This window comes from Pinus tabuliformis, chromosome 1_1, assembly GCF_031772625.1.
Source record: "Pinus tabuliformis cultivar Carrire ecotype Pingquan chromosome 1_1, CPIR1, whole genome shotgun sequence".
Lineage (NCBI taxonomy): Eukaryota > Viridiplantae > Streptophyta > Pinopsida > Pinales > Pinaceae > Pinus > Pinus tabuliformis.
Window position 1 is genome coordinate 869,068,393 of NC_142297.1, and position 72,089 is coordinate 869,140,481.

Sequence of the window (72,089 nt, forward strand, 5' to 3'; positions counted from 1 at the left end):
CCCATCGCTCGAACAATCGCAAAATGCTTGTGGCGAGGTTAATCACTAATCAATGAAACTTGCGATGCGATATTTATTAAAGCTCTCCACTGTTGATCAGGGCATATGTCCAATGGTTTACATGATGTAGCATGTCACATATTCCTTGTGGGCCAAGATTAATTCCCTACCATTTAAATGTTGCGATGCAGGATTTTAACAATGATCCTTCTATGTGATTTGATCCCTTCCGTTGATCTGGTAGATCAAACGGTGCTTGTGCTTAACACTTCATTCTTTCATTCTATTTCCAATTGGGTTTTATGCCATTTCTCCAACTTTCTCTGTGGCTTCGGTTATTTCAAGGGGTCTTCGTCCTTCCACTGTCCACTGCGTGCCTCCCTCCTGAGCTTAACTCTACATTTTTTAATCACTGTCATTATTGGATATTAATTTGATCTGTAATCGGTTCACGCTCACTTTACGATCCTGTGTCTAATTCTTCTTCATTGTGTATTCTGTTGAACTCTGCTTGCATACATTTATTGTATTGAATTCTGATTCATTCATAAATTCACAATGCTGTACTTAATATCACACATCTATACAATTTTGAATTTATCCTTGTATATATATTAAACACACAGTTATACAATTTCTCTATCTTTGGCCTGATCTTCTAATGTCAATGGCCTCTGTTTTACAATCTGCCCGTAGGCTTATAGTCCTTCTCTAAGTAGCTTTATTATCTTACAGCTAACATATCATACCTCTCAACCTCTGATTATGCCTTTTAGGCTTACATTTATACAAAGGGATTTCATAACCAATTCCTTGTTTATGATCCATAAAACTCTCACAAATTTCCTAAAAATCTCTCCCTCATCCCTAAGATCCTCTCCATCCTCAAGTCATGAACTAACTCTTAATCCGAGTTTTAAATTTAATTCTCAAATTCTCAATCTCTCAATTATCCTTAAATCTTTCATATTCTCCTACATTCAGAATATTTACAAATATGGTCTACAATATTCAATTAAATCCTTTCTCATGTATAAATTACTCAAAAGCCTAAAATTAATTAATTAATTCACACTTAGGAAACCTACCTCCTTGGAAATACAAGATACCCCCTATGCCTTACTAAAATACAATGATATGTTGAGCTGATTTGTCCTGCATCATATATATTCCAATATATATATCACATATTTTTTATTTATATAGTAGTATTTACATACCAAGATTCATGCGGTAGTAATAATTTATTAAATACATATTAGTGGTGACTAGTGGTGGTCGTCATTGAAATAAGCACAATACATAGATAGATTAAGAGATTAATACTTTAAATATCTTAGGGTTTTGTTGTAGTAAGATAGAAAACTCCCTTTTTGTACTTATTCCATAAAAATGGGACCTTTTTAAGTTTTTATATCCTACTTTTTTATTATATTCAATCGCTTCCCACGTACATATTTTCTAGAAAAATCACTTATATTAAGTTTTCAAAAAAAAAATGTTTCTAAGTTCTTAAGTGTGTATTATGTTCTTAAGTGTACTTATTAATTGTTTACATCCCAAACCTTGAAATTGTTTAATTATCCAACTGTGCTTGTGTTGTATGCATTTTTCCACCATGCATTTGACTAGAGCATTAATTGTAAGTCCAACACCTTTCTTGTTTACCAACTGAGGATAAATCCAAGTCCAACATTGTCCAGGATAAATCCAACCAACCTGAAAAGCTACCTGAAAAAACCACGTGGAAATTTTCACCCTAGGGTTGCATATATATGACAACTAATGATTTTGGTTACTAGATCTTTACTAGGGTTATAAGATCTGATACTCATATTAGAAAAGGCAAGCTCTAGCTCAAATAACTCAATTAAAAATAAGGGAAGAGCTTTGAATTTAACATCACACATTAGCATGTCATGACCATAATGCAAGTAATTATGAAAAAATAGGAATGATCATTGGCTACAAGAGGGAGTCTAAAGGGAAAAACTCTCACTTTTGATAGTATTAAAGGCCTCAAAAATGAAAGTCCAGTGTCTTCCTCACACTTGAGACTTTGCAAGTCCTCATGCAATCTTAGGTCAATAGCCACATTTAGGGATATGTGTATGTATATATACACATAGATATATCAATAATATGTTCATATATATGCCAACATATATATACCAATATATGTAAAAGTATGTATATACTGGTATATATACACCAAAATAATATCATATAGATATCGTTTGTTATATATCAACATATTATGGTTGTATATTGACACAGGATAACCCGCGTATACCCACAGTATGCATGTAAGATGCATATATTTGTTTTTCCCCAGAAATTTTAACTCTCTTCCGAGTCAAATCATCAATTCTTAATGGTTTAAGGCCCCGTTTATCAATCTTTGTAGAACGATTTATTAACTAAACACAGTCTGCCCTTCATTCATCCTTTCATCAGACTCATTCAAATCATTTTCATTAACTTTTCGTTATTATCTAATGCACCCTCATGAACTCCCATTAATTCTTATGCCGCACATATATCCAATCCCCACTCTTACTCTTTGGTTGTTCACGGACTTGAACCTCACAACCTTCTATCGGTGCTATATCTATTATAATCCTTTTATAATAGAAATATTCATAAAACATACATAACCATACCTTTTCCGCGCTTTCCACGGCCTTTGCACAGTTATCCACATTTCCCTTTATCGCAATCGCAATTCTTCGTGGGTCATACTAACACATGACTCTTTATCGCATCCGAGATGCGATAACACAGTCGGAATTCAAATACTATACAACTATGTCTATTCCTTATTGGGTCTGCTCTATCGCACTTTGCATATCGCACGTCTTATTGGTTAAGGGCTAAGGTCTATCTCCCATAGATATTTGCGATGTGATCAAATCTCCCATCGCATCGGACATCGCAATCGCTTGTGGCCGAGGTTAAATCACTAATCAATGAAACATTGTGTTGTGATATTTATTAAAGATCCTCCACTGTGTATCAGGGCATATGATCCAATGGTTCACAATGATGTCGCATGTCGCAAATCCTTGTGGGCCAAGATTAATTCCCTACCATTTAAGTTTTGCGATGCGGGATTTTAACAATGATCCTTCTATGTGATTTGATCCCATCCATTGATCTAGTAGATCCAATGGTGCTTGTGCATTAACACTTCATTCTTTCATTCTTATTTCCAATTGGGTTTTACGCCATTTCTCCAACGTTTCTCTGTGGTTTCGGTTATTTCAATGGTTCTTCATCCTTCCACTGTCCTGCTGCGTGACTCCCTCCTGCGCTTAACTCTACATATTATTTAATCACTGTCATTCTTGGATATTAATTTGATCATGTAATTGGTTCACGCTCCATTACGATCCTTTGTCTAATTCTTCTTCATTGTGTATTCTGTTGAACTCTGCCTGCATACATATATTGTACTGAATTCTGATTCATTCATAATTCATAATGCCATACTCAAATCAAACATCTATACAATTTTGAATTAATCCTTTGTATATATATAAACACACAGTTATACAATTTCTCTATCTTTGGCCTGATCTTCTAATGTCAATGGCCTCTGTTTTACAATCTTCCCGTAGGCTTACAGTCACACTCTAAGTAGCTTTATTATCTAACTAGCTAACATATCCAACCTCTCTAACCTCTGATTAGGCCTTTTAGGCTTACATTTATACAAAGGGATTCTCAAACCAATTCCTAGTTTAGATCCACAAACTCCTCAACAAAATCCTAAAATCTCTCCCTCATCCCTAAGGATCCTCTCCAATCCTCAAAGTCATGAACTAACTCCTAATCTGAGTTTTACAATTAATTCTCAAATCCCTCAATCTCTCAACTATCCTAAATCTCTCATATTCTCCTACATTCGAGAATATTTACAAATATGTCTCACAATATTCAATTAAATCCTATTCTCATTAAAATAACTCAAAAGCCTAAATAATTACATTAATTCACACTTAGGAAACCAACCTCCTTGGAAACACGACCCCCTATGCCTTACTAAAATACAATGATATTGTTGAGTTGATTGCTCCTGCATCATATATATACCAATATATATACTCACATATTATGTTTATGTATATAGTAGTATGCATAACAACATTCATGTAGTAGTAATATATATTAAATACATACTATGTTGGTATACTAGTGGTGGTCGTCATTAGGTAAGCACAATACATAGATAAATTAAGAGATTAATACTTTAAATAGTTTAGGGTTTTGTTGTAGTAAGATAGCAACTCCCCATTTTGTACTTAATCCATAAAAAATGGGGACCTTTTTAATTTTTTTATATCCTACTTATATATATAATTCAATCGCTTTCCACCTTGTACATATTTCATAGACAAATCACTTATAAAGTTTTCAAAAAAAAAATGTCTAAGTTCTTAAGTGTGCCATCAATAAACAATTCTTCTTGTCTCCCAAGACATGAATATCTCGAAATACACTCTCTTTTATTGGAATACTTTTGGCAAAACCTCAAGGTGTGACAAAACCTTGTTTTTTAATTAACAATATTTGTTCCCATCCCGACTCTTGTTTCTTGAGCTGACCCTTCCACATTTACTTCTTGATCATCCCATGGTGGGACACAAAATTTCTTGACATATTACTAATATTTTCTCTAAAAATTTTATGTCAATCTCATTCTAGCCCATTCACTTGTCAAGTGTTTTACCTTACACGAAGCCTCATGGTAGGATGACAAAATTTTCTAACAAACCTCTTGAAACATTTTGTCTCTTAGACTCTGTTAGTTCTCAGACCTAAGCCATTTTTAAATGTTGAAACCTAACTTCCACTCAAGTAATACTTCGTGGGATGACATGGCCATTGTTTCTACATGGAATGCTTTACACATGCTCTTATCAGATGCTACCATCTGTCACATTACGCCATGTCAATATTTGGCAACTAGCCATATTTTTTGTACATAGATGCTAAAATTCTCGACAATTCTTTGTCTCATCGTGGCCTTCTTATAACATGTTACCTAAACCTGGCCTTACTCCCATGATGCGAATTAGGGTTAATCTTAACGAATGATTAATCAAATGATTAACTTTAATATTTTATGTAATAACGATGTCTTCATAAGTAAATATAGGTCATTTCAACTTAAATTAAGTTTTTCCATCGTTCATGTCAGTATCGTCCTACATACAACCACTTCTTTTTTAAAGTTAATATCCTTAATTTCAGCCTTAGTTTCAATAATTGTCCCGTTTCATAGTTCTAAATAAGTCCCAAACTGCTAAATTCTACCATAACTCCAATTTTCCTCCTTGTTATAGTCAATTCATTCTGCTAGCTATGCAAGAATGTTGTACATGGGCAAGAAACCTAAAAGGAACCAGTGGGTTGAAAAGTCATATCAACCAGTCCTTTAAGTGGTAGATGATAATAATTTGAATACATTTATGTTTTCAGACACATTAATCTGTAAGGCCACTGGTGATAGGGATAAGTACTTCAATTCCTTTGAGACACCATTGTCTGATAAGGGAAGGGATGTGTGTACCAAAAAGACCCTCAATGAGGAACCAACATGACAACTCAAAGTAGATGAAATCTACATCCTATCATATGGTTCACTAATATAACATAATGTATGTAATGGTTTCCATGACGAGGACCACACACATACAAAAATATAGAAGAGTACGTAAAATCTAAAATAAAATATTATATTCCTATAACTTAATTAATAAATTATCTTTATTTTGTAAAACTTTGATTAAATTATTTGAAATTTATATATTTTTCTTTCATTCTTAATTCTTTTATTTTTAATATTATATGTTTCCATACAAAATTTTTATACTAATTTGAATTAGTATACAAAGTTTTTTACAAATTTAAAATCCAATCATAATACACGGTCCATTTTTTATTTATTTTTGAACATAAAACCTTACCATAATATATATCATATATATCATACTGGATTGAGTTGTTGGCTTCCACACTCGCTCATGTGATTTAAACCAATTTACATTTAATTATTGGAATTTTTTATTTAAAATTTAAAGAATGATTAGTTTAGATTTATGGAAATGTCATATTTAGTACTATTTATATATTTAATTATTATTAATATGTTAATAATTGTTTTTTTATATTTGAGAATTTATCAAAAAAATCAAATATTAAATTTTTATAATTTGATGACTACCCCTACGCCGGAATGGATTTTCAAGGAGATCCATATTTAGTATTACCACCACATGCAACATGGGGCGCCATAGGTAACAAATTTTTGATTTTTTGAATTTATTAAGATTTTTGGATTTTTAATATAAATGAACTTAAAAAATCTTTTTTTCTGAGACAAGACACTTACAAAATATATGATCATGTTTTAGATGTGGGGCCAGTGGGACCTGGTGGATTTCCTCGACATAGGCATTGTAGAAGAGATGTTGAAGGGGATGCAACTGAGACGAAGAGAGTTCTCCATGCAGTTCAGAGGAACTTGGTGAGACTGACACACCAATTACCCATGATAGCCATAGAGGACTTACCCGAGGAGATGCAACGTCACGTGGTAGGAGTACCATGGGACTGGGTGCGACTGTTCCGGCGTGTGGCCAATGACGTTGTTTATTTTCTAGCTGCTCATCCTAAGCCAGCCAGATAGATGATCAAATCTTTTTATGATTAGACAGGATGATGGGCATAAGCCCAAATTTTGTAAGGCATGTTGTCCCAATTTTTGTATATTATTTTGGACACAAACACTTTATCTATATACATGCGATTTTATGATGATCATATATACAGATGATACTTCGATTATTTTTTATGTTTTTCAATTTGATGAATGATTTATATGCCAACCCAATGCTCGATTAGCAATAGAATTAGCTAAGGAATTTTTTGTCCGTGGAATGTGAACATATGTGATATAAATAAATGACCATTGCAACAATCGTACTCTCAGAAATTGGCAATACAAATAAGGATATTGTACCTAATAAATGTTATTCAGCTGAGATACCACCAGTTGTGAGTCTAAATAAACCACTAACGAATCAATATCAAGAGATATCGCTTCAGATAGCAAATTAATAAGGACAGTATATTCGAAAATATTATTCGAAGCAGGACTGATACATACTCCTCTCTAAACCATCAACTGGCTAGATGGATAATAAATCACCCAAGCCGCAGAAGCAAGGTTTTGGGTATGCCTACTCGCACCATTGACGAATCCTAAATATAATGAATCGTTCATCAATACCTGCCAAAGCAGATAAAAAATATTGACATCACTAAAACCGATAGATCGATATGTACAAGCATACAATATATACAAACAAATAAGTGCTCGGCCGAAGCCTAAGCAAAGTACTTCTTAAGGTAGAGCCCATTTAGGCTCTGCCAACTTGTTTCCTTCAAGTCAATTAGTTCATAAGCTCCCTTTTTCAAAACTCGCTTGACTATAAAGGGACCATACCACATAGACTTAAACTTGCCTACCCCCAAGGCGTCTTTGTCTTGATCGTAGACTAGGACAAGGTCACCTTCAGAAAAACTTCTAGGATGGACAACTTTATTGCATTGATTTTTTGTCGTCTTTTTATGGGCTTCGTTTATTGTGGCTACATCTCGACACTGCTCATCAAGATGCTCCAAATGAATGAGGTGCTCCTCAAGAGTAGAAGTCTTTGGCAGAAGCTCAACGACTAGTTTAAGGGAAGGAATTTCACATTCAATAAGAAAGATAGATTCCAACCCGTAAACCAGTTGAAAAGGAGTAAAGCTAGTGGCAGTCTTAACCGATGTTTGGTATGCCCAAAGTGCCGGATACAACATGATGTGTCGATTTGATCTAGCTTTGTTAATCATCCTTTGCAGGATGATTTTAAGGGATTTTTTCACAGCTTCAACCTTCCCATTGGCTTGAGGATAATAAAAAGATGAATGCTCCTTCCAGAAACCCAACTTGATAGCCAATTCAGACATCAGTTAATTTTGGAAATGACTGCCGTGATCAGTGACAATCTGACAATCTCTTTAGGGATGCCAAATCGGGAAATAACTTGATTGAATAGAAACAAGGCCGCTATTTCATTATCATTCGTAAAAGTAGGCATGGCCTCAATCCACTTCGTAAAGAAAAATATTAGAACCACCTTTAAACCCATGAATACCATTAGCAGATACCTTAAATCGGTCAAAGACCCCGTTGATCCCAAATGCCACAGGATTTTACATAGTTCCTTGTTCATGTGGCAAAACCTACATGGGGGAAACCGGTCAGCCTATCCTAACTAGGATTCAAGAACATGCCCTTGACATAAAACACAACCACTCAAAAACCTTAGCTTTGGTTGAACATTCAAGTAAAACCAATCATCATGTTTGTATTGAGAACTCTAGCGTGGTGGCCAAAATTGATAATTATCACCATAGAAAATTTAGAGAAGCCATAGAAATAAACAAACACCCGAACAACCTCAATTGCGATGAAGGATGGAAAATAAGTGACAATTGGATTCCTACATTAACCTCCTAAATCACCCTCTCCTAACATATTCCCTGCCTCTTTTCAGTGGACCTTTCACCCTCATCTCTAACCTTACCCCTCTCTCTACACCTCACACTTAATTAATCACAACCCTAATTTTAATTTTTAATTATTTCAATCTTTAATTTTAAATTTAATTAAAAAAATAAAAATAAAAAATTAAGATATTTATATATTCTTAAAAATTTCTAATTTTTTTTAAGAATTAAAAAAAATAAAATAACGATATTCTTAATAAAAATTCTATATTAAAATTAATCATAATTATTTTATTTATTTTATTCTTAAATCCAAAATATATTTAATAATTTTAAGTAACATTAATATTAACATTAGCATTATTAAATTAATTTTTTTAATAATATTCCTAATAAAATTATAATTTAATAAAATTAAATTTTAATTATATTTGATTAGAATGAATTAAATTTAAATTTATATATATTTTTAATCTTAAATTCTATTAATTCCATCGAAAAATTGGATTAAATACTAATATTGTAGGAATTTTAATAATATTCTTAATAAAGCTCTTAATTATAATTAAATAAAATTAAAATTAATATTAATTATAATTAAAATCATTTCAATCTGAAATTAAAAATTCGATTATTCTAATAAAATTATTAATTATTAAACTAATGCCAAAATTATTAATAATATTACTAATAAAAATATTATAATTGAATAAAACCAATCATAATTATAATTAATTATTTTTTTTTTCAATCCTAAATTCAATTAATTCTATTAGAATTATATTTAAAAAAAAAATTAAGAATTTTATATATTTCTAAGAATTTTAATTATATTGTAAAATTAATAAAAAATGGAACAAAAATTTTGGATTAAATATTAATATTATAAAATTTTTAATAAAATTCTATATTATAATTAAATAAAATTAAAATTAAAATTAATTATAATTAAAATCATTTCAATCTTAATTCAAAATTCAATTATTCTTATAAAATTACGAACTATAATAATTATAAAGTTTTATTAGTTATTAATTAATCTGACCTAAGGCATGTCAGCTATCATCATTCCTATTCCATCACTATCTCACACCTCTATTTATCCATTCCGTCGAGATCTAGTTGATATACTTTTTTATGTATTCTGATGATGAGCCACGATGGATGGCTCAAAATGTCGATACAATAATTATGGATGCGATAATCCTGGAAGAAAACTCTACACACTATGATATACTTGTGATTTCCTGCCAAAGGCGAATTATGAGTAGTACAATCAATGCCCCACTTCATGAAAGGACCGACGGTGATAACAGGGAAAAGTGGAGCTAGATGTGCACGCAGATAGATGACCACCACAAGCTCCACTGTGGAAATCATTAAGAACTGACTCGACTTCTTCCAAGGTTAAACAACGTCTAAGGATTGAATCAATCTCACGATGATACAATGTGTTAGCTATAATAACATAATTCTTAGCGAGGTGACGCACCTTTCTACGCTCATCTTTGGAAAAAGCGAGCGGGACCTATCCTATGCTACAATGGGGAGACCTATGCTACAATGGTCTCCTATTCAGCTGTGAATGGCGAACCAGCAGAAGATAATACCCATGGGGCAATTGCAGGGACTCACTGTGGATATTGAGGGAGCGAGTTCGCTAGCAGACTTTAAAATGATAGAGATTGTTGATGACAATAATCCCTATCCCACGCTCTTAGGAATTGATTGGGCCATTGACATGAATGGGGTGATTAATCTAAAGAAGCACAAGATGATTTTTTAGAAGAAGTCACTACATGTAGTTATACCTCTGGATCCTGCTAAAGGATCACACTATACAGAGCCAGTGCGTGACTATGAAATCCATGATGATTTGGACTACATCTATAAGATAACAGTGCGAAACTAGGACTGGGTGAATCCCACTACGGATGGATGGCTTACCTGGGAGCACGAGAGTTCCTGTACTTCATATTTGGATGAGGAGACGGAGCAATGGCAAAACCGGTTACATGAGGTGACTACACTTAATTGTAATATGACGACAAGGTCGTTGTGCTGTGTATCGACAAAAGTAAGGGACCTGCCTACTTACGATGGGTCAAGTGAGGTAAATACCTTCTTGGATATATTTGAAAGAGAAGTGCAAGAAAAGCAACGCTTCAAGGCCTTGGACTAGGTACTACGCACTACACCCGCGAGATGGTCGAGTATGCACAAAGGGAGCTTTGAGGACTGGCGCGAATGCAGGAGAATGATGCGCACAGAGTTTGGGAAGCCTAATATGTGACTAACTGAAAAGTATGATGGATAGGATGATCTGCGCGCACACCTAGCAAAGTGGACGAAGGGCTATGGAGAAAAACCACAACCTGAGTGGGTGCACCTGTTCTGTCATACCCTAGATGTTATACCCATGAGTTGGTATATAGAGACGGAGCTCCGCCATGGGACAGGTGAATGGGATATCCTGCGCGAAGGGTTTATGACGACCTTCAGTTTTGAGGATGGATGGGTGGACAATATTGATGAAGCATTAAAAGTGATAAGAGCAGCCATATTTAGGATACCGCAGGAGCCTTTAGACCTGAGTCAGCTTGAATGGGTTACTCAGCTGAGTTGCGCACTAGGATGTTATAATGTAATTGCTAAAGAGGAGAATGAGGATTCGAGGAATATTAACATTCCAGAAATAGAAGGCCATCGCGAGGTTCAAGGACCAGAGATTGCGAACCCTGACATAACTGCACCGGTAAAAACGAAGCAGGTGAACATTGGTACGGAGGCCGAACCTAAGTTTACAAATCTCGGTGACTACTGGGACGATGCGATGGTGGATACGGTCGTTGAGTTACTCTGTGAGTACTAGGACTTATTCCTGATGAAGTTTACGAAGTTAAAGGGAATCATCAGGGATTTAGGAATGATGAAGATCATGTTAAAGCCTGACGCGAAGCCAGTTAAGTAGAGGCCTTACCGCTTAAATCCAAAATACAAGGAGAAGGTCCGCATAGAACTAGACAAAATGCTCGTAGAAAGAATCATTGAGACAGTGGAAGAATCCGATTAGGTAAGTCCAATGGTAGTGTAGGAAAAGAAGTAGAAGGACGAGATAAGAATATGTGTGGATCTCAAAAAATTTAATGATGCTTGTGTGCATGATCCATTCCCAACTCCATTCATAGATGAGGTGTTGGACAATGTCGGTGGGCAGGAAGCATATTCTTTCACTGATGGGTTCTCAGGGTACCACCGAATCAAAATTGCGCCAGAGGATAGGAGCAAGAAAACCTTCGCGACTGAGAGGGGTTGCTTTCAATACACTGTCAAGCTGTTTGTGTTGAAGAACGCGCCGACCATCTTTTCGTGTGTGATTGTTGCAGCATTCAAGGAATATATTCATAATTTCTTGGAGGTTTATTTTGATGATTGGACTATATTTGGGCTGGTTAAGCACCATGTAGCGAGCTTACGCTTGATGCTGGATACCTGCCGAAGATACCAAATCGTGCTTAACCTCAAGAAGTGTGTGTTTCTTGTTCCTTTTGGGAACCTATTGGGACATGTGGTTTGCAGACAGGGACTAATGGTAGATCCCACGAAGATTATGGTGATTCTGAATTTGGAAGTGCCATGAAGTGTGAAACAGCTGCGCGCTACTCTGGGACATACAGGGTACTACAGAAAGTTTATCAAAAGTTATGCCCAAATCACCACGCCGATGGAGAAATTGTTGAAGAAGGATGTTACATTCTGCTAGAATGATGACTGAAAGAAAAACCTGGATATATTGAAGGAAAAGATGGTCATTGCACTGATTCTTGTCTTCCCAAACTGGAACAAATAGTTTCATGTCCATGTTGACGCATCGTGTATAGTGCTGGGAGCGATACTAACACAGGATGGTGGAGAGGGCCTGGATCACCCTATCGCGTTCACGAGTCGCAAATTGTCTAAAGCAGAAAAGAACTATTCCACCACTGAATGCGAGGGACTAGATATGGTGTATGCGCTCCAGAAGTATCGACACTACTTGCTAGGAGGTCACTTTAATATGTATACAGATCATTCCGCACTGAAGTACTTGGTCAATAAGCCTATGTTGTGGGGGTGCATATGCATATGGCTTTTATTGTTCCAAGAATATGACTTTGAAGTTATTGTGAAACCTGGACGATTGAACGCAGGAACAGATCACCTGTCGCGCATTGAGACAAGCGAGGAACCTATGAGTCTGGAGGAAGGATTACCCGACATGTAGCTCTTTGCTGTGTGCGTAGCAGATGAACATTTTGAAGATATAATTCACTTTCTCACAACTAGAACTGTGCTGAAAGGATACTCTGTCCAACAGAAGAAGGAAATAGTGGTGCGCGCAACAGATTTATCTGTCATTGCAGGGCACTTATATAAGATGGGGAATGATGAGATATTGCGAAGGTATGTGCCTGAGTTTGAACGAAGAAACCTCCTCGTGGACGCTCATGGGGGCACTGCAGGAGGACATTATGCAGGGAGAGCGACCGCACAGAATATTCTCCACGCAGGGTTGTGGTGGCCGACCCTTCATCAAGATTCAAAAGCGCATTGCAAGGCCTATGATGTATGTCAAAGAATAGGTAAACCATCGCGGAGGGACGAGATGCCTTTGAATCTGAAAATGACGTTGTAACCCTTTGAAAAGTGGGCAATTGACTTTGTAGGACCAATCAAACCTCAAGGAAAGACAGGTGCGAGATATATTATCACTGTAACAGAGTACCTGACTCGTTGGGTAGAAGCACAACTGGTAAAAGATTGCACGGCCGCAAAGTTTCTATTTGAACACATCTTGACGAGATTTGGATGTCCAAAGATCTTGATGAGAGATCATGGTTCGCATTTCCTAAACAAGATGACCAACACATTGACAGAAGAATTTCAGGGGCATCATCAGAAAAGCACACTGTATGACCCACATGCTAACGGGATAGTAGAAGCACTTAACAAAGTACTGGAGACTGCGGTGACCAAAGTATGCAACGCGCAATGAAGTGATTGGGACCTGTGCGTACCTGCGGTATTATGGGATTATCGGGCAACATGCAAGAAGCTGACAAGACAAATGCCTTTTAGGCTTGTCTATGGTGTGGAAGCTGTAATGCCAATGAAATACATCATGCCTAGTCTACGCATAACAGCACTCATAGGTATGATGGACCGTGGAGCCCTAGAGGAGAGGCTCATGTAGTTGGATCAACTCGAGGAAGAACGATTTTTGGCTGGCTTTCACCAACATGTACAAAAGCAACGCGAAAAGTCTTGACATGATCGACATATTAAGTTGCACACCTTCAAGGTGAACGATTTGGTGTTACTGTATGATAGTAAGTTTGATAAATTCCTAGAAAAGCTCAAAATGCATTGGCTAGGACTGTATGTTATTAAGGAGGTCACAGACGGAGGCACGATGCAGTTGGTAAAGTTAAATGGAGAACCTTTCCCAAGAAAAGTGAATGGCATTCGGTTGAAGCCATACACTGGTGGTCCGGCTATCTGACTAGCCGACAGAAGCACAATCTTAGTGCTCCAGGCAGCTGAAAGGAGGCGCGAGACTATAAACAGGTTTAGGGAAGTAGTTTAGCTACAACGGTCTTTGAATAACGCATTTAGGGAGTACAGTAGACAACTACTCAGTGCACTGCTAATCTTGCAGCAGTCCTGGCAGAGTTGGGAGGTCTTTGCGTTAAGATCTCTGCATCGACAGAGTGACTCGAGGGTGAGTCACGATGTTTGTGTTGGGGGCCTATTGGGCGCGGGATCACCCAAGGAGATTTTTGGGGCTTAAAGCCTAGATTTTAGCTAAAAAGTGTAAATATGATATAAATACTGCATTTTGTGGGCGCGGAGCACGGATTTGTAAATTAGTCATAGGGTTGTACGCCCTCAATCTTTTAATGTAATGTCAGCTTTAGAGATCTACCCATGGTCTGTGGACCATGGGATTATATAAATAGAGCGAGGCTCTAAGTAGTTAAGAGAAGAGAAAACAATAGAATAGAATAGAAGTGATCATGGAATAGAAGATAGCGAAATATCGAAAGATAGCAAAATAGAGAAAGATTGTTTCCTACTATGTAATAGCCCATTCCTTCGGCTTTCTTCCTGTGTATTTGTTCTCGCCTTCCGGTCTACACTTGTTCTGATCTCGATCTTCAACTCCGTTCTTCATTTCTTCACACCTTTACGCTTCCTTCATAAATCCTTAGGTTTTAAGAAACCTTACAGCTCTACATTCGCTGTAACCATTAAGGATTTTCTCCTCTCTGCACTTCGTCTCGGGTTCCACACACCTACAAACCTATGTTACGCAGAATTACTAAAATCCACACACAATTCATTCAATTACTCCATTCACACCATACAAACTCAGAAATCGAGTTATCTGTATTAATAAACAAATAATTACAAAAAGATTCCTTTCTGGTATGATCTTCACTATCAGTGGCCTTTTCCTTTCCTGCCCGTAGGCTTACAATCAACCCTACTAACTAACTGACTCTCTAACTCCTAGATAGCTAACCCTCGAACAAACTCTGAGTAACTAACTCTCTCTATGCCTTTTAGGCTTACATTTATACAAAAGGCTCTAGTTCACTTTTGACTCCTCTAAGTCCACTTTTGACTCAACTAATCCCTAAGAATCCTCTCTAGTTCCACAAAATCATTAAACCAATACCTAATCTAGGATTTACAATATTTCAAAATCTCTCAATCTCTCAACTATCCTAATTATTTCATATTCTCTAACATTTGAGAACATTTACAAATATGCCTCACAATACTTAGTTAATCCCTATTCTAAATATCTCTCATTAAAATCACTCAAAACCTTAATAATTACATTAATTTGATTCTTTTGGAAACCAACTCCCTTAATACACAAGACCCCATAAGTTAACTAGAATACAATGAAATTTTTGAGCTGAATGCTCCTCCATCAGAACTTCCACTTGACAAGACATTACAATACAATGCACATGTGCTTATGTGAGACAAAATGGCTTGAGAAAGCCATGCAAGACATCATTGACACTCGGACCGTTGTGGTGAGACCAACTCTTTGACATGCATGTGATGGTCGAAGGTGATGAGCTGATGCCAAGATTGGTTGTTTGTGATGGTGTTTGCGTGCTCAATGGTGACATCTTGCTGAAGCAAACTCTTGCCTTCGTTGCATCTGGGTGCACTAATATGGCTCCTCTATCCAAATCGTCCGATAGCATGCACATGGTCGTCCTAGTGCGACCAAACTAACAACATGTTTATGCATAGTGTCTACGCTGCTCTCCAAGCATGTGCTGGTGGCCATGCACATCAACTTGTCAAGGTACATGTTTAGCTCCAGTCGTACTTTCTTCTTGTCTTCACCTCGGTGAGTGTACCAAGTGCGATCGCATGCGTGCGCACAATGACATGCATGTTTCTACATTCCCTTGCATGTGATCAATAACACTACTCACCTTATCTACTCTGTGCCAGCTTCTAGGATGGATCTATAACTTGTACGAGCATAGTTTCATCCGTGAGTGCATGTTGCACCCCCTGATATACCTATTCCTGCTGCAACTTATTCTCTCATCTATGCAACTCTTGTTATTTCTTGAGTTTCTGCTTCAGCACATGCAACTCCTTCTTTGTTTCGTTCTCTGCCTTCACACGATCTTCATGTCGCTTTGTCACCTCATAGCCCAAGTCTCCAAAGTTCTTTTCATCACAAGAGGATCTGCTTGAGCTTGCAACTTTGTTCTGCCTCTGTGTTGTCAACAACCTTCCTCTTGCGTTCGTTGCATCCGGTATGTTGCCTTCAGCTACTGTTGATGGTGCTGCTTGTTGTGGTGTTGTTGACATCATATCTTGATGTCCTTGTCTACGAACAACTTGATGTCTTCGTGGGTACAGGCAAGTTCATAGACATTTGATCGACTGCATCCCCAAGTGTGCTCTGAACGGTGTTTTCTACACTACTCACCTAGAATCCATTGTACCTATGCTGCTGAGAGACAGATGAACACCTGTGATACCTAGAGACATGGAAACACTCATGGAAAGCAATCTGTCATTCGTAAACCAAAGCAAACTTGAGAACTGACTTGCAACATACCTGTGTGATTGATCATGAAGGTTGCAAAATTTCCACCGGGAGGTTGGGAGACTGATTGCCAAAATTATGTAAGGCACAGTCCGGGTTGTTTGGAGGCTGATTGGCTTCTATAACTACGTAATGCACATTTCAGCCTGGCCTACTAAGGACTGAAACTGCGCAATGCCCAATTCCAGTCAACAGTAACATGCAACCAGCAAATTTCATTGTGCAGTTTCTAGGGCCAACAGGACATTGCCTCCAAGAATTGCGTAATGCAAGACTGGAGGTCAGTGCCTGGCTAGATTTGTGCAATTTCTAGAGGGAAGGCAGAGCCTTCACTTTTGGAAATGTGAAGTGCTAGCTGGGCAATGCACAGTCTGGGCCAAGGCAGTCCAGTCAATGGGCAACTGTAAATATGAGAAGCGTGAATGCATGAGGAGATGACTACAAACAAGAGTGAATGATCATTCATGCAAACAACAAGTACAAGATTCAAGAAATGGGAAAGCATGCAAGTGTGTGAAGCGTGTCACCGCAACGACGACCGTCCGTGCAAAACAGTTCCATGCATGCGATAACAGTGAGATGCAAACGAAAACTGAAACGGTGCTAGTACATGCTAATATGAATGTAAATGACAACAAGCACTCACTGAAATCAAGCATACAACACACACAAAGAGAAACACAAAAGGCGATAGAAACGAAATGCAAGTCATGAACATCGAGCTTACCCCAAAACAACTAATCTAAATGTGTCGATGACTCCTAGATGCAACGTGGGATGCCAGAGCTACAAGGTTGATGTGAGGAATGAGCTCTGCAACGTCCAGTTGATGAGTTTTTATAAGATCAAGGTTGCGATGCGCATGCCACAAATCTAGGATAAGCGACACTTAGCAGGAGGTTTTTGACATGATCCTTCCATGTAACATGTAGTTGCTAAAAATAGATCCTTGAATCAAGGGATTCTTTTGCGTGTTTCCTTGGTAGGAGAATCCCATGCATGCAAATCAGTTTTGCTCGGTCCCGCAGGGAACCGGTCAACTCAACTGCATATGCAAGAGTCTGCTCAATTGCTGTGAGAAAATGCGCATTTCTAGGAGGGAGTTGCGCTGACTACCTAGGATATTTGCACAATTGCTGGCTAGAGAAGCTCATTGTTTCCCAGGATTTCATAATTCCTAGGCTGAGAAGCTCTGCTAGGAAGAATTGCACAATTTTCTCATTGAAGCTTGATTGGTAGATTTGCGTAATTCTAGAGCCTAGTAGGCTGCCAGACAGAATTTTGCAATTTCTAGAGGGAAGGTTGGTTTCCCTCCAGAATTGCGCAATTTCTTGAGGGAGCTACTTAGCTTGGAACTGGACCAAGTCCGGAAGAACAACCTATGAGGGGAATGCAACATGTTATGATGGATAGGCTATCATTCTACAAGAAAATTGTTGAAGCTTGTGTACTTGATGAAGCAAGACATGCTGTTGTGAAAGGTTGGTAGGGAGGCTCCAAAACGAAGCGAAGGCAAAATTTTGGAGGGTGGTTGTAGCCATTACAACAGACCTACTATCAAGAGCATTCTGGAAGGAGGGGTGACCACCTCCTACCTTTAAATTCATGTTATAGATTTATATTTAACATGTTATTATAAATTTATTTAATTGAATATGTTATAGATTTATATTTATCAAATATCTAATTGAATAGGTTATAAATTTATATTTATTACGTATCTAATTAAATTCTTTATAAATTTATATTTATTGAAAAATAAATTAATACACAACATTGCATTAAATAAAAATATTATATATTAACATTTTTATTTTTTATTTTTAAACATTCAATTAAAAAAAATCAATTACAGAAAATTAGAAATTATTTGAAAAAACTCGTTTTTAAATTATGTATAAATAAATACCACATGTGAAAGGCCCATGAGCCAATTATCCCTTTTTGTAATGAAATGAAATGGTTAATAACGTGGTAGCCTTCGTCACGACGACTTCTATAGTTCATGCCAAAAGTGGAAGTATAAATTCCTTTATTTGGAATTAAATATATCATCTTCTAACTGATATTTGGTTACTGTGATATGGACCCTTACTAACCCAAAGTAATGGCAAGACTTATTAAATATCATAAATATTTAATCAAAAACCAAACATGAAATTTATGAGAAACTAGTAACTATATCACCACCTCATATATTTGCAAATGCTTTAACATTTTAAAAAATCCTTAACACATTAATTTAAAATTATAAAATTTTGAATTTTGAAAAAAAAAAATCCTCTCTAAACAATTGACATGGTATTTGGAAAAATAAATCCTTATACTTGTGTAACGGAAAAAAATTTCAATTCACATAGCTCCAGACTTCGTACTTGGGATGTGAATGTGTGACTTGACATTCTTAATAATAATAAAATCATGGATTGTTTTTAGCGAAGAGGGTGTTTTAATTTATTGGAAGTCGGTAATCGATTTCCACATATTATTTTGAAGTGAACACATTCACATATTAGGATTGGAAAATAAGAGGGCAAGCAATATTTCCTGTAAGAGAAACTAGTAACTAGAAACAAAACAAGTAAGAGTAACTAGTAACGAATGTAAGAGAAACTAGTAATAAGATCGTGAGCAATTTAATGTAGGAGAAACCAATAATGATTGCTTTTCATTTTTAAGAAATAATTATTTTTTTGTAAACACATGAAAGGGTAGTTTTCAAAAATATCATTTAAAAACATGAAAGCACATGAGAGCTCAGTTTAAATGGTAATTAAAAGATTAGTTTAAGAAATGGTGATTAAAAGATTCATTTAAGAATTTGAACACAACGGTCCAAAAAAAAGCTTAAAACCAAACCCGACCTTCCTTTTCACGAATTCTTGAGTGATTATATAGTCACACTTGATGAATGAAGAATGATAGTAATTGGCAATTGAGGAGGTTCTGCACAGGAGGAGGAAATTCAAATGAGAGGGAAAGGTAACAGGTGATCGAGGTAATTTTCTACTCCTTTAATTTGTTTGTCTGTTTAATTCATTCCACAGGGAATTTTGAGTAACCTGACAAATTAGGTTTCTCTGTTCATTCAACAGGTTAAGCATGGACTGTGTTAGCTCTTTCTTTCTCTCTTGAGCACTCTGATGTAAAGTTGTCTGTCTTATGGAGTGCTCCATAAATGTAGTGTTGTATGCATGAATGTACTATGTAGTGTTTTTGTATGCTTGCAATGTGTTGTGTTGTGGAAATGTGTCGTGTGTGTGAAAATGCTTGTGTTATGTGTCTGTGGATTTGTGTCAATTCAAAGAGAAATTCATTGCTAAGGAGAATATGCACTAGTGGTTGAAGGGACAACTTTATCAACAAATAGTTCTTTCAGAGTTTGTGTCTGTGTCAATATTTTCTTCAATTATTTTTAAATTCATTCTAGTGCCCTTTTTTTGTTTGCTTTTCTGATGAGTTGGAATTTCATATACATGAGCTAGAGCATGGTTTCTAATGCTTTTGCATCAGAGAAAGAGGAATTTCTAGTGCTTTTACAACCACCAGTTTCCACAGTTTCAACAACAAAAGAAATATGGCTAAGAAGCAAGGTTAGTATTCTTTGTTGATTGTCATGTTCTTCTTATAGGAAAGGGTAAAGCTCTGTAGAGTTTTAGTCATTTGTTTTAGAAAGAGGAAACCATATATACTCTATAAATGGTCTGGCCTATTTATTTTATAGGGTTTAAACAAATCAGACCCTCGCTTATCTATGCCCTTACAAATATATATTCCTTTCCTTTATTCCACGGTGGGAATGATGGGTGATCCTTACCTTCAACTCGGGATGGAGCACTTATCTATTCTTTCCTTAAACCAATAATCAGCTATGGAATGGTTTTGTGTTGTTTATGTAGCAATCTTATAATAGGTTGGGAATAGGTTCCTTTACCATACTTTAGTAGGGAGATTGAATTTCAACTAGATATCCTTCCTCTACTATTTTCATGATATTCTACCGAAAAATACCTATGTAATATAGCGGTATATCCTTCCCGGAGTAGTAGCAGGAGATCCTTCAATTGCTTGGCCTTTCCATGACTAGAGAGGTAGGCTTAGGTTACTCGATTACAATTTTTGAATGTGACCTAGAGCAAGACCTAGAACTCAAGGTAACAACATAACTAGGATAGAATAGCTACAAATAGAGAAATACCTAGGTTACAAACAGAATAGTTGTAGACACCTATTTATTGAGATCCATGTTATGTGGCCTTGAGTTATCTATAAACCCCAAAAGAGTTAGACTCTTGAGAGCAAGATCTCGATACTTATGACATTATGAGTCTTTAGAGGGTTGAATTCTTTAGATGAAGATAGATTAATTTCTCTGTATGAGAAATAGCTTTTATTTTCCCTGAATTACAACTTAATCTAAAGAAACTACAACCCAATATAATACATGGAATGGAATCAAATTTAGCTGACATCCAACTTATGATGCTTAACGAGTTGGTACTCTAAAGGCCTTCACAACACAAAATCTTAAAAATACCTTCAAAACACAAAATCTTGAAAATAGAATGAAAATAACATGTATTGGAATGATATAACATGCATTGGAAAAGAGGAACTTAGAAGAAGTTTCAACTATAATGCATCCTAAGAATAACCTCGTAATATCCGAACGACATCGTAAAATCCCATCATAATATGAATATATGAGGTTAACCCATAGAAAGAAAAATTGATGACTTTGAAGTTCTGAGTGTTTAAGACCAAAATAATAAAATACTTTCAATAGAGCAGTAGAAAGAGAATATCATGAGTATTTGAATTAACTTTGAAGTCAGATTTATTTATAGTAGTATAGGATATTGTATAACCCAATGGGTTAGTGACATATTATATAAATCTTATGAATGGGAAACTATTTTTTTTTTAACTTAGGTATTAAGTATTATGTATTATTCTAATGAATTGTTTATTGTCTTTACATATTTGTAACGAGCCAATTCTTGACCTCGTGATCAATTTTTTTCGTAATTTTAATAACCTCAGACGCAATTCCAACTGCTAATACTATTACATATTAATCTTACATACATGTCAATCTTACACCTTTTGTGAAACTACAAGCTAAAATCATCAAGCTTTGATTGATTGGATTTTATAGTTTTCTAAATGAATTTGAACATTATATATATGTGTGTTAATGGGGTTACTTAATTAGATTGTCAGATTTTCCAAAATGTTCATGGATAGGAGCAAGTTGGTTTTTTGGGATAGTTATTTTCTTGCTAAGTCCTTTGTTTTCCAGTGTCCAGCCAATGTCTAGCCTCATAGATTAGACGTAGAGCACCTTTCCGTCCTTCAATATCTTGTGGTGTTGGAATGCCTTGGAAAATGGGCTTCCAGATAAAATAGGAGCCACTTCGTAAAACAACGAGATGGCCCTCCTATGCACTTGGGACACGTAGTTGAGGCACTACACTGAGGATGCATAGTCTGGGGAGAAAATATTGCATTCAATGGCGTGGTTTATAGTACTATTCACATCCTCTCAATTTATTAGTTGATGGGCATCATGGAACACACAAATTTCTTTGGTAGTTGTGAGGGATCTGTAGAGATGATCTATGAAGCCTTTCCTAGCATTTAGGCCTTTGAAGCTCAGAAACACCTTATGTCTCCATGCTCTCCACATTCCCACTACCATTAAGAAGAAACATATTAATTTTTTTGCTCAGAAACACCTCATATCTCCATGCCCTCTACATTCCCACTATCATTCAGAAAGAAATAGATTAATCTGTTAGCTTGAGAAGGTGTGAGTTAGGAAACCTTATATGGAGCTACCTAGTTTGGAAGCTAAGACTCAAGCATTATATGGAGCATTTGACTAAGTGCATCATGGAGTGCTTTATGTCAGAACCAGATGCTAAGTGCATCATGAAGTGCTTTGTGTCAGAACCAGATGCTAAGTGCATCATGAAGTGCTTTGTGTCAGAACCAGATGGTAAGTGCATCATGAAGTGTTTTACGAGGGAAACCAGACACGTTTTGGTTGGGCATCATTCGAATTAGTAAACCAGATAGACAATGTGTAAATCCATACCTAGCCACATTCCACCATTGGGTTAGGACCAAGTTGCAAATCCAAGTGGAGAACCAATTGACCAAATCTCAGTTGAACCAATTGAATGAATCCCATAATCGCCAACAACAGGAAGGGCATATTAGGGAAATGGAAGACCCAATTCCTGGTGTTGACTGTGCCCATTTTATATCATTTAATATTTAAAAGTGATTATTAATTAAAATCATTTTATTAAAATATTATTTAATTTAAATAGATTTTAAAAAATGTATAAGATATTTATCGAAATTTAAAATTAACATAAAATAATAATAATAATAAACATTTAAGAAAACTTAAATTTTAACATAAGACATTAATCATAACAATTTAAAAAAATAATATTTTTTTAAAACAAATTCCTAAAATGGTATATAAGATAAGCTTTCCAACATCTTCTCCCAAGTTGGGAAAAACAAACATCCATAAAATATTAAAATGTAACCAAGGGTTTAATTGTTTAAAAACTTCAACAATTCTATGACTCATTATTTGTTTAAAAACTTTAACAACTCTATGACTTATTGTCTATGTAGTTTACACTCAACCAAAAAGGCAAATGTTAGTAGTTATAAAAACATAATGAGTCGTTAAAATTGTAAATTTAATACCATAAGTATAGGAAAGAAGTTTAATTTAATACCATAAGTATATATGGAAAGAAGTTTCTATTTTTTATTTTATTTAGAAAAGAATAACAACATTATTTACTCAAACTCTATATATTTTTCATACATCTCCCTTGGCAGTGTGTTTCCCTTTACTGCACAAGAACATCTACAAGCAGAGACCACACTTAGAAGCCCTCATATAATCCCCATTACAAAAAATCATCATAACTGATTGCCCACGCCAGCATAAGGAGCATGTCCCGCGCCTAATAGTAAACATAGAAACAAAGAACAAAAAACCGTAGCAGGTCAAAAAAACTATAACAATATCATAAATTATAAAATAGAATACCCAAAAACATAGAAACAGAGTGTTGAACTTATCTTGATTGCAGGTTACCCAATCTAGTTAATGTGGCCAACAGGGCCCATTCATCTATGTTGCCTGTTTCGTTAATGCTTTCAATTTTCCGACAATTCCACAACCCTCCTAATTTCCATCACGTTAGACAATTGTGACTCTCACAATCCAATTAAGATGTGAACTTAAGTGCATTCAATGCTACTTCCGCACCAAGGATTTCAAATACCTTCACGCCTGAGATTTTAAATTAAAAAATTGTGCATCGAGTTTTTGCCATAGGTTATTGAATATGGACGATGGCTCCGTGTTTCATTTTGGTCATGGTATTGATGATCTCCACCTCTGTCCCACCGGCATCGGCATTGTCCCCAATTGCAACAACATCGATGGCAACCCGAGTTCAATCCTTCTGCATTTACTAGGGTTATAAGATCTGATACTCATATTAGAAAAGGCAAGCTCTAGCTCAAATAACTCAATTAAAAATAAGGGAAGAGCTTTGAATTCAACATCACACATTAGGATGTCATGACCATAATAGTAATTGTGAAAAAATAGGAATGATCATTGGCTACAAGAGGGAGTCTAAAGGGAAAACTCACACTTTTAATAGTATTAAAGGCCTCAAAAATGAAAGTCCAGTGTCTTCCTCACGCTTGAGACTTTGCAAGTCCTCATGCAATCTTAGGTCAATAGTCAAATTTAAGGATATGTGTATGTATATATACACATAGATATATCAATATTATGTTCATATATATGCCAACATATATATACCAATATATGTAAAAGTATGTATATACTGGTATATATACACCAAAATAATATCATATAGATATCGTTTGTTATATATCAACATATTATGGTTGTATATTGACACAGGATAACCCGCGTATACCCACAGTATCCATGTAAAATGCATGTATCTGTTTTGCCCCAGAAATTTTAACTCTCTTCCGAGTCAAATCATCAATTCTTAATGGTTTAAGGCCCCCTTTATCAATCTTTGTAGAACGATTTATTAACTAAACACAGTCTGCCCTTCATTCATCCTTTCATTAGACTCATTCACATCATTTTCATTAACTTTTTGTTATTATCTAATGCACCCTCATGAACTCCCATTAATTCTTATGCCGCACATATATCCAATCCCCACTCTTACTCTTTGGTTATTCACGAACTTAAACCTCACAACCTTCTATCAGTGCTATATCTATTATAATCCTTTTATAATAGAAATATTCACAAAGCATACATAACCATACCTTTTCTGCGCTTTCCACAGCCTTTGCACAGTTATCCACGTTTCCCTTTATCGTAATCACAATTCTTCGTGGGTCATACTAACACATGACTCTTTGTCGCATCCGAGATGCAATAACACAGTCAGACTTCAAATACTATACAATTATGTCTATTCCTTATTGGGTCTGCTCTATCGCACTTCGCATATCGCATGTCTTATTGGTTAAGGGCTAAGGTCTATCTCCCATAGATATTTGCAATTCGAGCAAATCTCCCATCACATCGGACATCGCAATCGCTTGTGGCCGAGGCTAAATCACTAATCAATGAAACATTGCGATGCAATATTTATTAAAGCTCCTCAACTATTGATTAGGGCATACGATCCAACGGTTCACAATGATGTCGCATGTCGCAAATCCTTGTGGGCCAAGATTAATTCCCTACCATTTAAATGTTGCGATGCGGGATTTTAACAACGATCCTTCCATGTGATTTGATCCCATCCGTTGATCTGGTAGATCCAACGGTGCTTGTGCATTAACACTTCATTCTTTCATTCTTATTTCCAATTGGTTTTTACGCCATTTCTCCAACGTTTCTCTGTGGTTTCTGTTATTTCAATGGTTCTTCGTCCTTCCACTGTCCCGCTGCATGAATCCGTCCTGAGCTTAAGTCTACATATTATTTAATCACTGTCATTCTTGGATATTAATTTGATCCTGTAATCGGTTCACGCTCCATTACGATCCTTTTTCTAATTCTTCTTCATTGTGTATTCTGTTGAACTCTGTGTGCATACATATATTGTACTGAATTCTGATTCATTCATAATTCATAATGCCATACTCAAATCACACATCTATACAGTTTTGAATTGATCCTTTGCATATATAAACACACAGTTATACAATTTCTTTATCTTTGGCCTGATCTTCTAATGTCAATGGCCTCTGTTTTACAATCTTCTGGTAGGCTTACAATCACACTCTAAGTAGCTTTATTATCTAACTAGCTAACATATCCAACCTCTCTAACCTCTGATTATGCCTTTTAGGCTTACATTTATACAAAGGGATTCTCAAACCAATTCCTGGTTTAGATCCATAAACTCCTCAACAAAATCCTAAAATCTCTCCCTCATCCCTAAGGATCCTCTCCAATCCTCAAAATCATGAACTAACTCCTCATCTGAGTTTTACAATTAATTCTCAAATCCCTCAATCTCTCAACTATCCTAAATCTCTCATATTCTCCTACATTCGAGAATATTTACAAATATGTCTCACAATATTCAATTAAATCCTATTCTCATTAAAATAACACAAAAGCCTAAATAATTACATTAATTCACACTTAGGAAACCAACCTCCTTGGAAACACAAGACCCCCTATGCCTTACTAAAATACAATGATATTGTTGAGCTGATTGCTCCTGCATCATATATATACCAATATATACTCACATATTATGTTTATATATATCGTAGTATACATACCAACATTCATGTAGTAGTAATATATATTAAATACATATTATGTTGGTATACTAGTGGTGGTCGTCATTGGGTAAGCACAATACATAGATAGATTAAGAGATTAATACTTTAAATAGTTTAGGGTTTTGTTGTAGTAAGACAGCAACTCCCCATTTTATACTTAATCCATAAAAATTGGGGATCTTTTTAAGTTTTTATATCCTACTTATATATATAATTCAATCGCTTTCCACCTTGTACATATTTCATAGACAAAATACTTATAAAGTTTTCAAAAAAAAAATGTCTAAGTTCTTAAGTGTGCCATCAATAAACAATTCTTCTTGTCTCCCAAGACATGAATATCTCGAAACACACTCTCTTTTATTTGAATACTTTTGGCCAAACCATGAGGTGTGACAAAACCTTGTTTTTTAATTAACAATATTTGTTCTCATCCCGACTCTTTTTTCTTGAGCTGACCCTTCCACATTTACTTCTTGATCATTCCATGGCGAGACACAAATTTTCCCGACATATTAGTGATATTTTCTCAGAAAAGTTTATGTCAATCTCATTCTAGCCCATTTATTTGTCAAGTGTTTTACCTTACACAGAGCCTCATGGTAGGATGACAAAATTTTCTAAAAAATCTCTTAAAACATTTTGTCTCTTAGACTCTGTTAGTTCTTAGACCTAGGCCCTTTTTAAATGTTGAAACCTAACTTCCACTTGAGAAATCCTTCATGGGATGACATGGCCATTGTTTCTACATGGAATGCTTTAGACATGCTGTTATCAGATGCTACCATCTATCACATTACGCCACGTCAATATATGACAAATAGCCATATTCTTTGTACATATAAGCTAAAATTCTCGACAGACAATTCTTTGTCTCATCGTGGTCTTCTTATAACATATTACCTAAACCTGGCCTTACTCCCATGATATTAGGGTTAATCTTAATGAATGATTAATCAAATGTTTAACTTTAATATTTTGTTTAATAACAACGTCTCCATAAGTAAATATAGGTCATTTCAACTTAAATTAAGTTTATCCATCATCCATGTCAGTATCGTCCTACATACAACCACTTCTTTTTTATAGTTAATATCCTTCATTTCAGCCTTAGTTTCAATAATTGTCCTGTTTCATAGTTCTAAATAAGCCCCAAACTGCTAAATTCTACCATAACTCCAGTTTTCCTCCTTGTTACAATCAATTCATTCTACTAGCTATGCAAGAATGTTGTACATGGGCAAGAAACCTAAAATGAACCAGTGGGTTGAAATGTCATATCAACCAGTCCTTTAAGTGGTATATGATAATAATTTGAATACATTTATGTTTTCAGACACATTAATCAGTAAGGCCACTGGTGATAGGGATAGGTACTCCTTCAATTCCTTTGAGACACCATTGTCTGATAAGGGAAGGGATGTGCATACCAAAAAGACCCTCAATGAGGAACCAACATGACAACTCAAAGTAGATGAAATCTACATCCTATCATATGGGTCATTAATATAACATAATGTATGGAATGGTTTCCATGACGAGGACCCCATACATACAAAAATATAGAAGAGTACGTAAAAGCCAAAATAAAATATTATATTCCTATAACTTAATTAATAAATTATCTTTATTTTGTAAAACTTTTATTAGATTATTTGAATTTTATATATTTTTCTTTCATTCTTAATTCTTTTATTTTTAATATTATATGTTTTCATACAAAATTTTTATACTAATTTGAATTAGTATACAAAGTTTTTTACAAATTTAAAATCCAATCATATACACAGTCCATTTTTTATTTATTTTTGAACAATATAATAAACCTGATTTAAATAATTCACTTTTTTAAATGACAATTAAAATTTAAAATAATTAATGAAAAAAAATCCATTCCATCACCACATAAAACCTTACCATAAAACAATGTATTAATAAAGGACCTCCTAATTAAACCGGAATATTTTATATATTCCTTTAATATTTCCTCGAATATATGCCTTCTTACTAAAGTCGAATCGAGAAACATAGATGGATTATTTTATAAAGTGGCTTGGAATGTTAATATTAAAAATCCAAAAATACTTTACCTTGCTTTAATCAAAATTGCTTTTCCCATTTATCTTATTTAATGGAAAACCATGTTTAATACATCTTTACGAGGAAATATTTTCTCTTGTTTTTGTCCATATTTTCATCAAGAAAATATTTTTTATTTACACACCCAATGATCTTACCATTTTCACGAAAGTGACAACCTTCTTGGAGCATGTACTGCTATGATTAAAAGTTATATTTATTTTAGTAAAAGAATATTTTTTTATTGCACATTTAATCTGTCAAAATATTTTCATTTTGAAGTTTTGGAATCAACGAGGTTGGGTTCTGACTCATGAATCAATTTTGATCAAAATCACTATAACATCTAGCATAATAAATTAGTCTCTCTCGATCAAAAGAGTTAACAGAGGATTTGAACTAACAATTTCAAAAGGAATGTTGCCAACTACTTTATATCCAATCAAAAGAGTTAACAGAGGATTTGAACTAACAATTTCAAAAGGAGCATTGCCAACTAATCTATATCCAAAGACTGGAAGAAATCTAAATATAAGAAAAATTATTTTATACCCAGATGTGGGTAGATGTTTTAATTATCAAAAAATCGCTTCCAACAACCGAATATAGAAATTCCTTCCTGCTTGTATTCAGGACAAGCTCATGTTTTGGGATTATAACAGTCAACGAGTCTAATTGGCAACTTATTGGCAAATCAAAATGTAATGTTTTTTCTTAGAATTAAGGCCAATTTTATAGATGAAATGTAATATGGTCATACAGACAAAGTAGTTTATGTCAAACAACAACTTCCAACTCAGAAATTCTAACAACATTCCCTGGATTGATAGTTGGTAAAACAATATTGTAGCTAAACAATGATACAATTGATATGTAAACTCATCCAGAGTACATATTTTCCTACCAAGATCATCCCCTGGACATAAAGCTTTATATTTGAAATTAAATTGAGCAGCGTTAATTCAGTACTCTGTTGGAATTACTTGAATGGACCCTAAGCATATTTTCTATCTGTTCAGCTACATCGGCCTCATTAAAGTGATCTTCTGGGATCTAGTAACTCGTTGCAAGATCCGTCACCCAAGACCGCTTTTTATAACCTACATCACACTTTTCAATGGCTTGTTTTGGCTCTAGCCTAATTAATCCTCTACTTTCTGCTATCAATGCTTCTGTGTTGTATCCTCGCCTGCAAGGCAACATCAAGTAAAAGGGAACAAAACCAAACAAATTAGTTTTCTATTTCTGATATAAAATTCGATTTTAAATGTGGGGAGAACATTGTTGGAAGGGATTTTAGTGGCGTTATGAAGGGATCTTACATATCCTAAATGACTAGATTTGATCCCAAATCATATCCATGCCCCCCAAATAAAGAAAGGGCACCGACAGTCATATCCTTCAGATGGAAAAGGGATCTCGCGATGAGGACATCCATGATTAAGAAGATAAATCTGAGAAATTATAAGAAATTTCTCTTCAAACTCCAAGGTTGATGTTTAGAGGCCAAACGAAAGGCCATTTAAATAGGCCCATTTGGGAACAGCAATGAACTTGTTTAATTAATTTTCGGAGCAGTAAACTTATTTACAGTATTTATTTCATGTGGTTAGGTACAACGCACACCCGCGATGGCTTCTTTTATGTGTCCACTCTCCTGAACTTGGATAGAACTGGAATTTACTACCAACTTTCACACGATGAGGCTGGGAAGAAGATTTTTCAACCATTCAAAATCTGAGGGTTTCGTGTCATGTCAGGAGTGCTCGATCTCAAGCTACCTCTTCAAGAAAACCCCATTGGAGGGATGATTGAGAAATATTGCGAGCAGTGATATCGATCCTGGGATATAGAGGGATTGAACTCGGGTTTCCATTGATGTTGTTGCAATTGGGGACAATGCCGATGCCGGTGAGATAGAGGTGGAGATCATCAATACCATGACCAAAATGAAACAAGGAGCCAATGTCCCTATTCAATAACCTATGGCAAAAACTCGATGCACAATTTTTTAATTTAAAATCTCAGGCGTGAAGGTATTTGAAATCCTTGGTGCGGAAGTAGCATTGAATGCACTTAAGTTCACATCTTAATTGGATTGTGAGAGCCACAATTGTCTAGCGTGATGGAAATCGGGAGGGTTGTGGAATTGCCAGAAAATTGAAAGCATTAACGAAACAGGCAACATAGATGAATGGGCCCTGTTGGCCACATTAACTAGATTGGGTAACCTGCAATGAAGAGAAGTTCACCACTCTGTTTCTATGTGAGTATATTTGGGTATTCTATTTTATAATTATTATATTGTTATAGTTTTTTTGACCTGTTGGTTTTTTTGTTCTTTGTTTCTATGTTTCCTATTAGGCGCAGGGACATGCTCCTTATGTTGGCATGGGCGATCAGTTATGATGATTTTTTGTAATGGGGATTATATGAGGGCTTCTAAGTGTGGTCTCTGCTTGTAGATGTTCTTGTGCGGTAAAGAGAAACACACTGCCAAGGGAGATGTATGAAAAAGATATAGAGTTTGAGTAAATAATGTTGTTATTTTTTTCTAAATAAAATAAAAAATAAAAACTTCTTTCCATATATACTTATGGTATTAAATTAAACTTCTTTCTTATGGTATTAAATTTATAATTTTAACGGCTTATTATGTTTTTATAACTACTTACATTTGTCTTTTTGGTTGAGTGTAAACTACACAGACAATGAGTCATAGAATTGTTAAAGTTTTTAAACAAACAATGAGTCATAGAATTGTTAAAGTTTTTAAACAATTAAACCCTTGGTTACATTTTAATATTTTATGGATGTTTGTTTTTCCCAACTTGGGAGAAGATGTTGGAAAGCTTATCTTATATACCATTTAAGGAATTTGTTTTAAAAAAATATTATTTTTTTAAACTATTATGATTAATGTCTTATGTTAAAATTTAAGTTTTCTTAAATGTTTATTATTATTATTATTTTATGTTAATTTTAAATTTCGATAAATATCTTATACTTTTTTTTTTAAATCTATTTAAATTAAATAATATTTTAATAAAATGATTTTAATTAATAATCACTTTTAAATATTAAATGATATAAAATGGGCACAATCAACACCAGGAATTGGGTCTGCCATTTCCCTAATATGCCCTTCCTATTGTTGGCGATTATGGGATTCATTCAATTGGTTCAACTGAGATTTGGTCAATTGGTTCTCCACCTGGATTTGCAACTTGGTCCTAACCCAATGGTGGAATGCGGCTAGGTAGGGATTTACACATTGTCTATCTGATTTACTAATTCAAATGATGCCCAACCCAAAAGTGTCTGGTTTCCCTCGTAAAACACTTCATGATGCACTTAGAATTTGGTTCTGACATAAAGCACTCCATGATGCACTTAGTCAAATTCTCCATATAATGCTTGAGTCTTAGCTTCCAAACTAGGTAGCTCCATATAAGGTTTCCTAACTCACACCTTCTCAAGCTAACAGATTAATCTATTTCTTTCTGAATGACAGTGGGAATGCAGAGGGCATGGAGATATGAGGTGTTTCTGAGCAAAAAAACTAATATGTTTCTTCTTAATGGTAGTGGGAATGTGGAGAGCATGGAGACATAAGGTGTTTCTGAGCTTCAAAGGCCTAAATGCTAGGAAAGACTTCATAGATCATCTCTACAGATCCCTCACAACTACCAAAGAAATTTGCGTGTTCCATGATGCCTATCAACTAATAAATTGAGAGGATATGAATAGTACTATAAACCATGCCATTGAATGCAATATTTTCTCCCTGGACTATGCATCCTCGCTGTAGTGCCTCAACTACGTGTCCCAAGTGCATGGGAGGGCCATCTTGTTGCTTTACAAAGTGGCTCCTATTTTATCTGGAAGCCCATTTGCCAAGGCATTCCAACACCACAAGATATTGAAGGACGGAAAGGTGCTCTACATCTAATCTGTGAGGCTAGACATTGGCTGGACACTGGAAAACAAAGGACTTAGCAGGAAAATAACTATCCCAAAAAACCAACTTGCTCCTATCCATGAACATTTTGGAAAATCTGACAATCTAATTAAGTAACCCCATTAACACACATATATATAATGTTCAAATTCATTCAAAAAACTATAAAATCCAATCAACCAAAGCTCGATGGTTTTAGCTTGTAGTTTCACAAAAGGTGTAAGACTGACATGTATGTAAGATTAATATGTAATAGTATTAGCAGTTGGAATTGCGTCTGAGGTTATTAAAATTATGAAAAAAATTGATCACGAGGTCAATAATTGGCTCGTTACAAATATGTAAAGACAATAAACAATTCATTAGAATAATACATAATACTTAACACCTAAGTTAAAAAAAAATAGTTTCCCATTCATAAGATTTATATAATATGTCACTAACCCATTGGGTTATACAATATCCTATACTACTATAAACAAATTTGACTTCAAAGTTAATTAAAATACTCATGATATTCTTTTCCTACTGCTCTATTGAAAGTATTTTATTATTTTGGTCTTAAGCACTCAAAACTTCAAAGTCATCATTTTTTCTTTCTATGGGTTAACCTCATATATTCATATTATGATGGGATTTTACAATGTTGTTCGGATATTACGAGGTTATTCTTAGGATGCATTATAGTTGAAACTTCTTCTAAGTTCCTCTTTTCCAATGCATGTTATTATCATTCCAATACATGTTATTTTCATTCTATTTTCAAGATTTTGTGTTTTGAAGGTATTTTTAAGATTTTGTGTTGTGAAGGCCTTTAGAGTACCAACCCATTAAGCATCATAAGTTGGATGTCAGCTAAATTTGATTCCATTCCATGTATTATATTGGGTTGTAGTTTCTTTAGATTAAGTTGTAATTCAGGGAAAATAAAAGCTATTTCTCATACAGAGAAATTACTCGATCTTCATCTAAAGAATTCAGCCCTCTAAAGACTCATAATGTCATAAGTATCGAGATCTCGCTCTCAAGAGTCTAACTCTTTTGGGGTTTATAGTTAACTCAAGGCCACATAACATGGATCTCAATAAATATATGTCTACATCTATTTTGTTTGTAAACTAGGTATTTCTCTATTTGTAGCTATTCTATCCTAGTTATGTTGTTACCTTGAGTTCTAGGTCTTGCTCTAGGTCACATTCAAAAATTGTAATCGAGTAACCTAAGCCTACCTCTCTAGTCATGGAAAGACCAAGCAATTGAAGAATATCCTACTACTACTCTGGGGAAGGATATACAGCTATATTACATAGGTATTTTTTGGTAGAATATCATGAAAATAGTACAGGGAGGATATCCAGTAGAAATTCAATCTCCCTACTAAAGTATGGTAAAGGAACCTATTCCCAACCTATTATAGGATTGTTACATAAACAACACAAAACCGTTCCATAGCTGATTATTTGTTTAAGGAAAGAATAGATAAGTGCTCCATCCCTAGTTGGAAGGTAAGGATCGCCCATCATTCCCACCGTGGAATAAAGGAAAGGAATATATATTTGTAAGGGCATAGATAGGTGAGGGTTTGATTTGTTTAAACCCTAGAAAATAAATAGGCTAGGCCATTTATAGAGTATATATGGTTTCATCTTTCTAAAGAAAATGACTAAACCTCTACAGAGCTTTACCCTTTCCTATAAGAAGAACATGACAATCAACAAAGAATACTAACCTTGCTTCTTAGCCATATTTCTTTTGTTGTTGAAACTCTAGAAACTAGTGGTTGTAAAAGCACTAGAAATTCCTCATTCTCTAATGCAAAAGCATTAGAAACCATGCTCTAGCTCATGTATATCAAATTCCAACTCATCAGAAAAGCAAACAAAAAAAGGGTGTTGGAATGAATTTAAAAATAATTGAAGAAAATATTGACATAGACACAAACTCACTCTGAAAGAACTATTTGTTGATAAAGTTGTCCCTTCAACCACTAGTGCATATTCTCCTTAGCAATGAATTTCTCTTTCAATTGACACAAATCCACAGACACATAACACAAACAATTTCACACACACGACACATTTCCACAACACAACACATTGCAAGTATACAAAAACACTACAAAGTACATTCATGCATACAACACTACATTTATGGAGCACTCCATAAGACAGACAACTTTACATCAGAGTGCTTAAGAGAGAAAGAAAGAGCTAACATATTCTATACCTAACCTGTTGAATGAATAGAGAAACCTAATTTGTTAGGTTACTCAAAATTCCCTGTATTAAATAGAGAAACAAATTAAAGAAGTAGAAAATCACCTCGATCGCCTGTTGCCTTTCCCTCTCATTTGAATTTCCTCCTCCTATGCAGAACCTCCTAAATTGCCAATTACTATCATTCTTCATTCATCAAATGTGACTATATAATCACTCAAGAATTCGTGAAAAGGAAGGTCGGCCTTGGTTTTAAGTTTGTTTTTGGACCGGTGTGTTCAAATTATTAAATGAATCTTTGAATCAACATTTCTTAAACTAATCTTTTAATTACCATTTAAACTGAGCTTTCATGTGCTTTCATGTTTTTAAATTATATTTTTGAAAACTACCCTTTCATGTGTTTTCAAAAAAAATAATTATTTCTTAAAAATGAAAAGCAATCATTATTGGTTTCTCTTACATTAAATTGTTCACGATCTTATTACTAGTTTCTCTTACATTCGTTACTAGTTACTCTTACTTGTTTTGTTACTAGTTACTAGTTTCTCTTACAGGAAATATTGCTCGCCCTCTTATTTTCCAATCCTAATATGTGAATGTGTTCACTTCAACATAATATGTGGAAATCGATTACCGACTTCCAATAAATTAAAACACCATCTTCGTTAAAAACAATCCATGATTTTATTATTATTGAGAATGTCAAGTCACACATTCAAATCCCAAGTATGAAGTCTAGAGCTATGTGAATTGAAATTTTTTTCCATTACACAAGTCTAAGGATTTATTTTGCGAAATACTATGTCAATTGTTTAAAGAGGATTTTTTTTTTCAAAATTCAAAAATTTATAATTTTAAATTAATGTGTTAAGGATTTTTTAAAATGTTAAAGCATTTGCAGATATATGAGGTGGTGATATAGTTACTAGTTTCTCTTAAATTTCATATTTGGTTTTTGATTAAATATTTATGATATTTAATAAGTCGTGCCATTACTTTGGGTTAGTAAGGGTCCATATCACACTAACTAAATATCAGTTAGAAGATGATATATTTAATTCCAAATAAAGGAATTTATACTTCCACTTTTGGCATGAACTATAGAAGTCGTCGTGACGAAGGCTACTACGTTATTAACCATTTCATTTCATTACAAAAAGGGATAATTGGCTCATGGGCCTTTCACATGTGGTATTTATTTTATACATAATTTAAAAACGAGTTTTTTCAAATAATTTCTAATTTTCTGTAATTGATTTTTTTTAATTGAATGTTTAAAAATAAAAAATAAAAAATGTTAATATATAATATTTTTATTTAATGCAATGTTGTGTATTAATTTATTTACAATAAATATAAATTTATAAAGCATTCAATTAGATACGTAATAAATATAAATTTATAACCTATTCAATTAGATATTTGATAAATATAAATCTATAACATATTCAATTAAATAAAATTATAATAACATGTTAAATATAAATCTATAACATGAATTTAAAGGTAGGAGGCGGTCACCCCTCCTTCCAGAATGCTCTTGCTAGTAGGTCTGTTGTAATGGCTACAACCACCCTCCAAAATTTTGCCTTTGCTTCGTTCTGGAGCCTCCCTACCAACCTTTCACAACATCATGTCTTGCTTCATCAATTACACAAGCTTCAACGATTTTCTTGTAGAATGATAGCCTATCCATCATAACATGTTGCATTCCCCTCATAGGTTGTTCTTCCGGACTTGGTCCAGTTGCAAGCTAAGTAGCTCCCTCAAGAAATTGCACAATTCTGGAGGGAAACCAACCTTCCCTCCAGAAATTGCACAATTCTGTCTGGCAGCCTACTGGGCTCCAGAATTACGCAAATCTACCAGTCAAGCTTCAATGAGAAAATTGTGCAATTCTTCCCAGCAGGGCTTCTCAGCCTAGGAATTGTGCAATCCTGGGAAACAGTGAGCTTCTCTAACCAACAATTGCGCAAATATCCCGGGCAGTTAGCGCAAATCCCTCCCAGGAATGCGCATTTTCTCACAGCAGTTGAGCAGACTCTTGCATATGCAGTTGAGTTGACTGGTTCCCTCTGGGACCAAGCAAAACTAATTTTCTTGCATGGGATTCTCCTCCCAAGGAAACACGCAAAAGAATCCCTTGATTCAAGGATCTATTTTTAGCAACTGCATGTTACATGGAAGGATCATCTCAAAAACCTCCTGCTAAGTGTCGCTTATCCTAGATTTGTGGCATGCGTGTCGCAACCTTGATCTTATAAAAACTCATCAACTGGATGTTGCAGAGCTCATTCCTCACATCAACCTTTTAGCTCTGGCATCCCATGTTGCATCTAGGAGTCATTGACACATTCAGATTAGTTGTTTTGGGGTAAGCTCGATGTTCATGACTTGCATTGCGTTTCTGTCACTTTTTGTGTTTCTCTTTGTGTGTGTTGTATGCTTGATTTCAGTGAGTGCTTGTTGTCATTTACATTCATATTAGCATGTACTAGCATTTTTTTAGTTTTCATTTTCATCTCACTGTTATCGCATGTGTGGAACTATTTTGCACAGACGGTCGTCGTTACGGCGACACGCTTCACACACTTGCATGCTTTCCCATTTCTTGAATCTTGTACTTGTTTTTTGCATGAATGATCATTCACTCTTGTTTGTAGTCATCTCCTCATGCATTCACACTTTTCATATTTATAGTTGCCCATCGGCTGGACTGCCTTGGCTCGAACCATGCGTTGCCCAGCTAGCACTGCACATTTCTGAAAGTGAAGGCTCTGCCTTCCCTCTAGAAATTGCGCAAATCTAGCCAGGCACTAACCTCCAGTCTTGCATTACGCAATTCCTAGAGGCAATGTCCTGTTGGCCCCAGAAACTACACAATGCACACTAATGACTGAAATTGGGCATTGCGTAGTTTCAGTCCTTAGTAGGCCAGGCTGGAATGTGCATTACATAGCTCCAGAAGCCAATTAGCCTCCAAACAACCTAGATTGTGCCTTACATAGTTTTGGCAATCAGTCTCCCGACTTCCCGGTGGAAATTGTGCAACCTTCATGATCAATCACACAGGTATGTTGCAAGTCAGTTCTCAAGTTCGTTTTGGTTTACGAATGGCAGATTGCTTTCCATGAGTGTTTCCATGTCTCCAGGTATCACAGGTGTTCATCTGTCTCTCAGCACCATAGGTACAATGGATTCTAGGAGAGTAGTGTAGAAAACATCGTTCAGAGCACACTTGGGGATGCAGTCAATCAAATGTCTATGAACTTTCCTACCCACGAAGACATCAAGTTGTTCGTAGACAAGGACATCAAGATATGATGGTAGCAACACCACAACAATCAGCACCATCAACAGTAGCTGAAGGCAACATACCGGATGCAACGAACGCAAGAGGAAGGTTGTTGACAACACAGAGGTGGAACAAAGTTGCAAGCTCAAGCAGATCCTCTTATGATGAAAGGAACTTTGGAGACTTGGGCTATGAGGTGACAAAGAGACATGAAGATCGCGCGAAGGCAGAGAACGAAACAAAGAAGGAGTTGCATGTGCTAAAGCAACAACTTAAGAAAGAACAGGAGTTGCATAGATGAGAGAATGAGTTGCAGCAGGAATAGGTATAGCAGGGGATGCAACATGCACTCACGGATGAAACTATGCCCGTACAAGTTACAGATCCATCCTAGAAGCTGGCATAGAGCAAAAAAAGTGAGCAGTGTTGTTGATCGCATGCAAGGGAATGCAACAACATGCATGTCATTGTGTGCACGCATGCGATCCCACCCATTTGGTACACTCACCGAGGTGAAGACAAGAAGAAAGTCTGACTAGAGCTGAATATGTACCTCGACAAGTTGATGTGCATGGCCACCAGCACATGCTTGGAGAGTAGCGTAGACACTATGCATAAACATGTTGTTAGTCTGGTCGAACTAGGATGACCATGCGCATGTTATCGGACAATTTGGATAGAGGAGCCATATTAGTTCACCTGAATGCAACGAAGGCAAGAGTTCGCTTCAACAAGATGTCACCATTGAGCCCGCGGACACCATCACAAACAACCAAGCTTGGCATCAGCTCATCACCTTCGAACATCACATGCATGTCAAAGAGTTGGTCTCACCACAATGGTCCGAGTGTCAGTGATGTCTTGCATGGCTTTCTCAAGCCATTTTGTCTCACATAAGCACATGTGCATTGTATTGTAATGTCTTGTCAAGTGGAAGTTCTGATGGAGGAGAATTCAGCTCAAAAATTTCATTGTATTCTAGTTAACTTATGGGGTCTTGTGTTTTGAGGGAGTTGGTTTCCAAAAGAATCAAATTAATGTAATTATTAAGGTTTTGAGTGATTTTAATGAGAGATATTTAGAATAGGGATTAACTAAGTATTGTGAGGCATATTTGTAAATGTTCTCAAATGTTAGAGAACATGAAAGAATTAGGATAGTTGAGAGATTGAGAGATTTTGAAATATTCTAAATCCTAGATTAGGTATTGGTTTAATGATTTTGTGGAACTAGAGAGGATTCTTAGGGATTAGTTGAGTCAAAAGTGTACTTAGAGGAGTCAAAATTGAACTAGAACCTTTTGTATAAACGTAAGCCTAAAAGGCATATAGAGAGTTAGTTACTCAGAGTTAGTTCAAGGGTTAGCTGTCTAGGAGTTATAGAGTCAGTTAGTTAGTAGGGTTGATTGTAAGCCTACAGGCAGGAAAGGAAAAGGCCACTGATAGTGAAGGTCATACCAGAAAGGAATCTTTTTGTAATTATTTGTTATTAATACAGATAACTCGATTTCTGAGTTTGTATGGTGTGAATGGAGTAATTGAATGAATTGTGTGTGGATTTTAGTAATTCTACGTAACATAGGTTTGCAGGTGTGTGGAACCAGAGATGAAGTGCAGAGAGGAGAAAATCCTTAATGGTTACAGCAAATGTAGAGCTGTAAGTTTTCTTAAAACCTAAGGATTTACGAAGGAAGCGTAAAGGTGTGAAGAAATGAAGAACGGAGCTGAAGATCGAGATCAGAACAAGTGTAGACCAGAAGGCGAGAAAAAATACACAGGAATAAAGCTGAATGAATGGGCTATTACATAGTAGGAAACAATATTTCTCTATTTCGCTATCTTTCTATATTTCGCTATCTTCTATTCCATGATCACTTCTATTCTATTCTATTGTTTTCTCTTCTCTTAACTACTTAGAGCCCCGCTCTATTTATATAATCCCATGGTCCGCGGACCATGGTTAGATCTCTAAAGCTGACATTACATTAAAAGATTGAGGGCGTACATGTTAGGGTCCCACCCTAACCCCCTTATTTATGTCATGGGATCACGTCATAGTCAAGAGTCAATAAAGCCCATATTAATATTTGTAAGTGGTTAACCCGCAATTAATGACGGGACCACAGTTAGTTGCAAATGGGCCGTAGTATTAGATAGATGGTATTAATAAAACCCACAGTATTGGCCCGTGGTATTGCATATATGAGTCATATATAAAGGATAGAGACTCCCTGCGAGGAGCATTGTGTCTTATTTATGTAATCAAGCTCTGCTCTATTGGAGGTTGCCCCCTCGAAGAGGTATGTGAACATTGCTATTCTGTGTTCTGGGTATCTTTTTCTTCGCATATTCTGTATTTGGGTATTATTTGCAGGTTAAGAGCATAACAAGTGGTATCAGAGCACTTTCCAGGGCTCGGTGGGATCTCCAATTTTTAGCAAAATTTTTTGGCTAGAGACGTGTTCCGGCGTCTTTAAACCACGGGATCTATCGTTAAGCGCATAAACCTGCGGATTTGGGGAGGCATGCACGCAGGAAATACAAGAGGTGGTCACATCTGTTGGACTCCCTTGTAACCCCTGTGGGTACCCCTTCGAGTAGTAGCGCATTAGATAGAACCGCGCACGGACTGTCTTCCACGTACCCTCTGGGTATATAGGAAGACCCCTAGGCTCCCTTGAAACCTCGCCATAGATAAACCTTCGGCTGTCTTGTGGCTACAATACACCGAGAACAGCACTCAGAGAGATTACTTGCCCGTACGATAGGGTAGTCGGGTTGTATGGCTAAGGGTACGGTCGATCCTCCTTAGTTAGAGCCCTGAAACATTGGGCCGAGTACTACTATCAGACCCTTATGTATATTGCGATCTGTAGCACCTGACACTCCTCCATCAAAAAATCGCAGAAGCAGTGCATTGTTTTGTACGGGTAGTCTCTAACTTCCAAGTCCAAATTGCAGATGGGGGCACAATGAAATGTGAAGGCCGCTGTGAAAATGTCAAACTTCAAATGGGGGATTATCAGTTGAAAACCCACATGTTTGCCATACACATGGGGGGTTGCGACATTGTCCTAGGCACTGAATGGCTCCGCACTCTTGGGCCAATCACAATGGATTTCCAGGAGTTATATATGAGTTTTAAGCAGAACAAATCCACACATACCCTCCGTGGACTCCAGGCGGAAGCCCCCTCTATCATCAGCTCGCATAGGATGGAAAAATTGTTAAAAAAGGGCCATCATGGAGTGGTCGCTCAATTTAATTCCATGCAGGTAGTCGAAACCCTGTCTCTGCCAATTCATCCTGAGATGCAACAGATTTTAAATAACCATCGGACGGTCTTTGACAAGCCTCATGAGCATCCACCTTCGCGAGGGGAACATGATCATAGCATCACCTTGGTTCCAGGGGCCCAACCCCCAAATGTGCGGCCATACAGATATCCGTTCACCCAAAAGAATGAAATAGAAAAAATCATCAAGGAATTGTTGGAAGCAGGTGTCATTCGTCCCAGCATTAGTCCTTATTCATCCCCAGTGGTCATGGTCCTCAAGAAAGATGGGGAGTGGCAGATGTGTCCCGACTTCAGGGCCCTCAATAAGTTGACAGTTAAAGATAAATTTCCCATCCCGGTGGTTGACGATTTGCTGGATGAACTCAATGGGGCTCAATTCTTCACTAAGTTGGATCTTCGCTCAGGCTACCACCAAATTCGCATGAAGGAAGTCGACATTCCCAAGACGGCTTTCAGAACTCATGAAGGCCATTATGAGTTTCTGGTCATGCCATTTGGTCTCTGTAATGCCCCCTCTACTTTTGAGAGCCTTATGAATCACATTCTCAAACCATATCTCAGAAAATTTGTCCTTGTCTTCTTCGATGACATCCTCATCTATAGTGGCACTTGGGCGGCACATCTTCAGCATGTAGATCTACTCTTGCAACTGCTCCGCAAGCATAAATTATTTGTCAAGATGTCTAAGTGTTCGTTTGGCATGGAAGAAGTTGAGTATTTGGGCCACATTGTGGGGTGTGAAGGTGTCAAGGTGGACCCCAAAAATATCCAGGCAATGCAAGAATGGCCTCAACCTAAGACCTTGAAGATCTTGAGAGGCTTTTTGCGTCTCACAGGCTATTATCGTAAATTTTTCCGCAACTATGGTCGCATAGCGAAGCCCCTCACTCAACTCCTAAAGAAAAATTCCTTCTTCTGGAACGAGGAAGCACAACAGGCATTTACCGTTCTAAAAAACGCCATGTTTTCCACTCCAGTCTTAGCACTACCTGACTTCAGCAAATCCTTTGTCATTGAATGTGATGCTTCGGGTACAGGTATTGGGGTGGTCTTAATGCAGGAAGGGCGACCATTGGCCTTCACAAGCCAACAACTCAGTGGGAGGAATCTGGGCCAATCTACCTACGAGAAGGAAATGATGGCCATCTTACATGCAGTCGAGACCTGGCGACCTTACTTATTGGGGCGACGTTTCCAAATCCGCACAGATCATCATAGTCTTAAATATTTTTTGGAGCAACGCCTATCCTCCCCACAACAAAATAAATGGTTAGCCAAAATGCTGGGATATGATTATGAGATCATTTACAAGAAAGGGAAAGACAACAGTGTAGCAAAGGCATTATCTCGCCAATTTGAGGAGGAAAGTACTGTTAAACACACATGGACAGCTCAAACATATGAAAGATAAATCAGTGAGTGCATTTTTTATTAACATAAGATACACATTTATAGTACAATACGTGACTCTTGGGATTCAGATCCCAAGGTCTCTTGGACTGCTTTTGTCCATTCGAATTCCACACTAACCCTTTAGGATTAGGTGTCCAACATTCCCCCCCTTAATCCGAAGGGTTATGTATGAGTCCAAGAAGAGAGCTGTAATACAAAATCTGCAAAAAATGCATGGCAGCACTAGGCTGAATGTGCTCTTATGAAATGTTGGTATAAAAGGGCGGTGGTTTAAGGATGACCACCAACACTGGAATGCTTAGTGCAGTTCCCGGAACTCTTCCAAAACTGGCAAGAAACTGGTGTCTTCTGCTAGAGGAAGTGTTCTCAATCTGTGATGGTTTAAGGATGACCAACAACTCTGGAATGCTTAATGCAATTCCTGGAACTCTTCCAAAACTGGCAAGAAGCTGGTGTCTTCTGCTAGAGGAAGTGTTCTCAATCTGTTCCTGGAATGCTTCCGAAACTGGCAAGAAGCTGAAGTCTTCTGCTAGAGGAAGTCCCAGATTGCCAACTGAAGGCATGTTCAGGCATCTTGTCTCTGGCTACAACTCTGAAACTGGTGTGGCAGGTTGTGGCTCAGGCTCGCTTGATGTGGCTTTGAAGCTTGTAGATGACCATCATTTCCCCCCTTGTCAGATACAAGGTGAGAAGATGGAGAAAACTCAACTGCAAGACTGTTCAATATTCTGGAACAAGTTCTGACATGTGTTTGGAATATCTTCTTGGCTGTTGATGTCCATTGCCAAGAAGCGATCCATCCTAGATGAATCTTTGTTCTTGCAGGACGTTTGTTTTTGAAGCATCTGTTTGAAGAATGACTGGTTTTATGACAGTGCTTACATGGATGAAGATCAAAACAGTGATCTTTCAAATGGCCAACTCGATCACAGTGTTAGCATTTCACGATCTGTTGTTGTTGTTGCTGTGGAAGAGGGGCACAATCTGGAACAGCTGAAGGTGAGCTATCATGAGGAGCAGGTGAACTGTCATAAATGAATCCAGCACTCTGAAACTGACTGGGCTTGGCATAGTCTGGAATATGAAAGGACATGCCCTTGTCATATCCAAGACCAGTTCTGTGCTTGTTGTGGACAAGCTGTTCCCAAGGTGTGATGATGGGCTTGGGAAGTGCAGACTGAGTTTCTGCATCTGCATGTACAATTGTTGCTTTATTTGAATGAATGGTAACATTATTGACTTGCTGTTTATGAGAGTCTGTTTCAATCCTCTGAACAGAAACAGGTTCAGAATGATGAATCCACTGCTGTAATTCTTCCTGCTGCAGTTGTGATTCAAGCTGCAAAAACTCTATCTTTTCTTGTGCATATTGCAGACATGTTTGAATGTCTGAAAGAGAGGCTTTGTTAATTTTGACTGTGCTGTTAGCAGTGGACATGATTAGAGTTCTCAATAATTCTAATATTCTTTCAAGCTTAGCCATTTTTCTACACCTTAAAAATCTCCAAATCCCACAGAAAAATGTAAGCTGCTAAATATCTTCAAGTTGCACAAGAGAGACCTATAGCTTAAAGGGAAAAATCAACCAGAGATATCTTGAAACTGTCAAAATTATACAAATATCACCAAACTTTCAGAGATTCTGTTCTTTAAATTCTGTAGAAATTTCACAGCAAGAATGACTTTTTCTCTTTGATTTCTACAGCTGTGGAGGAGCTATCATGACAACCTAATTATTTTCCAGGCATCTTGGAGGATTTGTGCCAAAATCACAGATGACACTGAAATATCAACTAAATATCCAACTGCGCACACAGACCCTGGTTCCACTGCGTTGCCGAGGGGTTCATAACAATATACAAACAGAAGGCTGGTACGTTAGCATATCTGCTCTCACCCGGAGTCAGAAATTTGCGATCCAAATCGAACAAAACAACGACATGATGTCATAACAGTGTACAAGAGTGAACAATAGAGCAAAATTGACTGCGTTGGGATGTCTAACTGCAAACCGAGAATTGTTCTCAGCGAGCTTTTAAATAATTCTGCACAATCAATGTATTCCAAAAGATAATGACACTGGAATCAAGAGTTTGATGGGAAAAAGGAATCAATATCTTCGTCTACAGATGAAAGTAATAGCGAGTCATTTTCCTGACTCAGTCTGCTGAAAAACAGAGTTTACACGCGTCCTCCTGCGATAATCTTCAGTCGACAACTTAGCAGTATGAATTTCACCTTACCCATCCAAGCCTGATAATTCGAAAAATGTCGCTCCTTATTATACTTTTAAATCCTCTCAAGCCTCCTAGTTATGAAAATTACTGACAGACATTATTGCTTGATTCGGTCTTATTGGCCATGGCTTCTTGCAGCAAGGTGCCGGCCCTCGGAAATGTGTTCGGCCGTCAGAAGTCCTCTCATGGAGCTGAAACCGGCTTTAAGCCACCTGTACTGACATTCTACTGCGGGAGCTCGGCCCTAGAACGAAGAATCCCCACAAGTTATTGCATTAGAAATCGTTCTTCCATATTCGGAGTCGTCAAAGCAATCTCGACGGTGCCTACTGGTTTCACCTCTGAGAACTCCGCCTGCTCGCCGTCGAATTTAGAAGAAGAAATCCACAATTTAAAGATCTTACGGTCCAGCCTCTGCGCCGTGGGGTCTCTCCACGACAAAATTGAAGTGCTCGATCGTCAACAGCGAGTGAAGTCTTTCCACAATGGAAACAGAAGAGTCAATTATCCGCTGGCTTTCGACGGACCAGGAGAGCGTCGGATTTTTCTGCTCAAGTGCCTCATAGCCATAGGACAAGAACATGTGTTGTCTGTAGAACCGTCTTGGCTGGAATCGAAAGGGGAACCGGTCCGGAGTTCAAGTCCTCTCAAGAATGCTTTTTATATTTTGCTCGACATGATCGAGAAGTGGGATAAGTCTGGCGATTCTGCTAAAGACCAGCGTTATTTAGATTTAAGACCTGGTATCGGAGCCCGCAAACCAGATTTTGATGCCTATATCGATCCACAGAAACAATACACAGACGTTGTGATTCAAGTTTTACCTACAGAGCTGATAACGAAGGGAATGTACTGCGTGTTTGCATGGTGATGAAGGAAGGGTTGAACTAACAATCGGTGAAAATGGTGAACATTTGATTGTTCCTAAGATTACTCCAACAACCGAAGATAGGTCCACAGGTGTACACAATTTGTCTTTCGTATTGATTAAGAGTGGAAGAGGTTGCAGCAGGAAACAAGGGATCCCTGGCCTATCTTACCACCATGCGTTTCAAGCAGGTAACCGTAGTCACAATGGCTGGGATAACGCTGCGACATAATGGCAGTCGAGCAGACCTGAGACAAGCGTTAGGGCGCAGTTATGGACAGAGGCAGTGCTCAGGACACTGCAAACGTTCAGGCATATGCGCAGAGGGAATAACGTTCAGGCAGGCAGAGGAGTTACAAGGAATCTAAAATATCTATGAGACCAGAGGCGTGAAGAGGGCAGCGCTCAGGCGTTTCAATGTCAGGATGACAGCACAACAGAAGCGCAGGTACAAGGACAGTGCTGGACAGTGCCAGGAGCAGCTAACATTTAGCTGAAGAAATATTAGTGAGAAAATATTCCTGAGATGCAGAATTGATGGCAGAAATCACTGCACAGAAAGGCCATAAGACAAATGGCTCACATTAATTTTGCAGGGCAGGAATACGCCTACTCTGATACCATGTTAAACACACATGGACAGCTCAAACATATGAAAGATAAATCAGTGAGTGCATTTTTTATTAACATAAGATACACATTTATAGTACAATACGTGACTCTTGGGATTCAGATCCCAAGGTCTCTTGGACTGCTTTTGTCCATTCGAATTCCACACTAACCCTTTAGGATTAGGTGTCCAACAAGTACTCTGCTCGCAATTTCCCTCTCCATTCTAGACTGGAATGAAGAGGCTCGCAGGGAATGGTTTTCACACCCCGGGCTCTCCCAACTCATTTCTCAATTGCAGGTAGATCCTAATTCCAGCAAGGGCTACTCGTGGCAGAATGATATTCTTCGCTACAAGGACAGAGTTGTAATATCACCAACATCCACCCTCAAAAGTCGCATTTTGGCAGAATTGCACTCATCTCCCATTGCAGGACATTCGGGCTTTCAGAAGACGTATGCTCACACCAGAAGATCATTTTTTTGGACAGGCATGAAACAGGACGTCCTTACTTTCGTAGCAGAATGTGATGTCTGTCAATGCCACAAAGGGGAAACAGTCAACACACCAGGCTCATTACAACCATTGCCCATTCCGGCATCAATTTGGACGGAGGTTTCTATGGATTTCATTACAGGTCTTCTAAAGTCAGGGAACAAGTCAGTCATCATGGTGGTTGTGGACCGACTGTCAAAGTATGCTCATTTCTGCGCACTACCCCACCCGTTTACACCAACTTTGGTTGCTCAATCTTTCATGGATCAGATCTTCAAATTGCGTGGCATGCCCACTTCTATTGTGTCCGATCGCGACCTGATCTTCACCAGTAATTTTTGGCAGGAAACTCTTCAGAATACAAGGCACTCAACTCAAACTCAGTACTTCATATCATCCGCAAACAGATGGTCAAACTGAAGCTGTCAACAAATGTCTAGAAACCTACCTTAGGTGTTTCACTTCAGAAAAGCAACACCTTTGGGTACAGTGGTTACCTCTGGCTGAATGGTGGTATAACACCAACTATCATGCCACCACCAAAATGACTCCCTATGAAGCAGTCTATGGTCAACTTCCGCCTTCCCCTACTTCTTATCTCAAGGGGTGCTCCAAAGTACAAGCAGTGGATCAACTCCTACAACACCGCGCCACCATGCTCGCCCATCTTAAGAGAATCTTCATCAAGCTCAGAACCACATGAAGCAACAGGCTGACCAACATCACTCAGAGCGCCAATTTCAAGAAGGGGATCAAGTCTTTTTAAGGCTGCAACCATTCCAAAATTCTACGGACCATTCCAAGTAATTCAGCGCACTGGAGAAGTGGCTTACAAGTTGGCTTTGCCACCTACGGCAAAAATCCATCCAGTTTTCCATGTATCGTGCCTCAAGAAAGTGATTGGGAACAATTGCCGAGTTCAAACCAGTCTACCTGAATTGGACGAAGAAGGGTCAATCTGGCTTCAACCCGAACAGGTTCTAGATACACGAGACAAGCACCTACGCGGCTGCATGATTAAGGAAGTCCTCGTCAAATGGAAAGACACCTCTCCGAAAGATGCAACTTGGGAACCAGCCACTATTCTTCAGCAGTTTCCGCAGCTTCAGCCTTGAGGACAAGGCTAGTCTTAAGGGGGAGGGCATGTTAGGGTCCCACCCTAACCACCTTATTTATGTCATGGGATCACGTCATAGTCAAGAGTCAATAAAGCCCATATTAATATTTGTAAGTGGTTAACCCGCAATTAATGATGGGACCACAGTTAGTTGCAAATGGGCCGTAGTATTAGATAGATGGTATTAATAAAACCCACGGTATTGGCCCGTGGTATTACATGTATGAGTCATATATAAAGGATAGAGACTCCCTGCGAGCTCTGCTCTATTGGAGGTTGCCCCCTCGAAGAGGCGTGTGAACATTGCTCTCTGAATAATAAAATCATTGCTATTCTATGTTCTAGGTATCTTTTTCTTCGCATATTCTGTATTTGGGTATTATTTACAGGTTAAGAGCATAACAGTACAACCCTATGATGCATTTACAAATCTGCGCTCCGCGCCCACAAAATGCAGTATTTATATCATATTTACACTTTTTAGCCAAAATCTGGGCTTTAAGCCCCAAAAATCTCCTTGGGTGATCCCACGCCCAATAGGCCCCCAACATAAACATCGTGACTCACCCTCGAGTCACTCTGTCGATGCAGATAGCTTCATGCAAAGACCTCCCAACTCTGCCAGGACTGCTGCAAGATTAGCAGTGCACTGAGTAGCTGTCTGCTGCACTCCCTAGACGCGTTATTCAAAGACCGTTGTAGCTAAAATACTTCCCTAAACCTGTTTATAGTCCCACGCCTCCTTTCAGCAGCCTGGAGCACTAAGATTGTGCTTATGTCGGCTAGTCAGATAGTTGGACCACCAGTGTATGGTTTCAACTGAATGCCATTCACTTTTCTTGGGAAAGGTTCTCCATTTAACTTTACCAACTGCACCTTGCCTTCGTCTGTGACCTACTTAATAACATACAATCCTAGCCAATGCATTTTGAGCTTTTCTAGGAATTTATCAAACTTACTATCATACAGTAACACCAAATCGTTCACCTTGAAGGTGTGCAACTTAATATGTCGATCATGTCAAGCCTTTTCGCGATGCTTTTGTACCTTTTGGTGAAAGCTAGCCAAAAACGTTTGATCCAACTACGCGAGCCTCTCCTCTAGGGCTCCACGATCCGTCATACCTGTGATCGCTGCTATGCATAGACTAGGCATGATGTATTCCATTGGCATTACAGCTTCCACACCATAGACAAGCCTAAAAGGCATTTGTCTTGTCAGCTTCTTGCATGTCGCCTGATAAGCCCATAATACCGCATGTACGCGCAGGTCCCAATCACTTCGTTGCGCGTTGCATTATTTGGTCACCGCAGTCTCTAGTACTTTGTTAAATGCTTCTACTGTCCCGTTAGCATGTGGGTCATACAGTGTGTTTTTCTGATGATGCACCTGAAATTCTTCCGTTAATGCGTTGATCGTCTCGTTCAGGAAATGCGAACCATGATCTCTCATCAAGATCTTCAGACATTCGAATCTCGTCAAGATCTGTTCAAATAGAAACTTTGTGGCCGTGCAATCTTTTATCAGTTGTGCTTCTACCCAATGAGTCAGGTACTCTGTTACAGTGATAATATATCTCGCACCCGTCTTTCCTTGAGGTTTGATTGGTCCTACAAAGTCAATCGCCCACTTTTCAAAGGGTTACAACGTCATTTGCAGATTCAAAGGCATCTCGTCCCTCTGCGATGGTTTACCTGTTCTTTGACATACATCACAGGCCTTGCAATGCGCTTTTGAATCCTGATGAAGGGTCGGCCACCATAAACCTGCGCAGAGAATATTATGTGCGGTTGCTCCCCCGCATAATGTCCTCCCGCACCGCCCCCATGAGCATCCGCGAGGAGGTTTCTTCATTCAAACTCAGGTACATACCTTCGCAGTATCTCATCATTCCCCATCTTATATAAGTGCCCCGCAATGACAGATAAATCTGTTGCATGCACCACTATTTCCTTCTTCTGCTGGACAAAGTATCCTTTCAGCGTAGTTCTAGTCATGAGAAAGTGAATTATATCTTCAAAATGTTCATCTACTATGCACACAACAAAGAGCTACATTTCGGGAAATCCTTCCTCCAGACTCGTAGGTTCCTCGCTTGTCTCAATGTGCGACAGGTGATCTAGTCCCGGTTCAATCATCCAGGTTTCACAATAACTTCAAAGTCATATTCTTGGAACAATAAAAGCCATATGCATATGCACCCCCGCAACATAGACTTATTGACCAAGTACTTCAGTGCGGAATGATCTGTATACATATTAAAGTGACCTCCTAGTAAGTAGTGTCGATACTTCTGGAGCGCATACACCATATCCAGTCCCTCGCGTTCAATGGTGGAATAGTTCTTTTCTGCTTTAGACAATCTGCGACTCGCGAACGCGATAGGGTGATCTAGGCCCTCTCCACCATCCTGTGTTAGTATCGCTCCCAGCACTATACACGATGCGTCAACATGGACATGAAACTCTTTGTTCCAGTTTGGGAAGACAAGAATCGGTGCAATGACCATCTTTTCCTTCAATATATCTAGGTTTTTCTTGCAGTCATCATTCCAGCAGAATGTAATATCCTTCTTCAACAATTTCTCCATCGGCGTGCTGATTTGGGCATAACTTTTGATAAACTTTCTATAGTACCCTGTATGTCCCAGAGTAGTGCGCAGTTGTTGCACACTTCATGGCACTTCCAAATTTAGAATCACCGTAATCTTCACAGGATCTACCATTATTCCCTGTCTAAAAACCACATCTCCCAATAGGTTCCCAAAAGGAACAAGAAACACACACTTATTGAGGTTAAGCACGATTTGGTATCTTCAACAGGTATCCAGCATCAAGCGTAAGCTCGCTACATGGCGCTTAACCAGCCCAAATATAGTCCAATCATCAAAATAAACCTCCAAGAAATTATGAATATATTCCTTGAATGCTGCAAAAATCACACGTGAAAAGATGGTCGGCACGTTCTTCAACACAAATAGCATGACAGTGTATTGAAAGCAACCCCACTCAGTCGCGAAGGTTTTCTTGCTCCTGTCCTCCAGCGCGATTTTGATTTGGTGGTACCCTGAGAACCCATCAGTGAAAGAATATGCTTCCTGCCCATCAACATTGTCCAACACCTCATCTACGAACAGAGTTGGGAATGGATCATGCACACAAGCATCATTAAATTTTTTGAGATCCATGCATATTCTTATCTCGTCCTTCTACTTATTTTCCTACACCACCATTGGACTTACCCAATCGGATTCTTCCACTGGCTCAATGATTCTTGGTACGAGCATTTTGTCTAGTTCTGCGCTGACCTTCTCCTTGTATTTTGGATTTAAGCGGTAAGGCCTCTGCTTAACTGGCTTCGCATCGGGCTTTAACATGATCTTCATCATTCCTAAATCCCTGATGATTCCCTTTAACTCCATAAACTTCATCGGGAATAAGTCCTAGTACTCACAAAGTAACTTAGCGACCTTATCCACCATCGCGTCATCCCAGTAGTCACCGAGATTTGTAAACTTACGTTCGGCCTCCATACCAATGTTCACCTACTTCGTTTTTACCGGCGCAGTTATGTCAGGGTTCGCAATCTATGGTCCTTGAACCTCGCGATGGCCTTCTGTTTCTGGAATGTTAATATTCCTCGAATCCTCATTCTCCTCTTTAGCAATTACATTATAACATCCTAGTGTGCAACTCAACTGAGTAACCCATTCAAGATGACTTAGGTCTAAAGGCTCCTGCGGTATCCTAAATATGGCTGCTCTTATCACTTTTAATGCTTCATCAATATTGTCCCCCCATCCATCCTCAAAACTGAAGGTCATCATGCACCCTTCGCGCAGGATATCCCATTCACATGTCCCGTGGCAGAGCTCAGTCTCTATATACCAACTCATGGGTATAACATCTAGGGTATGACAGAACAGGTGCACCCACTCAGGTTGTGGTTTTTCTCCATAGACCTTCGTCCCCTTGGCTAGGTGTGCGCGCAGATCGTCTTGTCCATCATACTTTTCAGTTAGTCGCATCTTAGGCTTCCCAAACTATGTGCGCATCATTCTCCTGCATTCGCGCCAGTCCTCAAAGCTCCCTTTGTGCATACCCGACCATCTCGCGGGAGTAGTGCGCAGTACCTAGTCCAAGGCCTGGAAGCGTTGCTTTTCTTGCACTTTTCTTTCAAATATATCCAAGAATTTATTTACCTCACTTAACCCATCGTAAGTAGGCAGGTCCCTTACTTATGTCGATACACAACACAGCGACCTTGTCATCATATTACAATTAAGTGTAGTCGCCTCATGTAACCGGTTCTACGATTGCTCCGTCTCCTCATCCAAATATGAAGTACAGGAGCTCTCGTGCTCCCATGTAAGCCATCCATCCACAGTGGGATTCACCCAGTCGTAGTTTCGCACTATTATCTTATAGATGTAGTCCAAATCATCATGGCTTTCATAGTCACGCACTGGCTCTGTATAGTGTGATCCTTTAGCAGGGTCCAGAGGTATAACTACATGTAGTGACTTCTTCTCAAAAATCATCTTGTGCTTCTTTAGATTAATCACCCCATTCATGTCAGTGGCCCAACCAATTCCTAAGAACATGGGATAGGGATTATTGTCATCAACAATCTCTATCACTTTAAAGTCTGCTATCGAACTCACTCCCTCAATATCCACAGTGAGTCCCTGCAATTTCCCCATGGGTATTATCTTTTGCTGGTTCACCATTCACAGCTAAATAGGAGACCATTGTAGCATAGGACTCCCCATTCGCTCCCATGTCTGCTTCGGCAAAAAATTTGCATCCAACCCTAAATCTAGCATTACTTGGTCCATTTCATATTCTCCAATTTACGTGGTCAACCTCATTTCTCTTCTCGTCCTTGTATTATGCTTTCCAATCTTCCATAATACACGTGGTTCCCCTGGCACGGTCCCAACGCATCTGTTAATGAGTTCATGTAATCCTTTTATAGCTTTACTATCGCGCAATAAATTCATGCATGTTTCCAGGAACGTCATGATCATAGATGGGTCCATCTCCGGCTTCGGTTTATCCTTGATTTCTGAAGTGGAGGCTTTAGCGAATCTCTTCTTAGCTTCCATGAAGGTTTCCCGAGTGCGCTCCAAATCAAACTTTGCTTCTTTCGCCGGAGCTTTGCAAACCCAAGTATTGTCTTCTAGTTGTTTGCCTTTATCATCTCCCATCGCAATTCCACTTCGAAGCACAATGTTCACATTTGGATCTTCCTCGCGCAACTCAAACCTCATCATTTGCAGGTTTTGAGTAGGGGGAGGCAGTAGCACTCCTTTGTCACATATCCTAGCTATCAATGTAGGACAATATTTTGTCTCATGATCAAACAAGGTGCAATATAAACATGACGGTTGTATCAGATTCATACAATCGCGGGCATAATATCCTTGCCCTTCGCAATTGTAGAAAATCAACTGACCACGACCTCTTCCAAGTCCTCCTCCACCTCACCCTCGTTCGCGCCACTCCTGCATTCTAGTCTAGGGGCTGTGATTTGGCCTGAACTCTATAGGTGGGAGTTATATCCATCATCAACTCATAACTCCTACAAGTGCACTCATCATGTCCCACTGACCTACAAAAGTTATAGAACAATTGCTGCAAATTTTGTGTATACTTTTGTAACAAATGACAGCTGTCCATAGTGTGTTTTCCACCTATTTGAAAATCATGCACCACAAAGCAAGCGTTGCACTAGGTCCTGCTTGCACTTACAGTCTTAGCGGCATTGGTCCTCCTCCTGGAAGGTAATTTGTGAACACTGGGTAGTGGTCCTTATCATGACCCTGACCCTTGCATTTTACGCACCACACCTCTTTGCGCACTTCTGGTCGAGCTGTCCTGTCCTGTTTCAGACTCTGCATCTCAAGGCATAAGTTTTTCAACTGCGCGTGGATCTGCTGAACTCCCAAGTTAGGATCCTACATCGGGGTCTCATGCAGCCTCATCACGATCTCTAAGGCCTCTGCCTGAGTTGTTAACTTCTGTTGCGATAGCACGCTCCTTAAATGTGGCATTAGTGATGCTACAAACCATTCGCGATGTTTTCTATCCATCATATCCATATTACCTTCACAAATCGTACACTTCAACCTTTGATCCAACTCCCAAGGAGTCTCACCTGGTAGCATCATGATTTCTTTGAATCCAATGATCAACTGTGCTTCAAACTTCACCCTATTAAATTATCTGTTTAGCGCTACTTAGATATCCATGATTCCTGCATTTGGATTATCATTGGAGTGCTTAATATACTAGGTCAGAGCGTCGTCCTGCAGGGTGCTGACTAGTGTCACTTTCTTTATATTGTCATTTGTAACTTCCTGTGCTTCCCATACGGCTCTTACCATGAACCAAAATTGGTCTGGATCCTCATTTCCCAATCCCTTGAACACATGCAACTTTATCGTTCTTGCTATATTAACGGGTGAAGATGGAGGTGAAGGCGGTGATGTTGGTGGTGGTGTAGGTGGGGGTGGTATTCACATAATTCTTTGCCTTATCAGATGGATCGCACTTCATGGTGAGACCTTCGCAAGTTCTTCCTGATCCCCTCATGGAGGTGAAATCAAGGGGCTAGTTTCTAGTCCCTTATTTCCTTCATTCCTATACATTTTTCCACTTTGCATAGCCTTGAACATCAAGGTAATTGCATAACCCTCTTTTCACACAATAACATTTTAATCCAAGCATTCAGGGACTTTACGTACTTACCTTGCGGTCCCTTGAGAAAGCATCACTCTGCCTCGCTATAGCTCACTAAAGTGTTAACCGCGAACTCAGTAATGAATCCTCCTATAATTTGATTGAGCGAGTGATCAACGCCCCACACGATCTTATCCTCTGATGCTTCCAACCTTCACACTAACTTTGGGGTCCACACAATAGGATTGTCGAGTTTCCACCTTCCTTGGCTATCTGCTAGCTTCACAATCCACTCGTACAACTCAGTAGCAAAAGACGTGAAGAAGATTTCATGGATCTCTATGTACAAGTAGCAGTCTAACCACTCTTCTTTTATCAGTCCTGGGTTCCGGTTCTCTTAAGCCGCGAACTCATAAATCCTCCTATCCAACCAACCTTTAATTTCCTTCTTAGTTGGATTCCAATGATACGACATCAGCCCGCGGTGCGCGGACTAAAGTCTCACCCGAAGTAGTATGGGGGGATGTTGGAACCAAGTTTCCACACCCTGGAGATGTCTAAGGGGTTGATTTAGTCTAACTATGCCTGCCTTCGTGCACTATCCTGACCTACGAGACCTTCGCGATCTATTAGGATCGCCGTTTGCGTAGCCCTAACTAGGGGCTAAGATGATTTCGCACTGTTAGGGCAACGATCTGTGCTATTTCCCCAAGTTACACCGTGTATCTTAATTATATTCTTACAATTGTTAGTTAACTTCATGTAAACAGATACCTTATCTCACCTTTACTTAATCAACACAGATATATATGTTCGTGCACCATATAGACAACAGAAATGCAATTTATACCCAATATATTCGATACAAGAAACAGGAAATAAATACACCGAATTGTTGTAAAACTTCTCTTTATTAATGCTTCAACAGTTATAGACTCGACTCACCCTGTGCACTCAGCTGCAGGGGTCCACACACTCAGCTGTGGACTACTAAGCCTCTATGCACTCAATTGCAAAGCCTTCTCCTACTCTTGAACCCAAAGACTCGACTCTACACTTATATCTTTCGCTATCTTCTATTCCATGATCACTTAAATTCTATTCTATTGTCTTCTCTTCTCTCAACTACTTAGAGCCTCACTCTACTTATACAATCCCATGGTCCGCAGACCATGGGTAGATCTCTAAAGCTGACATTACATTACAAAATTGAGGGTGGACAACCCTGTGACTCATTTACAACTACGCACTCCGTGCCCACAAAATGCAGAGTATTTATATTGGATTTACACTTTTTAGCCAAAATCTGGGCTTTAAGCCCCTAAAACTTTCCTTGGGGGATCCTGCGCCCAACATAAGGTAACTACTTCTGATACCTTTGCTAGTAGGCCTGGGGCATAATTACCCTAGACTATTTTTGGAAGGCCCTTGATTTTTACTTCCTTGTATTTTGGTGTCTGGTCCTAATCACTCGGAGCGGAAATACTTGAAAGTTGTTTGATTGTTTTTACCTTTAGGGACTTTTTAGAGGGTGCTCTTTGCTCCTAGTTGGTTTAGCTTTACAATTTTTTGAGTCTTTAAGTATATCTCCTTAAAATAATTCAAAGTGGCTAATCAACAACTTGTCGGTCCAGGAGACTTCATGGGCTATCACCCATGAGTCATGAGCCTTCTCCTTAAAGGCATAGGAGAAATCCTACTAGTGGTTTTCAACTGGTGGCAACAGGTGCATCAAAGATTGATCCTCTGGTTGGAGTTATTGATCCGCAAGATAGACTTGGTACAAGTAGAGAGTTAGAGAGGAACACTCCAGTTCTTTCTCAAGTCCTCTTCCATTCGAAAGACAATATTGAGGTTGAAGAGCTTTCTGAGTCTATTGCGGCTCCTAATTCTCCTCTTCCTCTTGATTATCCAGACGTTTTATTATACGCCAGGACTCCAACCAACAGGCCTTCAAGCCCAGGTCTATATTGATATTTTCCTTCGATGACCACTGTTGGAAGCATGGCATCCATAATAAGTGCTACGAGTATGAAAACTCTTATATCCGTACAAGGAGGAGGAACTATTTCTATACCTTCTATTACTCATAGCACTACTATATTTGGTTCTACTTCCATTCCATCTTCGAGTGGAAGTTCTCAAGCTGTTGCCTCTAGCATTGGCTTTTTCCCTTTTGGAATAGCGACTATCACAATTCCTTTGGTTCCTTTAAGTATCCAATCAGTTGCCTCCACATCCATGGCAAGTGGATCAACTTCTTTTCAGGGTTTCCCGTTTAGGGGTGGTCATATACCACATTCCAATCCAACTTTGGGATCGATGCCTTTTTCCTCTACGGGTCAAAGTTATAATCCATTTCAAAGTTGGACAACCCCTCTGGTTAGTGGGTTAGGAGCGAGGAATCAATTTTATTTTGGTTAAAAATGGAGTATGCCGTATTCTTATGTCAATTCTTTCTAGAACTTTTCTCTATATGCTAATGCATGGAACCCTTATCAAGGGCTCTCTACTCCTTTTAACACTTCTCTATGGGCAAAATTTAACAGTTACAGAGGTTTTTCGACAGGATTTGGTCAAACTCTAGGCTTTTCTGGACCACAAGGGGGTCCTTATGGTTCATTTGGGTCTACAAGTTAGTTCAGGTAACCTGGTGCCTTCACAAATCTAGGCCATTCTTTTCAGAACGTTGGGAGTTTCGCCCACACAGGCTGAAATCTTCAGGGTCCGCCATAACTCCCTTTTCTGGCAACGTTCAACTTGTCAGATCTCTCTAAATTGACTAATGATTCGATTAGGTATAACCCATTTTGGCCTCCAGTCCCAACCAGACTTCCCTCAGATATACCAAAATTTAAGGGGAAGACTGGTGAAGATCTAGGTGACCACGTAACCACTTTCCACTTATGGTGTTCGTCCAACTCCCTGATAGACAATTCAATCAAGTTGAGATTATTTCAACGTACCCTAACTGGAAATGCGGCTAAGTGGTACATAGAATTTCCATGGGGCACCTTCACTTCTTTTGTCAATTTGGTCACTATCTTTTTGAACCATTTTCAATTGCCTACTCGATATGATGTTGGAACTGAGCTTCTGGCTAATTTCCAACAGGATCAGGCGATTCACACTTTGGAACATATCTAGGAATGGAGCAGAAGGAAGAGTCTCATTAAAGCCGATATTCCACAAGAATTCCTTCTTGAATGGTTTCTTAAATCATTACAGCCTGAGATCTCTAAGGACGTGTCCCTCTCCAGTGTTTTCACCAAAGAGCAAGCTATTTTCAGAGCCCAACAGTTAGAACTTATATATTATCAATCTAGGGTTCTTCAAAAAATTCTACCTGGCACTCCTAGATCCAAGGTGGATATATCCAAACCGAAGCTAGGTCCCCATGCCGATGGGCTATTCGGATCAATTGATGCCAACACGGCTAACCTGCTGAGTCAATTTTGGTAGTTATCTTTACAAGTTGCTTCTTCTATGCATGCATCATCGTCTGTATCTACACCTTCCCAACTGAAATCTATAAACGCCATCCAAACTTCTACTCCCAAAGGAAACCAACAATCTGATGGGAAGAAGAAAGGACGAGGTAGGAAAAAGGGCTAGGATGGGAGGGGTAATGCAAACAAACCCAGAAATGATGTTGGAGGGGGTAGGAAAGAGCCCTAGAAAATGGTAAAATTTCCATGCAAGTTATGCAATGGGGATCATTTGACTCATATTTGCCCTAGGATCCAAGACGCTCAACGCTTGTTAGTTCAGTACAGGTCCTCTAGCTCCTAGGCTGTCCTCACTAACCCTTTTCCCCAAGGGCAGCAAGTACTTGCTGACGCAAACTCTAATGTTGTTACCCCCACAGGGGGCAACCAGGAAGGGGATAATTCGTCAAGTGTCTCATGATGAGCTCGCATATCGATGTCGCTACGCGATCGCATGATTGCAGTGAATCAAAATCATCTAAGGCTAATTTTGTTGCTGATGCCTCAGAGCTACTCCATATTGATAGGCCCTCTGTTGAGTCTATACCTACGATGACAAAAGGCTCTGCAAAGCGCTCGACCATTAACCCTAATGCTAGGGCAGCCCAGAACTACTCGATTGTAGAAGATCTGGCTCAAAGTCCTTGTGTTATGTTAGTGTTAGAGGTACTCTAGTCATGCCCCACTCAGAAGAGTGCATTACTCTCGGCAATTGGAGCAGTAGATCCAAAAAATTCTTTTATGCTCACTTTTGATATGTCAAACGTCAGAAAGAGACTCCCCCATCATATGGGTTTCCAAATAATGTCTACATATCGAAAGACCAACATATTTCAAACCATTATCGATGAGGGACCTTTCAAAAGTGTGATGTCCATGTCATGTTGGAATGCCATTGGATGGCCTCAAGTTATTCCTTTTCCGACTCTATTGACGACATTTGATGGACATTCTCATAGGCCACACGGGATTATTCCAACCTTTGCCATCTGTGTTGGCGGAAAGGTGGTAAATATTGAGGTAGAAATAGTTGATGCAAATATGGATTACAACCTCCTCTTAGGCAGAAATTGGATTTACGAGATGGATGCTATAGTTTCATCATTATTTCACATCCTTTGTTTTCCTCATGAGGGGGGATTGTAAAAGTTGATCAGATGGACTATTCTCCGGGTGACTCCCATGCATCTTTTGATTCTACGGTTCCATTAGTGGAAAATCCCAGGGAACCTATTGAGAATTTAGGAGTTGGGATGTACTCTTATTTAATGGGTATTTTTTATCTTCCTTCTCCTCTAGCTAGAATCAATGCTATTTCATCCTCCAAGGGGCCTTCTCGAAGAGAGTTCTTTCGAACTCATTATTTTTAGGACCCTTGGCCTTTACCTTCATCTAACACCACATTAGATGGAGGTCAAGTAGGTGGAATGACATGTCCTATGTCTACAGAAGAGCTTATCAGTCTATTGTTAACTTTGTAGACTCTCATCCTACTCCTTTCTTGCTAGAGGAGTTAGATGGAGATGTGGCTCTGGTCTGGACCCTTTATTCAACTTCAGCTTAGGATTTCTTAGATACAATCTTACCATCTGAGGCAGAAATTCTAGAATCAATGATGGGTGTTGATAGATCATGGGATGATTTACATCATCGTTCATATTTCCTCCCTCATTTGTGAGAAATTGAGTCAATTTTTTCCAGTCCTTCTACTAGTGATGTTCATACAATTTTAAACCCTTTGGCCCCAGCACAGTTTTTTGCCAAAGGTAACATGTCTGTTATCTCACAAACTGTATCGGTGAACATCTCTAGGAATCCTGACATAATTGAAAATATCTTCATCAGAGCTTACTATTCCCCTGAAGAAATTCAAATTTATACCGATCTCTTCAAATAGTTTCGTGATGTGTTCACTTGGTCTTATGAGGAAATGCCTATAATAGATCCATATATTGTACAACATGAGATCAAGACATATGAAAATGCTAAACCTATTCGTCAAAAACTTCGACCGGTTAACCCTAGAAAAGCAGCAGCTATCAAAGCTGAAGTCGAAAAGTTGCTAAAGGCAGGTTTCATATACCTCGTTCCTCTAACTGAGTAGGTCTCTAATCCAGTCCTCGTAGACAAAAAGCAAGGAACGATTCGAGTATGTATTGACTTTAGGGACCTAAATAAGGCTTGTCCAAAAGACAATTACCCCGTGCCTTTTATTGTCAAATTATTGATGAATGTGCGGGTAATAAAATTTTTTCGTTCATGGATGGATTCTCTGGTTACAATCAAATTACTATCCATCCAAAAGATCAGCACAAGACAACCTTTATTTATCCTTGGGGTACGTTTGCGTAAAAAAATATGCCTTTTGGCCTAAAAAATGTTGGAGCCACTTTTCAGCGGGCCATGTCTTATGCTTTTCATGACATCAAGCACGTTATCGAAGCATATCTGGATGATCTAACTTCTCGTTCTCGAAAGAGAATTTATCATCCTAAGCACCTTCAGTTGATCTTTGAGCAATGTCATTTTTATAAAATCCGGTTGAATTCGAATAACTACATGTTCGAAGTCACATCCGGTCGATTGTTAGGATTCATCGTGTCAACAGAGGGGATTCATGTTGATCCCTTCAAGGTTGAGGAAATACTTCAGTTGCCTCCCTTTCCTCCATATGTCAACTTCAATGTCTCCAAGGAAAAGAAAATTTCTTGAGGAGATTTATAGCCAATTATGCTAAGATCACAAAAGGATTTCTGCGTTTGCTTAAGAACGGAGTCCCATTTTTATGGGGTGATTTCACCAACAATATTTTGATGCTTTGAAAAAAGCATAAACCTTTGCTCCATTGTTGAGTCCACCTGATTATAGAAAAGATCTCCTCTTGTATCTTGCTGCAATAGAATCAACCATTGGTATGGTTCTGGTTCAGGAATATGATGCCTTATGTGAGCATGTAATCTACTATCTAAGTTAAGGCTTGGTAGGTCTTGAACTAAGCTATTCTCCCATCAAGAAATTAGCTTTGGAAGCTGTCCATGCTGCCCAGCAGCTTCGGCATTACATTCTACTTCGAAAAATGTTCGTCTTAGAAATCGTCAATCCATTTCAGTTTTTTCTCAGTAGGCGAGTGATTGGGGGCAAATATAATAGATGAATTTTCATTTTGCAAGAATTTGATCTCGAATTCATGTCAGCTAAATCTAAGAAATCTTTAGTATTTGAAGAGTTGATATCAGAGTTGCCTTGTGAGGAAGAAATTATTCACTAGGAAATTTTTCGTGATGAACACTTATTTCTTATTTCTTCACAAGATCCTTGGTATGGGGATATCATTATATATCTCCAGACTTCGAAGGTCCCGCTCGCTTTTTCCAAAGATAAGCGTAGAAAGGTGCGTCACCTCGCTAAGAATTATGTTATTATATGTAACACATTGTATTATCGCGGGATTGATTCAATCCTTAGACGTTGTTTAACCTTGGAAGAAGTCGAGTCAGTTCTTAATGATTTCCACAGTGGAGCTTGTGGTGGTCATCTATCTGGGTTTGCAACAGCCCAAAAGATTTTGCGAGTAGGCTACTTTTGGCCTTCGATCTTCAAAGATTTTATTGAAACAGTCAAAAGATGCCATCATTTTCAAGTCTATACTCGGAAAATGCACGCACATCTAGCTCCACTTTTCCCTGTTATCATTGTCGGTCCTTTCATGAAGTGGGGCATTGATTGTACTACTCATAATTTGCCTTCGACAGGAAATCACAACTATATCATAGTGTGTAGAGTTTTCTTCCGGGATTATCGTATCCATAATTATTTGTATCGACATTTTGAGCCATCCACCGTGGCTCATCATCAGAATAGATAAAAAAGTATATCAACTAGATCTCGACGGAATGGATAAATAGAGGTGTGAGATAGTGATGGAATAAGAATGATGTTAGCCAACATGTCTTAGGTCAGGGCAATTAATAATTAATAAAACTTAATAAGTATTACAGTTAGTAATTTTATAAGAATAATCGAGTTTTAAATTAAGATTGAAATGATTTTAATTATAATTAATTTTAATTTTAATTTTATTTAATTATAATATAGAATTTTATTAAAAAAATTATAATATTAATATTTAATCCAAAATTTTTGTTCCATTTTTTTATTAATTTTACAATATAATTAAAATTCTCATAAATATATAAAATTCTTAATTTTTTTTTAAATATAATTCTAATAGAATTAATTGAATTTAGGATTGAAAAAAAAAAAATTAATTATAATTATAATTGGTTTTATTCAATTATAATATTTTTATTAGGAATATTATTAATAATTTTGGCATTAGTTTAATAATTAATAATTTTATTAGAATAATCGACTTTTTAATTTCAGATTGAAATGATTTTAGTTATAATTATAATTAATTTTAATTTTATTTAATTATAATTAAGAGTTTTATTAAGAATATTATTAAAATTCATACCATATTAGTATTTAATCCAATTTTTCGATGGAATTAATAGAATTTAATATATATATATATATATATATATATATATATATATATATATAAATTTAAATTTAATTCATTCTAATCAAATATAATTTAAATTTAATTTTATTAAATTATAATTTTATTAGGAATATTATTAAAAAAATTAATTTAATAATGCTAATGTTAATATTAATGTTACTTAAAATTATTAAATATATTTTGGATTTAAGATTAAAATAAACAAAATAATTATGATTAATTTTAATATAGAATTTTTATTAAGAATAGTGTTATTTTATTTTTTTTAATTCTTAAAAAAATAGAAATTTTTAAGAATATATAAATATCTTACTTTTTTTATTTTTAATTAAAAATTAGAGATTGAAATAATTAAAAATTAAAATTAGGGTTGTGATTAATTAAGTGTGAGGTGTAGAGAGAGGGGTAAGGTTAGAGATGAGGGTGAAAGGTCCACTAAAAAGAGGGAGGGAATATGTTAGGAGAGGGTGATTTAGGAGGTTAATGTAGGAATCCAATTGTCACTTTTTTCCATCCTTCATCACAATTGAGGTTGTTCGGGTGTTTGTTTATTTCTATGGCTTCTCTAAATTTTCTATGGTGATAATTATCAATTTTGGCCACCACGCTTGAGTTCTCAATACAAACATGATGATTGGTTTTACTTGAATGTTCAACCAAAGCTGAGGTTTTTGAGTGGTTGTGTTTTATGTCAAGGGCATGTTCTTGAATCCTAGTTAGGATAGACTGACCGGTTCCCCCATGTAGGTTTTGCCACATGAACAAGGAACTATGTAAAATCCTGTGGCATTTGGGATCAACGGTATCTTTGACTGATTTAAGGTATCTGCTAATGGTATTCATGGGTTTAAAGGTGGTTCTAATATTCTTCTTTACGAAGTGGGTTGAGGCCATGCCTACTTTTAGGAATGATAATGAAATAGCGGCCTTGTTTCTATTCAATCAAGCTATTTCCTGGTTTGGTATCCCTAAAGAGATTGTCGCTGATCATGGCAGTCATTTCCAAAATTAACTGATGTCTGAATTGGATATCAAGTTGGGTTTCTAGAAGGAGCATTCATCTTTGTATTATCCTCAAGCTAATGGGAAAGTTGAAGCCGTGAACAAATCCCTTAAAATCATCCTGCAAAGGATGATTAACAAAGTTAGAACGAATCAGCACATCATGTTGTATCCGGCACTTTTGGCATACCAAACATCAGTTAAGACTACCACTGGCTTTACTCCTTTTCAACTGGTTTACGGGTTGGAATCTATCTTTCCTATTGAATGTGAAATTCCTTCCTTTTAACTAGTCGTTGAACTTCTCCCAAAGACTTCTAGTCTTGAGGAGCACCTCGTTCATTTGGAGCATCTTGATGAGCAGTGTCGAGATGTAGGCACAATAAACGAAGCCCATAAAAAGATGGTAAAAAATCAACACAATAAAGTTGTCCATCCTAGAAGTTTTTCTGAAGGTGACCTTGTCCTAGTCTACGATTAAGACAAAGACACCTTGGGGGTAGGCAAGTTTAAGCCTATGTGGTATGGTCCCTTTATAGTCAAGCGAGTTTTGAAAAAGGGAGCTTATGAATTAATTGACTTGAAGGAAACAAGTTGGCGGAGCCCAGAAATGGGCTCTACCTTAAGAAGTACTTTGCTTAGGCTTCGGTCGAGCACTTATTTGTTTGTATATATTGTATGCTTGTACATATCAATCTATCGGTTTTAGTGATGTCAATATTTTTTATCTGCTTTGGCAGGTATTGATGAATGATTCATTATATTTAGGATTCATCGATGGTGCGAGTAGGCATACCCAAAACCTTGCTTCTGCGGCTTGGGTGATTTATTATCCATCTAGCCAGTTGATGGTTTAGAGAGGAGTATGTATCAGTCATGCTTCGAATAATATTGTCGAATATACTGTCCTTATTAATTTGTTATCTGAAGAGATATCTCTTGATATTGATTTGTTAGTGGTTTATTTAGACTCACAACTGGTGGTATCTCAATAGAATAACATTTATCAGGTACAAGATCCTTATTTGTATCGCCAATTTCTGAGAGTACAATTGTTGCAATGGTCATTTATTTATATCACATATGTTCACATTCCACGGACAGAAAATTCCCTAGCTAATTCTATTGTTAATCGAGCATTGGGCTGGCATATAAATCATTCATCAAATTGAAAAACATAAAAAATAATCAAAGTATAATCTGTATATATGATCATCATAAAATCGCATGTATATAGATAAAGTGTTTGTGTCCAAAATAATATACAAAAATTGGGACAAAATGCCTTACAAAATTTGGGCTTATGCCCATCATCTTGTCTAATCATAAAAAGGTTTGATCATCTATCTGGTTGGCTTAGGATGAGCAGCTAGAAAATAAACAACGACATTGGCCACACGCCGGAACAGTCGCACCCAGTCCCGTGGTACTCCTACCACGCAACGTTGCATCTCCTCGGGTAAGTCCTCTATGGCTATCATGGGTACTTGGTGAGTCAGTCTCACCAAGTTCCTCTGAACTGCATGGAGAACTCTCTCCGTCTCAGTTGCATCCCATTCAACATCTCTTCTGCAATGCCTATGTCGAGGAAATCCACCAGGTCTCAACCTGGGGTGTGAAGGTGTCAAGGTGGACCCCAAAAATATCCAGGCAATGCAAGAATGGCCTCAACCTAAGACCTTGAAGATCTTGAGAGGCTTTTTGCGTCTCACAGGCTATTATCATAAATTTTTCCGCAACTATGGTCGCATAGCGAAGCCCCTCACTCAACTCCTAAAGAAAAATTCCTTCTTCTGGAACGAGGAAGCACAACAGGCATTTACCGTTCTCAAAAACGCCATGTGTTCCACTCCAGTCTTAGCACTACCTGACTTCAGCAAATCCTTTGTCATTGAATGTGATGCTTCGGGTACAGGTATTGGGGTGGTCTTAATGCAGGAAGGGCGACCATTGGCCTTCACAAGCCAACAACTCAGTGGGAGGAATCTGGGCCAATCTACCTACGAGAAGGAAATGATGGCCATCTTACATGCAGTCGAGACCTGGCGACCTTACTTATTGGGGCGACGTTTCCAAATCCGCACAGATCATCATAGTCTTAAATATTTTTTGGAGCAACGCCTATCCTCCCCACAACAAAATAAATGGTTAGCCAAAATGCTGGGATATGATTATGAGATCATTTACAAGAAAGGGAAAGACAACAGTGTAGCAAAGGCATTATCTCGCCAATTTGAGGAGGAAAGTACTGTTAAACACACATGGACAGCTCAAACATATGAAAGATAAATCAGTGAGTGCATTTTTTATTAACATAAGATACACATTTATAGTACAATACGTGACTCTTGGGATTCAGATCCCAAGGTCTCTTGGACTGCTTTTGTCCATTCGAATTCCACACTAACCCTTTAGGATTAGGTGTCCAACATTCCCCCCCTTAATCCGAAGGGTTATGTATGAGTCCAAGAAGAGAGCTGTAATACAAAATCTGCAAAAAATGCATGGCAGCACTAGGCTGAATGTGCTCTTATGAAATGTTGGTATAAAAGGGCGGTGGTTTAAGGATGACCACCAACACTGGAACGCTTAGTGCAGTTCCCGGAACTCTTCCAAAACTGGCAAGAAACTGGTGTCTTCTGCTAGAGGAAGTGTTCTCAATCTGTGATGGTTTAAGGATGACCAACAACTCTGGAATGCTTAATGCAATTCCTGGAACTCTTCCAAAACTGGCAAGAAGCTGGTGTCTTCTGCTAGAGGAAGTGTTCTCAATCTGTTCCTGGAATGCTTCCGAAACTGGCAAGAAGCTGAAGTCTTCTGCTAGAGGAAGTCCCAGATTGCCAACTGAAGGCATGTTCAGGCATCTTGTCTCTGGCTACAACTCTGAAACTGGTGTGGCAGGTTGTGGCTCAGGCTCGCTTGATGTGGCTTTGAAGCTTGTAGATGACCATCATTTCCCCCCTTGTCAGATACAAGGTGAGAAGATGGAGAAAACTCAACTGCAAGACTGTTCAATATTCTGGAACAAGTTCTGACATGTGTTTGGAATATCTTCTTGGCTGTTGATGTCCATTGCCAAGAAGCGATCCATCCTAGATGAATCTTTGTTCTTGCAGGACGTTTGTTTTTGAAGCATCTGTTTGAAGAATGACTGGTTTTATGACAGTGATTACATGGATGAAGATCAAAACAGTGATCTTTCAAATGGCCAACTCGATCACAGTGTTAGCATTTCACGATCTGTTGTTGTTGTTGCTGTGGAAGAGGGGCACAATCTGGAACAGCTGAAGGTGAGCTATCATGAGGAGCAGATGAACTGTCATAAATGAATCCAGCACTCTGAAACTGACTGGGCTTGGCATAGTCTGGAATATGAAAGGACATGCCCTTGTCATATCCAAGACCAGTTCTGTGCTTGTTGTGGACAAGCTGTTCCCAAGGTGTGATGATGGGCTTGGGAAGTGCAGACTGAGTTTCTGCATCTGCATGTACAATTGTTGCTTTATTTGAATGAATGGTAACATTATTGACTTGCTGTTTATGAGAGTCTGTTTCAATCCTCTGAACAGAAATAGGTTCAGAATGATGAATCCACTGCTGTAATTCTTCCTGCTGCAGTTGTGATTCAAGCTGCAAAAACTCTATCTTTTCTTGTGCATATTGCAGACATGTTTGAATGTCTGAAAGAGAGGCTTTGTTAATTTTGACTGTGCTGTTAGCAGTGGACATGATTAGAGTTCTCAATAATTCTAATATTCTTTCAAGCTTAGCCATTTTTCTACACCTTAAAAATCTCCAAATCCCACAGAAAAATGTAAGCTGCTAAATATCTTCAAGTTGCACAAGAGAGACCTATAGCTTAAAGGGAAAAATCAACCAGAGATATCTTGAAACTGTCAAAATTATACAAATATCACCAAACTTTCAGAGATTCTGTTCTTTAAATTCTGTAGAAATTTCACAGCAAGAATGACTTTTTCTCTTTGATTTCTACAGCTGTGGAGGAGCTATCATGACAACCTAATTATTTTCCAGGCATCTTGGAGGATTTGTGCCAAAATCACAGATGACACTGAAATATCAACTAAATATCCAACTGCGCACACAGACCCTGGTTCCACTGCGTTGCCGAGGGGTTCATAACAATATACAAACAGAAGGCTGGTACGTTAGCATATCTGCTCTCACCCGGAGTCAGAAATTTGCGATCCAAATCGAACAAAACAACGACATGATGTCATAACAGTGTACAAGAGTGAACAATAGAGCAAAATTGACTGCGTTGGGATGTCTAACTGCAAACCGAGAATTGTTCTCAGCGGGCTTTTAAATAATTCTGCACAATCAATGTATTCCAAAAGATAATGACACTGGAATCAAGAGTTTGATGGGAAAAAGGAATCAATATCTTCGTCTACAGATGAAAGTAATAGCGAGTCATTTTCCTGACTCGGTCTGCTGAAAAACAGAGTTTACACGCGTCCTCCTGCGATAATCTTCAGTCGACAACTTAGCAGTATGAATTTCACCTTACCCATCCAAGCCTGATAATTCGAAAAATGTCGCTCCTTATTATACTTTTAAATCCTCTCAAGCCTCCTAGTTATGAAAATTACTGACAGACATTATTGCTTGATTCGGTCTTATTGGCCATGGCTTCTTGCAGCAAGGTGCCGGCCCTCGGAAATGTGTTCGGCCGTCAGAAGTCCTCTCATGGAGCTGAAACTGGCTTTAAGCCAGCTGTACTGACATTCTACTGCGGGAGCTCGGCCCTAGAACGAAGAATCCCCACAAGTTATTGCATTAGAAATCGTTCTTCCATATTCGGAGTCGTCAAAGCAATCTCGACGGTGCCTACGGGTTTCACCTCTGAGAACTCCGCCTGCTCGCCGTCGAATTTAGAAGAAGAAATCCACAATTTAAAGATCTTACGGTCCAGCCTCTGCGCCGTGGGGTCTCTCCACGACAAAATTGAAGTGCTCGATCGTCAACAACGAGTGAAGTCTTTCCACAATGGAAACAGAAGAGTCAATTATCCGCTGGCTTTCGACGGACCAGGAGAGCGTCGGATTTTTCTGCTCAAGTGCCTCATAGCCATAGGATAAGAACATGTGTTGTCTGTAGAACCGTCTTGGCTGGAATCGAAAGTGGAACCGGTCCGGAGTTCAAGTCCTCTCAAGAATGCTTTTTATATTTTGCTCGACATGATCGAGAAGTGGGATAAGTCTGGCGATTCTGCTAAAGACCAGCGTTATTTAGATTTAAGACCTGGTATCGGAGCCCGCAAACCAGATTTTGATGCCTATATCGATCCACAGAAACAATACACAGACGTTGTGATTCAGGTTTTACCTACAGAGCTGATAACGAAGGGAATGTACTGCGTGTTTGCATGGTGATGAAGGAAGGGTTGAACTAACAATCGGTGAAAATGGTGAACATTTGATTGTTCCTAAGATTACTCCAACAACCGAAGATAGGTCCACAGGTGTACACAATTTGTCTTTCGTATTGATTATTTAGAGTGGAAGAGGTTGCAGCAGGAAACAAGGGATCCCTGGCCTATCTTACCACCATGCGTTTCAAGCAGGTAACCGTAGTCACAATGGCTGGGATAACGCTGCGATATAATGGCAGTCGAGCAGACCTGAGACAAGCGTTAGGGCGCAGTTATGGACAGAGGCAGCGCTCAGGACACTGCAAACGTTCAGGCATATGCGCAGAGGGAATAACGTTCAGGCAGGCAGAGGAGTTACAAGGAATCTAAAATATCTATGAGACCAGAGGCGTGAAGAGGGCAGCGCTCAGGTTATGACAGCGCTCAGGCGTTTCAATGTCAGGATGACAGCACAACAGAAGCGCAGGTACAAGGACAGTGCTGGACAGCGCCAGGAGCAGCTAACATTTAGCTGAAGAAATATTAGTGAGAAAATATTCCTGAGATGCAGAATTGATGGCAGAAATCACTGCACAGAAAGGCCATAAGACAAATGGCTCACATTAATTTTGCAGGGCAGGAATACGCCTGCTCTGATACCATGTTAAACACACATGGACAGCTCAAACATATGAAAGATAAATCAGTGAGTGCATTTTTTATTAACATAAGATACACATTTATAGTACAATATGTGACTCTTGGGATTCAGATCCCAAGGTCTCTTGGACTGCTTTTGTCCATTCGAATTCCACACTAACCCTTTAGGATTAGGTGTCCAACAAGTACTCTGCTCGCAATTTCCCTCCCCATTCTAGACTGGAATGAAGAGGCTCGCAGGGAATGGTTTTCACACCCCGGGCTCTCCCAACTCATTTCTCAATTGCAGGTAGATCCTAATTCCAGCAAGGGCTACTCGTGGCAGAATGATATTCTTCGCTACAAGGACAGAGTTGTAATATCACCAACATCCACCCTCAAAAGTCGCATTTTGGCAGAATTGCACTCATCTCCCATTGCAGGACATTCGGGTTTTCAGAAGACGTATGCTCACACCAGAAGATCATTTTTTTGGACAGGCATGAAACAGGACGTCCTTACTTTCGTAGCAGAATGTGATGTCTGTCAATGCCACAAAGGGGAAACAGTCAACAAACCAGGCTCATTACAACCATTGCCCATTCCGGCATCAATTTGGACGGAGGTTTCTATGGATTTCATTACAGGTCTTCTAAAGTCAGGGAACAAGTCAGTCATGATGGTGGTTGTGGACCGACTGTCAAAGTATGCTCATTTCTGCGCACTACCCCACCCGTTTACACCAACTTTGGTTGCTCAATCTTTCATGGATCAGATCTTCAAATTGCGTGGCATGCCCACTTCTATTGTGTCCGACCGCGACCTGATCTTCACCAGTAATTTTTGGCAGGAACTCTTCAGAATACAAGGCACTCAACTCAAACTCAGTACTTCATATCATCCGCAAACAGATGGTCAAACTGAAGCTGTCAACAAATGTCTAGAAACCTACCTTAGGTGTTTCACTTCAGAAAAGTAACACCTTTGGGTACAATGGTTACCTCTGGCTGAATGGTGGTATAACACCAACTATCATGCCACCACCAAAATGACTCCCTATGAAGCAGTCTATGGTCAACTTCCCCCTTCCCCTACTTCTTATCTCAAGGGGTGCTCCAAAGTACAAGCAGTGGATCAACTCCTACAACACCGCGCCACCATGCTCGCCCATCTTAAGAGAATCTTCATCAAGCTCAGAACCACATGAAGCAACAGGCCGACCAACATCACTCAGAGCGCCAATTTCAAGAAGGGGATCAAGTCTTTTTAAGGCTGCAACCATTCCAAAATTCTACGGACCATTCCAAGTAATTCAGCGCACTGGAGAAGTGGCTTACAAGTTGGCTTTGCCACCTACGGCAAAAATCCATCCAGTTTTCCATGTATCGTGCCTCAAGAAAGTGATTGGGAACAATTGCCGAGTTCAAACCAGTCTACCTGAATTGGACGAAGAAGGGTCAATCTGGCTTCAACCCGAACAGGTTCTAGATACACGAGACAAGCACCTACGCGGCTGCATGATTAAGGAAGTCCTCGTCAAATGGAAAGACACCTCTCCGAAAGATGCAACTTGGGAACCAGCCACTATTCTTCAGCAGTTTCCGCAGCTTCAGCCTTGAGGACAAGGCTAGTCTTAAGGGGGAGGGCATGTTAGGGTCCCACCCTAACCCCCTTATTTATGTCATGGGATCACGTCATAGTCAAGAGTCAATAAAGCCCATATTAATATTTGTAAGTGGTTAACCCGCAATTAATGATGGGACCACAGTTAGTTGCAAATGGGCCGTAGTATTAGATAGATGGTATTAATAAAACCCACGGTATTGGCCCGTGGTATTACATGTATGAGTCATATATAAAGGATAGAGACTCCCTGCGAGCTCTGCTCTATTGGAGGTTGCCCCCTCGAAGAGGCGTGTGAACATTGCTCTCTGAATAATAAAATCATTGCTATTCTATGTTCTAGGTATCTTTTTCTTCGCATATTCTGTATTTGGGTATTATTTACAGGTTAAGAGCATAACAGTACAACCCTATGATGCATTTACAAATCTGCGCTCCGCGCCCACAAAATGCAGTATTTATATCATATTTACACTTTTTAGCCAAAATCTGGGCTTTAAGCCCCAAAAATCTCCTTGGGTGATCCCACGCCCAATAGGCCCCCAACATAAACATCGTGACTCACCCTCGAGTCACTCTGTCGATGCAGATAGCTTCATGCAAAGACCTCCCA